General features: G+C 39.3%; 1 protein-coding gene and 1 long non-coding RNA gene across 2 annotated transcripts; one reads left to right on the top strand and one right to left on the bottom strand.

The window, feature by feature from the left end:
- Positions 1-24,226: 24,226 nt before the first annotated feature.
- Positions 24,227-38,842, bottom strand: LOC311601490. The gene is made up of 4 exons (XR_014780586.1): positions 38,742-38,842; positions 26,982-27,069; positions 24,881-24,972; positions 24,227-24,548 (listed from the first exon to the last, which is right to left on the bottom strand). It is a non-coding gene; the product is annotated as an uncharacterized lncRNA (long non-coding RNA).
- Positions 38,843-38,922: 80 nt separating this feature from the next.
- UPRT (uracil phosphoribosyltransferase homolog) lies at positions 38,923-70,992 on the top strand. Its single transcript, XM_084789875.1, has 7 exons — positions 38,923-39,517; positions 51,627-51,669; positions 55,390-55,459; positions 56,530-56,592; positions 58,906-59,067; positions 59,772-59,870; positions 62,931-70,992. The coding sequence occupies exons 1-7, from the start codon at positions 39,135-39,137 to the stop codon at positions 63,035-63,037; spliced, it is 927 nt and encodes a 308-aa protein (XP_084646001.1). The 5' UTR covers positions 38,923-39,134; the 3' UTR covers positions 63,038-70,992.
- The last annotated feature ends 1,097 nt before the right edge of the window (positions 70,993-72,089 follow it).

Below are 72,089 nucleotides of genomic sequence, written 5' to 3'. Positions count from 1 at the left end.
TCTCTGGCACCAAGAGATATGTGACTCTTCAGTTTTGTACGTGTTTTTTCTCTGCGTAGCCCTGGCTCTCCTGGATTTGCTTTTTAGATCAGGCTGCTTCAGACTCACAGAGATCCCCCTGCTTCTGCCCCCCAAACTGCCGGGATTACAGGCATGCGCCACCACGCCCAGCCATTTGTCATTCTTAAAGACACTGTCAACTCATTTTTTTTATTATTAAAAACAAATTTTAAAACTCAAGTTCCATTTGTTAACACACTTGGCCATTTCTTTGGTGGCCTTTTTGTCTTGAATTCACTCTATCACTCCACAAAAAAAAAAAAGGCCAAAGAAAAAAAGAAAAATGCTTTATTCATCACTGTCTGAGGTTCACTTTCAACAATTCCAATCCTAAAATAAAAAGAAACAAAAACTTTATTTCTAGAGGATAGTGAATTCCCATCTTCCTTTCTTAACTCTCCAAGTTCTTTAACGTGGCTATCATTGGCACATATGTTTTAGACAATCTACTGACAGATACATAAAATGGCTTAGCAGCATATGGAGAATAAAATTGTGTCTGTAAAAATTCATCAACTATGTGTTCATAGGAGATTTGTGCAGTGACACAGAAGTTCTTAAAACAAGTGAATTTAAAATCCAGCAGCTTGCACATAAAATAATGAAATCCTGAAAGTGCACCAGCCTGCAAAGTACTGTTGATGCTTCCCAATGAAAGTGAGAGCAGCATGAACAGCCTGTCTGTTATCAGCTGAATACTCTGAACTAGCTAAGTCAGAGCAGGAAAAGTAAGAGACAATTTTCTTATTGAGTGATCTCATGAATTTTTAATAATTTTATTTCTATACTTCAGGTGATTAAAAGAGTTTAGTAATATAATTCCCACTAATTACTTTTAGCCACAGTGTTATAAAACTATAGCCTGGTTTTTTGAGTCTAGCTATGCATAATGGTGCATGACTCTATCACAGTATTCGGTTAGAGGCAGGAAGAGTGAGATCTGGAAGTCATCCTGGGCTACATGACCAGACCCTATCTCACAGAACAAGAACAACAAACCAAAAGAAAAGAACGACCCTTTCAAAAATATTGAGCTGTAGACTCTCTTATTCACTGAAAAATAACTGCCCAAGTATGTAGTGTTGTCATCTTTGATCATAGGATTTTGGTTAACAACTGTAATTGACTTTTTTCTTCAGATACACAGGATATACTTATTCTACAGTTGTTTGGGCTTATATACACTCTGTAAAATCTTAAATGTCTCTCTGTGGAATAAGAGTCCTTTGCCTATTCCAAGTAAGTTAGAATCTGAACCTTTCAAACAATAGTGATATGTCAGACAAAGGGTAAATAAAAAATTAATATCTACTTGAAACTCTTCTATTTAAAATCTTAACCCATCAACAGAGGTAACTATAAATGAAGTGCAATTAAAATATCACCTTGAAAACTAAGTAGCTTTATGCCTGTTTCTACTGAAAAATTATTTCCAGCTAGGCATGATAGCATGCCTGTAATCCCAGCACTTAGAAGGGCTGAAGTTAAGAGGAAGGCTGTGAGAGTGAGGCCAGCCTGTCCCCCTAAAGGAAAAAAAAACTATCTCTGCTTTAAATAGTTTGATCATTGATATTCTAAAGCCTGGAATGGTTGTAAACACCTGTAACCTCAGCCCTTGGGAGGCTGAGGCAAGAAGATCAGGACTTTGAGGCCAGCATGAGGCCTGTCTCAAAAAGAAAGGCAATGTCAACATCCTTGTACATTGTGATATAATACAGATAACTTATACTAAGTATCCATTACTGGAAAATATCCAAAAGCCATATTTATTTAGTGATTACTTAATGGCTTATGCAGATGGCAAACTGTCTTATATAATTTAGGAAGAATAATTACCATTTAATTTCATCCAAGAGGACAATTTACAGTGTCTTTTGAATGTTCTGTACTATTTTAATATAAGCATATTTTTTAAATTACAGTTATTGCTAGGTGTGCTAGTACATGCCTTTATCTCCAGCACTCAAGAGGCAGTGGATCTCTGTGAGTTCAAGGTCAGTCTGGTCTACAACCTGAGTTCCAGAATAGCCAGAGCTCTATAATGAGACTCTGTTTCAAAAAAAAACAAAACAAAACAAAACAAAACAAAATTTTAAAAAGGAAAAGATTTCATTTATTTATCTTTTGTGTATGTTTTCATGTTATGGTATGCATATGGAAATCAGAGACTAACTTGTGAGAGTCAGTTCTCTCTTTCCATCATGTGATGTAGGATTTGGGGAATTGAATTAAATTCACCAGGTTTGGCAGCAATGCTTTTACCTTTTTCCGAGTGATATTTTCATTATCCACAGGAATATTTCACCCTCTGAGATTAAAAGAATAAGATACTGTGATTTGGGGAGAAATAGATATATTTGGATGTCTTTCCCACAGAACTCATCACAAGAAACATTTCTAGAATGTAAATAGAAATGACAAAAAAAACATACATTGCACACTGCACACTGCACACTACACACTGAAGACCACTCCTGCTCAGGTAAGCAACAATAATTAAACTTAAAAAAAAAATCACCAAAGTGGAAGTGGGCTGGTTGGGAAAAAAGGAAAGGTTTCAGGTAGGGAGTCAGAGGATGATAAAGGGTAATGAGGTTGAAAACTAAGTATGAAATTGTTAAAGGAGTTTTTTTTTAAAAGATTAAAAAAATTGAAAGGCATCGCTGGCCATTTAACAGGTGATTCCTTTTTCCAAACCATTACTAAATTAGCCCTTAACATAGAATATTTTTCCATGCTTACTTTAACATATGCCCACTGTGAGTGACAGCAGCATAAAGGAGACTGAGTGCCCAATTAGGTAACTAAAGGACTGGCTTCAAGTTTCAACCCTCTGTGACCTTGGACCATTGCTTTACCTCCCTGAGACACAATTCCCTCATCTATAAACCAAGCAGTTAACCTTAAAAATCTTTCAATGGATGGGATAACAATTGAGATGTAATATGAATAAATTAATAAAAATATTTTTAAAACGTCTTTCTCAGCTTGAGCAATTTTGAACTTTTAATGACATAATTTTCTTATGTCTATGGTGTCTGTGTTGCACTTGGGAGTCAGTGGCCTGGAAGGATGGATTTGTGTTGCAAATATCTCAGGTACATTGCCTCACTTTGCTTGCTTTATAGTGGGAATACTTTAGATGTCAGATGGTATACTATAAATGTGAGATATAGTGATGATTTAAATCATTGGATTACATGCACAGTAATATATAATTAGAGTTTCCTTAGGTGGCTTTGGTGACAGCAGGTAATGTTAGCAGTGTTCCTAATATTTAATGTTTTTCAAAGAGTGATATAATGAGTTATGTTTAAGAGAGCTGATAATACATGAATTTATTCATCTGTTTCATTTATCAGAAATGTGACAGCATCCATCACTATAATACATACTCATCGGGACAGATGTGCAGTTTTGATATAAACTGGTTCTGAAGGTATTTTCCTTTCCCTCAAACTTTATCACACATTCCATAATCAATTTTACAGAAGACTAGTACAGTATAAATCTAGTAAAATATCATATATGGACAAGTCTTAATTATTATTTCAGAGAAATCCAGTCTCCTTTATAGTATTAGAGAGAAGAATGACCATAGCCAAAAGACATTATCATGCTCCCAAACAAGTTGTTAAGCAGAGAAGAATGCAATTCTAAATTAGTTTGCATGGTTTCATAGTTATTGACTTACTTCTTTTATCCACCAAGTGTTTGCAGTTACATGGGTATCTGAGACTAGAATCAAACAGATTGGATGTGAGACACAATTTTATAGTTTTAGATTCTCTGATGTTCCAGAATGCCATATATGCAGAAAAAGAGTTAAATGCAGTTGGTCTGAGACTGTGCTTTTTCAGTAAGGCCTGCTTCTAAAGGCTTACCAGCTCTTGTATCTAGCAGGTTCCCGTCATTCCTTAGTTAATTAGGGTGGCATAGTGTGCCTAAATGTGTGAGCTTTACCTCCCTTACCTTCCTTCTGGAAGACTGGAGCCTGGGTACATGCTAGGCAGTGAATATATATATATATTTACATACAGCCAGCTCCCAAGAGAAGCCTTGCCACTGAGGAATAGGCTGCTTTGACAGACACTTCATATACACAATGATAATCCAGTACTGGGGGAATCGCAGACACTAGACAACACTACGTGGAGATTCTGAAAGGTTTATGCCTGTTTTCCTTCGTATTTCACCCAGTGAATTTTTTCCTCTATTACTTTGCTCTATCATTTTGCTGTTATAAATGTCAGCCATAAATACAACTATGTTTGGAGTCTTGTGGATATTTCTAGCTAATCCCTGATCTTAGGGGTGGTTTTGTGGACCCCTACACATTGTACTATTTTTAAATTCTGAAATCTCAGTGTGTGTGTTAGCATTGAAAAATATATGAACTCTGAATCATTTCTATATTGAAATGTAGCCATCCATTATATACCCATAATTGAGATAATTATATACTACATTAAATTTTTGAATCAAACAAGAGTGAACGGAATTACAAAATGCTCTGGTATAGTTCTCACATTTTAAAAGCTTTCCAAAGTAAAAATAATTCATTTTAAATTCCCTGGTTACTAATGATGTCATCTATATTTCTTTAGAGCTCAGGAGGAGGGCAGGAGGAGGCCTAGGAAGGGCCATCTATATACTTAGGATGTGGTAAAGAGTTTAAGTCAGGGAAGAAATAATGCAATTTCCCAGCTTTAAGTATAAGAACTGTTGTGCATAACCTAATTACTCTTTCCCCTCTGATCTAGGCTCTGATGCTAAAGCTTCTCTTCTGTGAAATGGAAATACTACCAGTATTACTTGCACAGTTGCTATGAAGTTTAAGTAAGTTTCCATGGATAAGTGACTTAGCACAATGCTGAGCACAAGGCATCACCCGCCCCGCCCCTGCCCTGCCCCATTTCTGATGCTCCTCACTAAGGGTAGGCTAGTATCACTTAACCCTGGGTTACTACTCTAGACTTCCTCAGATTCCCTCTTCTCTAGACAACTATGGTGATAACATTTTTTACTTGCCTGCTCCAAAACCCCAAGCAATCATTTGCTACTACATCAAAGGAAATGCTCTCTGCTTAACTTTCAAGGCCCATGTCCTATCATAAACCTCATTTCTCTATATCAGTTTTCCACTCCTCCACATCAGGGGCTTTCGAACTTAAGCATTGGCCAAAGTCATTTGGACAGCTCGGTGAGGGTGTTCTGCCCTCTCCCTCACGGCTGTTCTTGGTTGTCAACTTGTGCATATCTTGACTCACTTCTGGAATCAAGGAGTGGAAAAGGAAATAGTTCCACTCACTGTCACCCCTAGTTACTCACTAGGAACATTTTTGCTTCCTGATCCCTTGACCTTAAGTTCTGTCAGCTTAGAAGTTTTGGTCTCAGAAGTGGGAGTGACCCTACCAGGAGACACAACAAATATTTTATTGAGTTGGAAGTTCAGACTTCACCCTGGCCACTTTGGCCTTCTGATGCCCTTAAGGCAATGATTCCGAAAAGAATAACAGTGTTAGCAGGGATGATTGATCCAGGTTGCCATGGGGAAATTGGATTGCTTCTCCGCAATGGAGGTAAGAAAGATGATGTCTAGAGTGCTGGAGATCCTTTAGGGCATCTTTTGGTGCTACCATGTCCAGTGATTAAAGGCAACAGGAAGCTACAACAGCCTAATACAAAAGGATGACAAAGGGAACAGACCCTTCAGGAATGAAGGTATGGTCGGCCACTCCTCCAGGAAAAGAGCCAAAACCTTCTGAGGTGCTTGCTGAGGGTGGAGGATATACAAAATGGGCAGTGGAAGAAAGCAATTATAAATGCCAGCAGAAGCAAGGGTTATAACATTGGTGTTTCTATCATATTCTGTTAAGAATGTGTTCATACACATATTTATGTTCTCTTTCCTTGACTTTTTACTGTGTAATATAAGATAAATTAAGAGAACATCAGTTGTTATCATAGAGATGTTTGAAATACCAAAAGAATGTCCCTCAAAGAGCATTGCAACCTATTCTAAAATGCATAATTTGATCATGGTTGTATGATGGACAGTTATATCATGTTAGAAATAATTATGGCCTGGCTAGTACTTTCATTTGGAAATGTAGCATGACAAAGGGATATATGTGTGTCCAGTTGGCAAGGGATAGACTTGTGATGGCTACAAATGACGTGGAAGAAGGAAGCTTTCCCTCTTTGCCTACTTGCTCTCAGTCTTGCTGGTAAGTCCATTCTTTTACTGCATTAGAGCCTATTGTGAAATACTGGCATACAGTGAAGACCAGCTGAGACACCCAGCCTCATGGACTGAACAACCACTGGACTCTTGGACCTCCCATTAGTAAACATTGTTGCACTATTTGGACCATAGCCTGTAAGCCATTCTCTCTCTCTCTCTCTCTCTGCCTCTCTCTCTCTCTCTCTTTCTCTCTCTCTCTCTCTCTCTCTCATATATATATATATATATGCATGTGTGTATGTATTATGTATATTTTATATGTATATATATATATGAGAGTCATATGTGTGTGTATGTGATTGTGCAATTTCTGTTCCTCTGGAGAACTCTAATACATACATCTAGATAGGGCTCAATATACGCTACTGTTCTAGAGATCATTTTTTAAAAGCCATAGCCATAGCTAGTTATAGCTGTGCACACCTGTAATCCTTGAACTTGGGAGTCTAAGGCAGGAGGATCAAGGGTTCCTGACTACCTTGAATTATGTAGTGAGTTTGTGGTAGTTTTGCTCACTATTAATTCTGTTAATTCATTCTTCCTTCTCACGCCCACCTATCCTATTGTCTTTGCTTGGAACGTTTTTTGCTGGCTCAAACTGCATCCAGTTCAGCTCAAAATCCTATCAATTGTTTCTGTTATTTAATATAATGAACAACTTAACTCCTTATCTATTATTTTCCCTTTTTTAATGCATGTGACTTGTGTGCCAAACAATGTAATTTTTGATCCTTCAACTTTTTCATATTTTTTTATTTTTAGCAGACATGTTATACTTGTACATATTTGTATGATACTATGTGGCATTTCAATACATTTATATAACCTGTAATGATCTGATCAGGGTAATTTGCATATCTATCACATCAGACATTTGCTATTGTGCAGACATTATGCTAATCTCCTGTGCAACGTTTTCATCTTAGTATGTGTGCTGACAAAGAGAGCATAATGCAAATATTTTGTGGCAAGAATATTTTCACTGTATTATCCTCATAACAAGTCCATCACCAGATTAAATATATATTAAATATATATATGTAATTAAATACATATTTAATAATTATTTAACTCATTAGTATGTGTGGTCAATTAATACATTTTGATTGTGCGATCTTATGCTTTTTATTCTTGTGCATCACTAGGCAATCATTAAGAAAAAAATTGCAGAGGTCCAACCTGTGTCTTCAGCCTTATACCCAGAAACCACAGTAAAACTCTTGTGCCTATGGTGTGACTGTTACCTGCCATGTCTTTCCAAATTTGTATCCATCTTAATGCACTCAGAATTACAGGGCAATGATTATTACAGCAGATTCTACATAGAGCACTGTTCATGATTGCAGCTCTGCACTTAATGGCAAATGGCAGCTGATTGTTTTGCTCTGCCTCAAAGTAGGAAGCATGCTGTAAAAAACAATTTGATGCTGACTGCTGCTTCTGAAGCTTTGTTATACTTCAAGTCCCTTCAACATTAATGGCTCCAGCAGACAGTCAAGAGACATACAACTTTTTATTTTACTCTGTATTAAAGGCAGTATTTGTTGCTTCAATCTGCTGCTGCTACTGCTGCTGCTGCTGTGGCTCTTTACAGATTCAGATAAGAATATCTAGCTTGATTGTTTTACGACTGTTTGGGTCGTCGTTTTCATAAAACATTTAATATAAAATATAAAGATGTGAAGTCAGTCGTGATGCGTGAGTATTTGTTTTTATATTTGTCATCAATGTAATAAAGCTCAACAGTGACTAGAAAAGGTACATCAATACCCCATTCAGGAACAATGGTGGGCTCTCAGTTATTTCTGAATAGGTTATTTGTAAGATGGGGATTCTTTTAACCACACACAATAAAGCAGAGAAGCTCCATTTTAGCTCCTTATGTCTTCTGACTGGAAAATCCTGAATTTCAGTGGCATTTATTCAATTGTTAAGTCTCAAAACGTCAAATTTTCAAAATGCCGTATTGAGGTATGTTTTCACAAAAATGCATAAATAAAAACATAGTAGCGATTCTGGGGGTATATAGCTCAATGGGGGCAGTGCTTGCCTAATATTCACAAAGCCCTGCACTCGATCCCTAGTGCTGTGAAACAAACAAGATAGTAACAGCATAAAAATAGGAACCGTTGCTATTGGTTCTTAAAGCAGTGTAGGCTTTGTGGTGAGGTAAAAGGAGAGCTTTTTAAAAATCATTCACTAAAGAGCTGAGTCGACAAGCTCGTGGGTCATGGAATTGTCAAAGACAGTGCTGCCACTTAGGTGCTTCCGAGCAAGTATTCAGTGTTTGCCTATAGAATCCTGCCCACTGGGTTGTTGTCAGCCCTATACATAAATGCAGAGTGTGGAAGGCTCCAGTACTGTTGTATGGTTACTGTCAACAACTGGAAGACTTGAGGAAAAGGCTTTTCCTTAGCTTGGAATCACACAGGAAGTTTCTGTCAGCTCCCACAATTGAGAAAGTAACATGGACTTATGGGTTATTTGTCTAAACAGGTGCTTGTATTTCTTCAAAAATTCTGCCATGTATTTGTACTATAAAGGGGTTATCTTCTAATGAGAACTGCTAACTCTTATTATACGCTCTTCACTTCGCATGTGTTTGGGAACTGAATCTTGACAACTCTGTGATAGAGGATGAGTGTCCCATTTCAGGGATTATGAAACTGAGCTCCACCAAGAAGAGACTTGATACCCTCTGAGCATATACAGGGGGAAGAGGTCTCCCTCAGGAACTGTCATAGGGGAGGGGAGTAAGGGGAAAATGGGAGGGAGGGGAATGGGAGGATACAAGGGATGGGATAACCATTGAGATGTAATATGAATAAATTAAGAAAATATATTTTTAAAAAAGAAACTGAGCTCCAGAGGCTATTTCAGCTTCTTAAAGGGAACACTTCCATAGGTTGGTTACTACAGATGGCTCAAGAATTCTGTTGTATTAGAAAAGCATATTTGATGGGAAAAACATAATCCTTTCTTTTCCTCACTAAATTATGTCTAGATGTTGAGACCACGTGATGATAAAAAAAAATTACTACCATTCACTTGATGGCAGTATATTCTAATTGGAGGCCAAATATATGGAAGGAAATTAGCAGCCTCCTCAAGTGCTCGCTTTTTCAGACCTGAACACATACATTGTTACAGTGCAACAGGAAGGAAAAAGCAAATGTCAGTCTGTGGCCCACAATTGCGCTCCACCAGCAGGGGGTTTAACCGGACCTCCTGGGCTACTGATTACAGTATTAACAAAGGATAACTGGGTCCTCTCAAAAGCACAGATTCCTATTTAATTTAGGCCTTTGAGATGGTGGTAAATATAATAACTATGTATTTAAGAATATGGACTCCAGAGTAATATTAAATTGGATTCAAATCCCAAAGCTACTACTAAGCCTTTCTATCCCCTATGCTGAGTCAGTTCATCTCTTTCAGCAACAGCTTCTTCTTCTGTAAGGCAGGGCAAAGGATAGGCAATTATGTGACACCCAGTCACAGCAAACACTTATGGAGATTATTTGAGATTTGATGCATGTAAAATGCTTAGCCCAGGAAAATACCCCAAAGCCACTGATTTAGAAATGGCATTCTAGCCGGTGTGATGGCACACGCATTTAATCAATCCCAGCACTCAGGGAAGCAGAGGCAGATGGATCTCTGTGATTTTGAGGCCAGCCTCGTCTACAAAGTGAGTCCAGGACAGCCAAGGCTACATAGAGAGAGCCTGTCTCAAAACACAAAGCAAAACAACAAAAGAAACAAATAAACAAAAGAAATGGCATTCCAAATATAAACTATAAACAAGAGTTTTTATTAAGTACATGAAGGTGAGTAACAACAGATAAGATTAGAAAGGACTCAGTATGAGTGACATACACACAAGGTCATGCTCAGGAGTTAGTTTGGGGTTGGTGAGCTGGCTCAGTGGGTAAAGGCACTGTTGCTAGGCCTGACAACCTGAGTTCAATTCGTGGCAACCACAGGGTGGAAGGAAAGAGCTAACTGTCACAAGTTAATCTCTGGTCTCTGCTTGCAGGCTGTGACATATGTGAGCTCACGTACGTATGCACCTGAGTACACACACACACACACACACACACACACACACACACACACACACAAATGTGACTTTTCTTCACGAATTAGTTTTGGGAGTTGAAGTACACTCCCAACCTAAAATGTCATTTTTAAAATGGACAAACAAATGAATTTGTTTGGGCAGTCTGGAATCATATCTTTCCAGATACACAATCAGAATTGGTTGTGTCTGTTAAAGTCATCCATTTTTATTGTTTTATAATTATGCAATTATAGCTACAATAAAAATTCACATTTAGATTTTATATCTTGTACTGAAACCTGAAAGTATTATCTATTAGATTTGACTGTGAATCTACAGTCATTGAAGAGCAGTCATTGTTACTCTGACATTCTAAATTATTCCCCAGAGTCGAATAATGCAAAGGAATAAAATTCAAATGAAAGTGGTGTTTGGAGAAAAGGCTGATTTATGGAGAAGTGAAGAAGATATGTTTTCAGCACCTGCTCCTTCAGCACTCAGGAATGCTGGGGTCATCCTTGGGTAACTCTGAGACCAACCGGATGGATCCAAAGCCAAGGAGTGAGTCTGAGGAGGGAAGAGAAGAGAAGAAATGTAGGGATGAAACCATGGATTGAAATCATTGTAAGAGATAAAGGGAAAACGCTAGAACTGAGGCCAAGAGCTATATGAGCTTGGGAGGAGGAAGTTTTAGAATCGTATTGGGTGCTGTCTTAGCATTACCACTGTCATGATGAAACATCATGACCAAAGGGCAAGTTGTGCCTATGGAGGTTATTCAGCTTACACTTCTATATTGTAGTCCATCATTGAAGGAAGCTAGGACAGGACCTCAAGCAGTGCAGGACCTGGAGGCAGGAGTTGATGCAGAGGCCGTGGACTGGGTGCTGCTTACTAGCTTACTCCCCATGGCTTGCTCAGCCTGCTTTCTTATAGGAACCAGGAGCACCACCCACTGTGGGATGGGCCCTCCTCCATCAATCACAAATTAAGAAAGTGCCCTCCAGGCTTGCCTACAGTCAGATCTTAGGATGCATTTGCTCAGTTGGAGCTCCCTGCTCTCTAATGACTGTAGCTTGTGTCAAACTGACATACAACTAGCCTAGCCGGCACAGGGGCGTATGTCAGAAGCTGCAGGTGGGGGAAGCAATTGTAGTTTTGATTTAAGTTTCATGGCTTAACCTGAAGTTCTGTAACAGAAGAAGAGTGGCATGAATTGGCGGTTGGTTTTATAAGCACTAAATAAATTGCAAAATTACAGAGACATAAAGGTTTGGCCTTATACTTGAACTGCAGACACTTGAAGAAGGAATATTTTTACTTGCAGGCAAAGATAGAATGTAAACGTTGTTCCTGGGACTCATGATTATATTGTCTTTTATACCCTGAAAAGATTTGCCAATTAGTAGTCCTAAACATTTTAGATCTGTGTCCCCCTGCTTCCTTGTCATTGTTCTGAGGAGAGAATGCAAAGTGTCAGTCAGGTTGTTACTAATGATTTTTAAATATTTGCCACAATAGGAAAATAGCTAACTAAATTATGGTACATCAAACTGATGGAATTCCATAGCTTATAAAAACCAGATAAAAGAAAAATGAATTAAAATGAAAATATAAATTAAATAAAGGAGAAAATAGCATGCAATTTTCAGTTGCAGCCATATAAGCACATTTTTAGAAATATATTGATAAAGACTAAAAAGAGACATTAAAAATAGAAAGCAATATCAATATAGTGTAGATATAAGTATTTTTCTGAAATTTTATAATGTGTTCCTTTGACACAATGCTTTTATTTCATTTTTAAAGTAATGAATGCTTATGACAAAAAAATTTAAGCAGTAAATAATTTCAGAAAGGAAAAAGCAAAAGTTCCATTATTCAGTTTTCACCAATCTTCATTTGCATATCTTTTCACGTAATGGAAATGAACCCAAGTTCCGGTTTTTCATAACCATTGAAGAATGCTGTCCTATTTCTTTCCAGGTGATAAACGCAATGACTTTAGGTGTGGGCTCTTTATTTTGAGATAGCATTTTGATGGATATTTCAGACTGACCAGATATTCCTAATCCTCCAGCCTCAACCATGCTTTAAGAACTATCAAATCATTTTAGAAATATATTACAGCCGGGGTTGATGGCACATGCTTTAATCCCAGCACTCAGGAGGTAGAGGCAGGTGAGTTCTAGGCCAGCCTGGTCTACAGAGTGAGTCCTAAGACACCCAGGGCTATGCAGAGAGTCCCTGTCTCAAAAAACAAACAAATGAAACAAATAAAAACATATTACATTTTAGTGTTTGGTGGGGGTATGCCACAGAATGTGTGTGGGGGTCAGAAGACAAGTTGTGGGAGTGGAGTCTCGCCTACCACCTCTCCCAGGAATTGAACTCAGGTTATCAGGTTTGGCAGCAAGCTCCTTTACTTGATGAGCCATATTACCAGCCTATGACTCTCATCTTGAATTGCAACTTTATTTTCTGAACTTTATACCTTTATAGTCACAAAACAGCCACAAAATTTGGAATTTTAACATCTTCTATCATCTTCCCGTCTCCCCAATGTGCTTCATTTTCTTGGTCCCTACTTTGGCTAATGGCGATGTAATTCGTCATTCAGGTGAACTTCTTTGGTTCTTCCTTTCCCTAGCAGCAAGAGCAATTTGTCTACTTCATGCCTTCTATTTCTGGAATGTAATCTGTTTCCTTCCATTCCCATTGCACTTCTCCTCACCTACACCTACTGGACTCTTGTAGTAGCTTCTTTTTGCTTCTAGACTTGATATGCTGGGCTATAAACCCGACATAGATGTCAAAGTAATTCCGTTTTTGTTTTGTTTTATTTTTTGACAAGGTTTCCACATATAGCGTAGGCTGGCCTTAAATTTGCAAACCTTCTGTCTCTTTTTTAAAGTTTTTAATTTTATTAATTTGTTCAGATTACAACTCAATTGTTATCCCATCACTTGTATCCTCCCACTCCTCAACCCCCATCCCGCTTTCACCCTGTTCCCCTCCCGTAGGGCTGTGACCGAGGGGGACCTCATCCCGCACTATATGGTCATAGGCTATCAAATCTCATCTTGGTAGCCTGCTTATTCTTTCTTTGAGTGCCATCAGGCCTCCCCACCAAGGGGAGGTGGTCAAATACGGAGCATCAGAGTTCATGTCAGAGTCAGTCTCTGCTCTCCACATAACTGTAGAGAATGTCCTGTCCATTGGCTAGATCAGAGTAAGGGTTTGGTGTTTAATACTGGTATTGTCTTTAGTTAATGCAATAGTTTGAGCAGACCCCCCTGGGCCCCAATCCACCCATCACAATGTTCTTCTTGTAGGTTTCTAGGACCCTCTGGGTCCTTCTATTTCCTCATCTCCTATATTTCTCTTACCTCCTTCTGTCTCTTTGAGTGCTGTACTTATAGGAGTACACCACTATTAAAAATAAAAGATTAAGAATATTTGGAGTACTGGGGATAAAACGCAGGGCCTCACATATACCAGGAACCACATACACAGCCCAGAAGTATTCTTTTAAAGTAGTATTTGAATAACAACACACATATATATTTATATTAGTCCAAACATTTAAAAAAAATTTTATTTTTAATTTATTCACTTTACATTTCAATTATAGCCCCCTCCCTCATCTCTTCCTGGTCCTACGTTCCCTCCATACAACTAGTCCATGGCTTTCAAATTTTTCATGGCCTAATCTTGCGAAAGTCACCTACAAGACGTCTCCACCTAACCTAAATGTCTATAATTCCTGTTTGGAGCAAAGTCAGTTCTTTCACCACCCCCAAGTTTCTGTCTTCTGCAGTCCTTAAGTATAAAGTGTCCTTGTACTTGTTCTGTAATCAACAAAATCCTTACTTTTAACAGCCTGACCCAAATGCCATCTTTCTCTGAAGCCAATTTTATGTGCTTCACTGGAAAGTAATTGTTGGTAATTATTTCTACTTTTCTGTTCCCACAGCAGACTATCTGGGCTTCATCTTCCAAAACTCCTCTATCATAAAGATTTGTTCTCACAGCAGTGAACATAAGTAGATTTTAGGTGCCTTGACGACAGAGACAATGGTACAGTGACTGCTATGTACAATGGAACATTGGACATACTCTTTGGGAGAGGATTTAATTCTTAGACTGGAGGATGACCAGGGTTTATCCTTCATTGCCACTTTCTACAGCTACAGGACCTAGGATACAGTCTGGTTATATGCAAACTTTTCGCTCTTAGTGATAGGGAGATCTCTAAGATCTGTCCTGCAAAGGAGAGCAGACAATGTGGGCTTATCTAACTGTTCCCCCAGTCTCTGACTAAAGAGACAATAAAAAATAAATAAATAAGCAAACCTTTTCATTGGAGAACTTGTTTCTTTCCTTTGCCCGCTTTCTTTCTTTCTTTCTTTCTTTCTTTCTTTCTTTCTTTCTTTCTTTCTTTCTTTCTTTGTTTCTAGATATATGTAGCTCTGGGTGTCCTGGAACTCACTATGTAGATCAAGCTGGCCTCAGAGATCTATCTGTCACTGATGTGGAGGCCAGTGAAGAAGCCAAGTCTCAGACCCATGTGTCTTCTCGCTTCTAAAACCCAACTGTAGGCAAGCCAGAAATAGTAGCAGCAAACTTGTCAAAATAGGGACAAAAGATTAACTCCTTTATCCATTCACTGCACTTTATAAAGGGATCAAGAGATAATTTGTTGAAATCTCATTGTCTATCAGGCAGTTTGTTGCCCTGGACAGCCAGTCCACTGCGCTAACTACTTAGTAATTTTAATTTTTTTGTTGTTCTTCTCACAAAAGGTTCACAGGTTGTCTTAGGGTTTCTATTGCTGGGAAGAGACATCATGACCAAAAAGCAAGTTGGGGAGGAAAAGGTTTATTTGGCTTACACTTCCAGATCATAGTCTATCATTGAAGGAGTCAGGACAGGAACTCAAGCAGGGCTGGAACCTAGAGGCAGGAGCTGATGCAGAGGCCATGGATGGTGCTGCTCACTGGCTTGCTCCCTATGGTTTGCTCAGCCTGCTTTGTTTGTGTGTTTGTTTTTTAAAGTTTTATTTTATGTGCATTGGTACGTAGGTGTCAGATCCCTTGGAACTGGAATTTGTGAGCTGCTGGGAATTGAACTCTGGTCCTTTGGAAGAACAGACAGTGGTTAAAAGCCAGAGATGGCACCACTCACATTGAGTGGGCCCTTCCCCATTGGTCACTAAATGAGATAATGGCTTAAAGCTGGATCTCATGGAGGCGTGTCCTTAACTGAGGCTCCTTCCTCTCTAATGATTCTAGTTTGTGTCAAGTTAACACACAAAGCCAGTCAGACTATTTAGAAAGCATCAGAAGATTCCCACAATAAACTGTGAAATTCTCCATTGGCTCAAATGTTAGAGATCCTACGTTTTTATGAATCTGCTGTTAATTTACTATGGAATATTGGGCATATGAGTTCCTTTTTTGGTTTATTTCCTTTAATTTGCCCAAACGATAAGGTCGAACAAGGTGACAGTGTATGGTGTGATTGTGATAAAGCCTCCCACAGAGCAGCCTGTGCTCAATACATTCTTATGTGAACAAATGTGTAAAAATTAGTAAGTAAGCTGCTGGTGGTAGTGCACTACTTTAATCCCAGCACTCAGGAGGCAGAGGCAGGTGGATCGCTGTGAGTTTGAGGCCAGTGTGGTCTACAGAATGAGTTCCAGGACAGCCAAGGCTACACAGAGAAACTCTGTTGTGAAACAAAACAAAACAGAACAAAACAAAACAAACGAACAAAGACTAAGTATTTGAGCTTGTGGCATAGCTACAAAGACTGAACATTCCAAGTTTTTGTGGTTATTGACAATATAAGAAATCGCTTCTGTAATATTCTTGCCAAAAATCAAATCAAAAGAAAATACCACATGTCCTCATACAAAATAATTGCTAAGTATTCATCAAAAGTGTTAAGCTATGGAAGACTGAGGAACTGTCACAGATTGGAGTAGACTAGGGAGTATAAGCAAGTAATGCAAGGTGAGACTTTAAATTAAATATTAGAAAAAAACCAGACTTTCAAAGAAATACTGCTGACATTGAAACAGCATCAGTAATATTGTCATGCAAATTTAGTGTTAATATCAAATGAACTATTACGTATGTCGTTTTATTATAGTGGCTTATATATGTAAATTATTGACATGAGAGAACCTATGGAGGATATGTGTGTATTCCCTGTACTATTTTAAAATTTTTTCAGGAAGTCTAAAATTATCTCCAAATGAAAAGTTAGAATTATTTTCAAGAGATTTTCCTTCTGCTTAGCAGTTACACTGAAAGGGAATGTCTGTGCTAGAGAAAGGTTAATGTACAATAATTCCTTCATATATCTTATCTCTAACTCCCCAAATACTGTGTAATAGACAGGGCAATCAAAGAAAAATAAATCAAAGAGATATTGAGGGACATAAAGGTTATTCAGGAATTCATTTACAATAGCAACAGCCTTGTGCTGTCCAGAAGACATTATCTCCCAATAAGTCTCCCAGTCCTCTGATTTTTACAATCTTTGTGCCTCCTCTTCCTCAATATTCCCTGGGGTTTAGGAGTCGCATTACAGATGACAAGTGACCCATTTAAGAATGGGGACTCTATAGTCATTTATTCGCTGCATTTTGATTAATTGCAAATCTCTCTAATAGTCTCTATCTTCTGCACACAAAAAAGAAGCTTCTTTGATGAGAGTGAGAGCTTCACTTATCTAGGAGTATAAGGATAAGCACTTAGATGGCAGTTACTTGGAGTATATCTTAAATTAGTAAAATGGTAGCAATAGGTTCTCCACTAGGGTCCATGACCTCTCCAAGCTTGGGTTCTTGGCTAGGTTGACAGAACCGGGCATGAATTCCCTCCTGTTGAGTGGACCTGAAGTTTAATCAGATAGCTGTTGGCTGACCTCAAGGTGTTACTGCCACAATTACACTGTTGCATAGATCTTGAAGGGCCAGTCATTACTGTAGTTGGCAGTCTAACCTTGCTCTCTTGGCACTGTTCAACTTTGAAAGCTTTCAGTGGGGGTAGGGGGAGATTTCTAAAACAATATGAGTTTGATTTCTCCATGTTTTGTGACTGAAGTCTGTGGTGTTTTGAGCAATAGGATCTTGCCCTCAAGTTCTGCCAGGCAGCCAATAGCAATGGCAGTATTCTGTTTTGTTTTGGTAGTCCCCTGAACCCCCTCCAGCAATGACTTGAAGGGAGGCACCCCTTCTTTTGCACTAGGGTTTTTGTTAGTCTCTGTCTTCTGGGGAGCATTTTATCCCTGTGTTGAGGTAACTCCAAGTAGAATATTTTTATAAAACATAGATATATTTTAATGACATGTGCTAAATATTTTATAAATACAAAATATATATGATGTATACTTTAAGAACACTTATAAAATAATAGGTTTCCTATAGCTTTGTCAAACAGCCATAATGTATTTATCCTTCCTTCCTGCTCTCGTTCTACTTTACCCTCTCATCCTTCTCTACTTCACTCTCCTCCTCCTTCTTTTTCCTCTTTTCCACTTTCTCCCTCATAGCAGTGTGTTTTGTGCTCCTCTTTAGAGCTCTTTCACCCTCCATTCCCCAAATGGTTCCTTTCTACTTTCCTGGCTTCAACAGTTACTCCAAATTATACATTCAAACCCTAAGATTACATTAGGATTTGCATAAAAGAGAGAACACGCAGTGTTTATCTTTCTGGGCCTGGGTTACCTCACTCAGTATAATAATTTCCATTTCTATCCTTTTACCTGCAGATTTTATGATTTATTTTTCCTTTACATTTGAATAGAATTCCATTGTATGTATGTACAATACTTCCATTATCTATTCATCAGTTGATGGGCTGATTTCATTTCCAAGTTATTGTGAATAGAATGGCAAGGAATAAGGTTGAGCCAGTATCTCTGTAGTAGGATGTTGAATTTTTTTAGGCAGATGCACAGGTGCAGTGTAGCTAGGCCCTACGATAGATCTGTGTTTAGCTTTCTAAGGAATCTCTTTTTCCCCCACAGTGGCTGCATTCCCACAGGCAGTAAAAGGTTCATTTTCTCCCAAATCCTTGCCAGCATTTGTTGCTATTTTCTTTCTTAATCTTGGCCATTCTGACTGGGGTGAGAAGAAATCTCAAATTACTTTCAATTTACATTTCCCTGATGGCTAAGGATGCGGAACACTTTAAAAAAATTTTAAGTATACATTTATATTATTACACATATATACAATAAATAACCACAGCAAGAAGAACCATGAAAAGATCAGGAATTATATTAATGTTACATTCATAATGTTCTGGCTATTTGTATTTGGCAGCCTTGAAGAGAACATCTTTCCTATCTTGGTGAGTCTAAAATTTTGAATGTAAATCAACATCTATCATATCTCGTCGTTATCAACTTAAAACATCTATCTAGACATAAAAATATTTTAACCCCTAAGGAACTAAGCTTAATTGTAAACCTAAACTATCTTGTCTTCAACCTCGTCAGAGACTTGAGAAGGAATAAAATTAATTACTTGAGTAGAAAGGAAGTCATAGCCATTTTTATTTCTTCTTTTGAGAACTTTCTGTTGAAATCTAAAGCCCATTTTAACTGAGTTGTTTTTTGATTTTTGATTTCTTTGTATATTATGGATATTAATCTTCTGTTCAATGAACACTGGCAAGGATTTTCTCCCATTCTGTAGGCTTCCTCTTCACTTGATTGATTGCTTCCTTTGTTGTACAGAAACTTTTTAGTTTTATGAGGTCTGATTTATTCATTGTTAGCCTCTCCTTTGATCCCTGAAAACTGATTAAACTAGAAACCTCTGGAATTTTCTATGGAAGCATAAAAACTTGAGCTCAAATTATTTTATAGGTAAAAGTTTCTTAACCCAAGACAGATTATTAACAGGTGGATGGTCAAACAGAATATTCTCAAAACAAGCGTCCACAGTAATCTCCCACTAAAATTATGAACGTCATCCTTTTCAATGAATTCTTTGAGAATTTTAAACAATGTATTTTGTTCATTTTCCCTCATTCTCTGACTCCTCCCAGATCTGTCCTTCATTCCTTATCTATCCACCTTTGTATCCACATTTTTAAAAAATGTGTTTTTCACATACTTTTGTATGTGTGGCCATCCATTAGAGAGTGTGGTTAACCTATCAAGAACCACACCTTCTGTCTGTCTTCCTTCCTTCCTTCCTTTCTTCTTCTTCTTCTTCTTCTTCTTCTTCTTCTTCTTCTTCTTCTTCTTCTTCTTCTTCTTCTTCTTCTTCTTCCCTCTCTCTCTCTCTCTCTCTCTCTCTCTCTCTCTCTCTCTTCATTTCCTCCCTTCCTCTCTCCCTCTCTCCCTCTCTCCCTCCTTCCCTCCCTTCCTTCCTTCCTTTGTTTTATTTTAGACAAGGTCTCTCTATATAGCTCTGGTTGTCTTGGAACTCACTATATAGACCAGGTTGACCTCAAGCTCACAGAGATCCTCCTGCCTCTGCCTCCTGAATACTAAAATTAAAGATGTGCACCACCATACCTGGCTTCTTAGTTTTTCCTTGTAGTGTTGCTCTGGTGACTTCCCCAGTGAAGATTAAGAGGTAGGTTACTTACTGGTGAAAAAAAAAATGGCTCTGAGATGGGAAATGTAAACAGCAATTTCCAGAGCCTTACTTCAGGCCATTTCTGTTGCACAGCACACAGTCATTGAAATAGCTGTGTTGATATAGGAATTCTGAGTAGCCTGAGCCATACATATTTCTACTCTTGATTCAAGAGTGTGAGTGAGTATAATAGGTGAAAAACCAATTTTAGCTGAATAGTTCTTTGAAGTCGTCATGAGGGTTCTGTTGCTAGTGGCAGGAAACACAACATACCAAGGACAAAGTGATAACTATATGGAATGGTATGCTTTGCATTTCACAGAAGAATTATATTTTTCAGAGACAAGTGCATTGAAAAGGATGACATTCATAATTTTAGTGGAAGATTACTATGGACACTTGTTTTGAGTATATTCTGTTTGACCATCCACCTGAAAATAATCTCCCTAGGTTAAGAAATTTTCACTTATACAAGAATAAGTTTTTTGTTGTTATTTGTTTGTTTAAAGTTAGATGATTTCGTTAATGTATGAATCAGCATAAAATAATTTATTGCTAACACAGAAGGAGTTCATGATAGAAAATCTTGGACACTGCTGCACAGACAGTTAAAGCCTTGCAGGGTTATAAAGGACCTATTTGAATCCTCTCTGGTATTTCCCATTCATTTGCCTTTGAATAGAGTCCAATATAATTAATGACCAATAAGAAGTCATAAACGTTTTCCAACTGAAGTAACTGAAGGTAGAGGCTTCATGACAGTGTGTGTGTATTTATGTTTCCCTTGCATGCAATAAAAGAAGATGCAATAATATTTGGGCCCTATTTTGGAAATAGCACAGAAACTGAAAAATAGTTGTACATGTGCAAATGTCCTGATGCTATCTTTCTTTGATGAGGAAAGCAAAACTCTTGCTTTGTTTAAGTAAAAGATAGGTGGTATTAAGTGGTTTTCAAAAGGTTTTTTTTATGACTTTAGCTTTAAATGTAAATGTTGTTTTTATTTCCTCAGATGAGATGAGAGTCATATCCAAGCTTTATGAATACATGGCTTGGGCTGAGGCCAGAGCGTTTCTATCCAACCATCCCTAAGCCTAGGCCTGGAAGCTTTTAGCCTCCATACAGTCTAATCTTCTGCAAGTCTGAACCTTGAAGGCTTCAGCTTCCAGCCTCTGTCTGCTAACCTAGGTCTAGAATGTTTTCAGCTTCTGAAACGTATTGATGAATAAACTCATCCTTTCTTGGCCTTTCTGAACTCTGACTGGCTGGTTCAACTTAGCTGCTGTGGCTCAAAACACCTCTCCAAGAACACTGATTCAAACTGGCTTCTCTCAGTTCTCATTGAAATGCTCTATTTGGAAAAACTGCCTCTGTACTCCACAAATTCAACTGCACTCAATGGAACTGCACCAAACTATATTGTACTCTTGAAATCTACTGTACTGTCTCCACGAACCCTCCCCCGACCCCATTGCTCTTAAGTAGCCTTTTTCCCTGTCTGTTTTCTGTCCTCATGGGAGTTGGGCATATCCTATCTCCAATTCATTCTGTCAAAATTTTCTCTGGTTTATCACTTTGTCTGTCCCTAAATTAAACATCATTGTTTGAGGTTAAAGGTATGTACTAAAGGTATGTCTGTATTCCAGCCAGAGGGATTAAAAATGTATACAAAGGATGTGTCTGTAGTCCAGCTAGACCACCCAGACCTAGGTCTGTCGATATGATCCCTTGCCAGAGTAGCCATGTTGCTGGGTTAAAACTTAATCCAGCACTTAATACTTACACTTAAATTTAATCCTCTACACTTAAACTGTAGAATAATTTACTCCAGACTATAACAAATATAGATAGATAGATAGATAGATAGACAGACAGATAGATAGTCCTATAACATTTTCCTCTTCCAGATAAAGAATGCTTTAATAATAAAAGATGTTCCCTGTATCTTTACTGGTTGATAAAAGCAATAGATGCCTCCAATTTGTTACTTACAATAATCAAACAAATACTGATTTAAACCTTGTGGCTTTGGTGATTTTTCACGGATATGAGGGAAAATTTTGTATTAGGTCATCTAACAAAATGACCTGAATGATTTTATTCATATGAAGATAATTTGGGAATGATTCATTAATAGTAAGTCCAAACGATAAAGCAGCTCCCAGTCCTCTTCATCTGAGGCACTGATCTAGCATATACACCACTGTACACATTCAAATGTACCATGTATTATGGATAAGCCCCAAAGACATTATGTGAAAAATATGATCTTGTCCTTGAGGGGCACAGTCTGTTAAAGTACTGGCACATCAGCAAGCTTTGAGCTGCTTTACTATCAGTAATTCGGTAGACTATCATGGGCAACATTTGGAGAATTCCAGGAAGTTGTATTGACCAGTTTCCTTTTAGTCATTGCTTTCAGACACCATTGCCTTTATGAGTTCTTCTGGCATGTCCCAAGCACAACTGTGACAAGGGAAGGGAGAATTCACATTTACAAGTGTTCTTCGTTTGTTAGCAATGTACATGCCAATTTTGTTTCATTCTCATGCTACACCTGCGAGAGGGGCGGGGGGGGGGGGAGAATCACATGCTTTTCAATATCCTCAGGAGGAAAAGGAGCCTCAAGGCAATTATTTTGGCTTCACAATTTGGAACGCATAAGGAAACAAAATCCAGCTCTAACTACAGAGCTCATTGATCTCTCCTCTGCCAAATTGTGAGGCTACGAATGGAAATCTGAGTCATGGTGTTAGAGGCCAGGCAGCCGGGGAGCAAATCAGAGTATGCTGCAAATAGTCTGAAATGAGCCTGCCTTTCAAAGGGTGGGGCAGCCTGAGTGCACCGCTGTTGCAGCTAAAGGGTCTCAGGGGAATTCCACTCCTACATTCCAGTTGTTTACAGGATCTGCTTTCTCAAAGCAGCAGTTTCTTCCCCTCCCCCTCTACTACTTGATTACTTTTCAGTTTTCAATTGCATTCATTTCTGTTCTTTGTTAGTTCTTTCCTTTTGATTTTTGGATTTATTTTCTTTTTCCACATTTAAAAAAAATTAGAATCTTAGATCATCTATTTGAGCTCTGTGTGTGTGTGTGTGTGTGTGTTTGTGTGTGTGTTTGTGTGTGTGTGTGTGTGTGAGTGTGTATGTGTGTGTGTGTGTGTGTGTGTGTGTGTGTGTGTGTGTGTGAGTGAGTGTTTGTGTGTCAATATGTGAATGTGAGTGTGGTCAGAAGAAAACCTCGGGTAATCATCCATGTTTTCTGCCTCGTTGAGAAAATATTTCTTTGTTCTTAGCTGCTATGTAAGTGAATCTAGAGAGAAGTTTCATCATGGCTTGTTTGATTTGTGCCCATTGATATTTCTAGATTGTCAACCTCTCTCAAACCTAGTCCAAGACATGAAGTAAAAAGAGGTGCAGAGAACTTGTCACAACATCAGTCCTCATACCCACATCTCTGTAAACTGTGAAAAGGATACAGTTACTGGTGCTGTACTAAGCCATGTACTTATTTCCTCTATGCTTAACAAGATAATTAGGATGCCCTACAGTCTAGCCTATCTTGAAAAGGAGTGTAGGGAGTGGAAAAATCCCAGAGTGAGTGAAGTCCTGAGGTGTTGTGTGTGAACATGAGGAAGCCATGTCAAAGATCTCAGAGCCTCAGATTCATGAAGGTTTATGATAAATTCTTCACCCTGGAGGGGGGTTCAGAGGCATGACAAAGCCTTCAAGAATATACCTATCAAGTATTGTTTTCTTTTTAAAATATATTTTGTTTGGCATTAGTATAACCAGAGCTTCCTGTTTTTGCACTTGCACTATGTATCTTTTTCAATTCTTTCACTTTAAAGCTATTTGTATTTTTGAACCTCAAGTACATGTGTTTTTGTTGTTATTGTTGTTGTTGTTAACAACATATAGTTGGGCATAGTTGTTCCTAGTCTTAACAGTCTCTGCTTTTTGATTGGATTATTGAATCAAGTCACATTTAATGTAATTATAGATACAGTTAGGATTATGTCTGCTGCATTTCTATGCTTATCAGGTCTCATGTCTTTTTGTTTTCTTTCTTTACTGCTATCCTTAACTTCAAATGAATGATTTTAATGTAGTATATTAATTTTACTAATAACTTTACAACATTTTTCTATTTTTGGTGGTTGTACTAGGGATAACCATATACATGTTAACACATCACACTCAAGCTCAGATTTGTTATATATTTTATTAGTAATTATATTCTTATGTAATTATAATCCTCATTTCCTTGGCTGACAGTACTATTGTATTATAGTTTTGACCTGGGCTATAACCCAATGGCTCACACAATCAAGGCTAGGTCTGTAGTTTTGTTCTTTGAGGAGGTGATAGAACTTTTATAATCTAGTAGAAAGTCTTTCTGTCATTGGGCACATGCCTAAAGGAAGTGTGATATCCAGGCATCCTCCTTTAACTTTCTCCTTCATTTTTTATCCATGATGTGAGTGGTTTTCTCTGCCACATGCTCTGTCATGATGTGCGTCCACAGACCCAAAGCAGCAGGGCTGACTTATGATGGACTGAAACCTATAACCCTGAGAAACCAAAGAAACCTTTTATTTATATATTAATTAATGAACATGAGTATTCACTCTACTACTAACAGAAAGCTAATATACATTGTTATTCATACTGCAAACTCAACAGCAACTTGCTATAATTGTCATTTTACCATTTGATGGAATTTTGCTGGTACTGAAAGCCTATACATATGCATAAATACATATATATATGTGTGTGTATATATAATAAAACTTTGCTATAAATAGGCCCAGCAATACATAATGATTTACACACACACACACACACACACACACACACACACACACAGGCAAGTTATAGAAGAAAAAGTTTATTTGGGGATTACTGTTTCAGAGGATGAGTCCATGACCATCATGGCAGAGTGCATGGCAGCAGGCAGGCAGGCATGGTGCTGGAGTAGCAACTGAGAGTTCATATCTTGAGACATAATCATAAGGCAGAGAGAACTGAGAACAGTGTCAGTTTTTGAGACTTCAAAAGCCCCAGTAAGGCACCTGCTCCAACCAGGCTACACCTCCCAATCTTTCCCAAACTTAGAACCAAATAGTTAAATATACGAGCCAATGGGGATCGTTCTCATCAAACCAGCACAGTATATGAAAATGAATTTGTAAACTCTCAACTTTTATTTGCTAAAAATACTATACTTACTCATTTTTAAATTATGTGTATATCTGTCTTTTGTCTGAATGTATGTCTGTGCACCATATGCATGCAGTAGCCATGGAGGCTAGAGGAGGGTGTTAGAACACTTGGAAATGAAGTTAAATATGGTTGTAAGCCACCATACGGGTGCTAGAACTTGAGCCCAAGTCCTCCGAAAGAGCAGGAAGTGCTCTTAAATACCAAACTATCTCTCCAGTCCTCAAACCTCAACTTTAAAAAATAAGCATGTAAACCTTGTATAAAATAATGGATTTATTTTATGACATTTTCATACATGTATGTAATGTACTTTGAGCCTCTTGCTTTCTTATCTTTTTTTCCTTCTCACTGCCACTGGTGCCATTTCTTTTTCTTAAATAGGCTTCCTATTTTCATGTCTGCCATTTTTTTGTAAGTATAAGTTTCTTCAGACGAGAGAGCACATATTTGATAGTTGTCTCCCTGAGTCTGGTTTATTTGTTTAGCATGTTATCTCCAGTCCCATTCATTTTCCTATGAATAATATTTTCTTCACTCTGGCTAAACAACTCCTTTATAGATCACATTTTTATTATTTATTCATACGTTGATGGGCCCTTGGACTGACTTTATAACTTGAGTATTCTGAATAGAGCTACAGTGAACCTGAGAACTCAGGGACTGTGGTCACTAACAATAGCTTTGTTAAACACATGATGATTGGCTGACAGTTTGTTCTTAGAATACTTTGAATATGTTCGTCTACTATCTTCTGACCTACATTGTTTCTGCTATAAAAAATCAATGGTTAATCTAAATGAAGATCTCTTACAAGTGACACAGATTTTCTCTTGCCGCCTTTATTTTTTCTCCTCCCCTTTGACTTCCATCATTTTTACTATACTGTATCTATTTATGGGTTATTGGTGTTTATCTTAGTTGTGTTTAATTTGCCTCTTGGATGTGCAAGTTATTGTCAATAAAATTAGAGAGTTTTAGCTATAATTTATCTAAATACCTTTCTTGCCCTGTTTCTTTTTTTCTTTATTTCTTTTTAGTAGCCATTAGATAAATTTGTGTAATTCCTAGTTCTCCCATTTCTTTGTGGCTGTTTATTTGTGTTCATTCTTTCTTTTCTGGTCTGCAACCCTTATATCTTCCAATATCTTTTCAAGGCCATTAATTTTTTTTCCCTATTAGTCCAAATCTAGTGTTGGGCCCTTATAGTGTTTTTCTTTGCTTTTGTATCTTCCTTATTATTCTACTCTCCTCTTTTTGGGGGGAGGGGACAGGAATTCATTCACTATGTATTCCAGGCTGGTTTACATCTTTTGATCCTACCACTTTTGCTTCCTAAGTACTGGGATTACACAGGTTACCAATCACTAATCTCTCTCTCTCTCTCTCTCTCTCTCTCTCTCTCTCTCTCTCTCTCTCTCTCTCTCTCTCTCTCCTTCCTTCCTTCCTTCCTTTCCTCCTCTTCCTCCTTCTTTTGTTTTTTGTTTTGAGACAGAGTTTCTCTCTGGCTGTCCTAGACTTGCTTTGTACAGCAGGGTGGCCTTGAATTCACAGTAATTCACCAGCCTCTGCCTCCTGAGTGCTGGGATTACAGGCGTGTGCCACAATTACTAACTTTTCAAACCCTGAACTTTCATTTAGTTCTAAATAACTCATACTTCTTGATATTCTCTGTTTGGTGCCACAATGATATTTTATCTATGTTCACTTTCTAAATCAAGGTTTCCTTTAGTACCACGGGGATGCATTATGTATGGACTATTCTTTTCTGTTAAATCTTGTACCTGGTCACTCTTGGAGACAGATTGTGCTGCTGATGTTTCCAGTCATGCTTTCCTATTTCTCTGAGTGGCTCACAGTTTGTTGTTGTTCCTGTTGGAAACTGGACATTAGATTACATAGTGTACTAACTCAGGGTATTACTTCCCAAATAACACTTCTAGAGTGGTTGAATTATTTTAATCTGTTATTTGTCTTCAGATTATGCCACAGTGGTAAGTATCTAATGTTGTTCCTCACACACATACAGCTTTGGGTATGCCAGATACCTAGAGACAATAGTGATACTGGTACTGCTATTCTCTTTCATCCTTCCCTAACCTCATCTAGCCAGTAAGGTCCTATACTTCCAGGATTGCCTTTGGGGCATGTGTTCCACTTCAAAATTGTCTTCCCTTGTCTGTAGTCAAGTGTTGGATGGCTTCAGTATTCTGTGATCAGAAAATATCAAATACAAAGTTTCATAAACAAACAATTCTTAATGTAAAATGTATACATTCTGATCAGTACCTTGAAATTTCTCTTCAACCTTCCCAGGGCATTAATCAGCCTTTTGTCTAACATTTCCACACTTTCCACTTGTTAGTAGACATTTTAGCCAGGGGAGGGGAATAGGGTGAAAGCAGGAGGGAGGGAGGAACGGGAGGATACAAGTGATGCAATAACAATTGAGTTGTAGTCTGAATAAATTAAATAAATTTTAAAAAGTCCAAAAAAGCAAGAAAATCAGGTTAACTGTTGGGTGTTGCAGTTCTGACGTTGAAGTAGCAGCCCAACACTGTATCATAATTGCCTACATCATTCACCTCACTTTATTTCATAGGCATTGCTATCACATCACATCAGCTAAAAAAGAATAGGGCGAGTATAGCACAATATTTTGCAAGAAATAGACTAAAAGCAGAATTATTTAAAATTTAATTTTGAGTTTTACTTTATATGTATGGATTCCTGGTGTCCATGGAGACTAGAGAAGCCATTCGGTCTTCTGGAACTACAGTTAAACATAGTTGTGAAAAACCACATGAGTGCTGGAATCAAACCTGGTCCCCTGGAAAAGCAGTCAATTCTTTTAGCCATTGAGCTATCTCTCTAATCCCCCAAACTCAACTTGATTACCAGAATACTGTTCTGGGTTTTTGTTGTTGTTGTTTTTTTAAATCAATTTCTTTCTGTTTTTAATTTATAAATTAAACTTTATCATAGGGGTGAGGCAGGACAAAAAGTAAATTAAAGGATAGTTTTCCTTTCCTTCTGGCACAATCAAGAGACTTCAATATCACTAGTAAAGACAAGATTGTCTGCAAAAACAATGAATATTTTCCAAAAGATATCCCAAACGAGAATACAAAGAAGAATAAGTGAACTAGGCCTACTTAGGTTTGGAATGTTTATAATGTTGAGTTTTTACCATCAACACTCTTCTAACCTCCATAAACCTAAACTGCACACCTCATAAAAACAGCCAGCAATTTTGTTTACAAAATAAAATTCTTTAGGATAAATAAGCAAACAAACCCATATATTTTATTTCATTTTAAGATTTATTTAAAATTTAAACTTACCTAATCTTTTAACTTTATTGTAAACTATACCCTGAGCAATGTAACTAAACCACCCACAAGCTTTCTCCTTCCCTCCTTCCCTCCCTCCCTCCTCCCCTCTCTCTCTTACACACACACGTTATTGTAAGAAAAAGTGTACACCCATGCTATCAGCTATTTCTTATTCATTTCCAGAGAGCCTCTCTTTATATTAACCCCATGTTTAAGGTTTTACATTAAAAATATCTTTTAACAAACCCTAACTCTACTTTTTACTGAGTTGTCCCGACTTACGTGGAGATCCTTAAGGAGCAAGGGAATTCCTAAGACTGCTGTGGGTGGCAACATGGATCTGTGTTTCCACCCTTGTTACCTCTGACAGGTGCATGTGACAGGGAGAAACTTGATGCATAGTAGTATATGCACACACACATATATTTACACGTGTTCATGTGTGCATGCACATACACGTATATAGTTTTGTCATTGTCTGAGGTTTTAAGAATCTACTGGATATCTTGAAATGTGTGACTTGTGGATATTGGAGAACTACTGTAATTTAATTGTATTAGTTACTTTTCTGTTGCTATGATAAAACACCAAAAGCAACCTAAAGACAGTGTATTTTAGCTGACACTTCCAGGGGGATAAGAGTCACCATGATCAGGCAAAGGCAAGGCAGCAAGTCACAAGCATGATGGGAGGGCAGCGAACTGAGAGATTATATCTTAAAAATGCAAGCATGGAAGCAGAGAGAGTAAACTGGAAGGAGGGTGAGGCTCTCAATTCCAACGCCTGCCCCTAGTAATATACTTCTTCCAGCAAGGCCACACCTCCTAAGCCTCCACAAACAACACTACCAACTGGGAACCAAGCCTTCAAATGCCTGAGTACAGATGGGCCATTTCTCATTCAAGCTACTGCACTAATCAAATTGTGCCTCCTAAGGAATATTTTAGTCGGTATTTGATATTTGTTTTGAACCCTAGCAGGCTCTTTCGATCTGTTTCATTCGCTCATTGTCTCCTGCATGTTTGCTGTCGATACTCTAGGCTCGGTTGTCATTAGATCTGGTAATCTCCTCCCAAATCCCTTCATTATAACCTCCTTCCCTTGTGAGGGCTCTTAGGCTTAAAACAGCTCTAACACAGTTGCGAATGAATCCCGTTCCTTTGAGAAGAGTTGGGGAACAATCCATTTTATAACCTGATTATCCCTACCATCAACACCACCAACACCCCGCCCCCCCTCCCATTGCCACCCCTCATCCTCAGGAAGAATCTGTTAGCCAAGGCTCTGAGCTGGAAGTGGAGACAATGGCAAGCATCCCATGCCCAGGTGTGAAGCAAACACCACCATGTGAGCTGAGCATTCAGTGAAGGGGCTGCAGTGGTCAGAGTGCTTCCTCACTTCCCTCTCCTGCTATGGAACCAGGGTCTCATAAGCTTTTCAAGTTAGAGGTTCTGTTTCACAAATAGATAATGCACAGGATAGAAGTTCCACTTAGCACACTGCCCCGGCTTTAAGCTGACAATAGGATTCTCCAGTACCTATGAAGAGAATTGCCCTCCAGCTTGTTAGGCATTAGCTACATGTGTGCCTGCATCAGTTTGCATATCACTGAGCTGGAGCAGGGAAGGCAGAAGAGAGAACACAAGTTACGAACGCTAGTAGAATTTTTTCCATTTTCTATTGGCTTTTATGACCATTCCCAGAGGTTTTCAATGCTGTGGTTTTGAAGTACTAGTTTACTTAGTTCACTAGTTGTATTGGGGAGCAGGTTAGCAGAGCTAATCATCCTGTCAGGCCAGAAGTCTCTTTCTTAAACCAAGGTCTGTGTTTAAATCTCCTTTTGTTATTGTCTATATACGTTTTCTTAATCTTATACTATAGCCAATGGCTTTATCTATCACACACACACACACACACACACACACACACACACACACACACACACACACACGACCAGGTCTAAGGCACTATTGCCTCTTCTCTGGAAAACTGCACTAGCTCTCTAATTGATGGTTTGCCTATCTTTGGCAGTCTTCTTTGTTTTGCCTGATAGGCCAGTATGATCCAGTTAAAAGTGAAATTGTATTACGGAACTCCTCTTCTTAACAACTATGTGACGTCAGAGAAAATGCTCTCAGTGAGTCCACAACAGCTTTCTTCTCCCTGTCCAGTTGACTGTCTGACCTCAAGTCATCACCACAGGTGCTCACATTCACTCTGCAGAATCTTATTTTCTCTGCCCCTTTACACATGGCCTTGTGTTGGTTCCTTTGTGCTTCTTATTCAGTCGGCCAGGGAAATGCTTCCTTCCCCTGTTTTGGTAAATGGTATTCTAGTGTTCTTCCTTCCTTCCTTCCTTCCTTCCTTCCTTCCTTCCTTCCTTCCTTCCTTCCTTCCTTCCTTCCTTCCTTCGTGCCTTTGGTCTTGCTGGGATGGACTGTGGAGCTTTACACATGTTAGAGAAGTGCATACTGAGATCTAGTCCTTGTCACAAGCTCCTTCTTCCTACAGCACACTTTGAACAAGCCTCCCATTTTTAACCTGATGTCCTCTCTGCTCTCACTGTTTCGCTTTTGAATCTGAAATGTCCCTGCAGGTTTGTATTTTGAGTTCTTTCTTTGCAGCTGCAGCACTGTTTTGAAGCCTTTGTACCTACAATGTGGAAGTAGGTCACTAAGAGCATGCCACTGGCTCTGACCTGCACTCACAGATTCTTGGTTTGTGTGCATGTGAGCAGCACCTCCCCCTACTCCCGCAGACACTGATGGTGACTTTCTCCTGCCTTCTTGGAATGATGAACGGAAACTCTTGAAACTGAAGTCTAAATCAATCTTTCTTCCCTTAAGTTGTTAAGTCATGTATTTGGGTCACTGTGACATCAAAGTAACTAATACACTCCCTATTTCCCTTCCCTGCTTGCTACCCTTTAAAATAATGGATATTTTACTTACTCCTTTTGTGTGTCCCTGCCAATTGACTATAGTACTGCCAAGAATAAAGATCTTTTGCTTTATTACCATCCTACATCTAAGAAGACTCGTCATGCACAAAGTTGGTTATCAATATCTGTTAAATGGATGAATTAATAGGTTTCAAGTGAATTGGGGAGCATTTAGGTATTTTCTGGGATGGGAGAATAGAGTATAAAAGCAAAATACTTGAGTTTTTCCTAGTTACAAATTGGGTGCATAGGGAAATGGGCTTTCGAGTGTCTAATACAGCTCAACCCCATCATCCAATCTCGTTACTAGGTAATTGATCTAGAAATCATTTGTCATGAAAGAGTGTTCCAATATCCAGGCATAGAGGCCTCTTCTAATCAAGTTGATATAAATCGGGAGGGGGTGGGGGACGGTTAAAATTCCCGCCGTACTTTGCCAACTGATATAGTCAGGACTTTAGATGCTTATATATGCATGGTCTTCAGGAAAGGAGAGTGAAGATGTGTGAATAGTGTGTTTGGAATATAAATGTTGTGGGCTTGGATACAGAGTGTTATTAGTTTCATTCATTCTTTTACTCAAAATTTCAGTCTCTCATTTAGAGAGTCTTCTACAGAATTCCATAGGTTGTATAGATATCTTAAAAACAGAGTAAAGTCTGATGTCTGAAGGGGACCCTGAAGCAACATTTCTACAGTTAATGACTGAAAAGCACGAGTCCCACAGAGCAGAAGAAACTTGATTAGTTGCTACAGAGATCAAAAGGGAAAAATTGAAATCTTTGCTTTTTTCTTTTAGTCTAAAGTTTTATATGGGATACCCCAACTAAAGAGAACTCCTAAGATAAGTAAAAACATTATAAGCCTAATGTAGTATGAGGGGGTCATTCTTACCTGCAGCAAATATGTCCCAAGACCAGTGGATGCTGGTTAACTGAAGGTCTCTCTCTCTCTCTCTCTCTCTCTCCCTCTCTCTCTCTCTCTCTCTCTCTCTCTCTCTCTCTCTCTCTCTCACACACACACACACACACACACACTCACTACATACTCACACAAATCTTTTCATAGACATCATATGAAAAGTTTGACTTATAAGTATACATAAGAAGAGATCATTAACTCTCTCTTTCCAAAGATCCTGTGGTTTATTGGGAGAAAGTAAAATTGGGAAGTCTAAAACTGTGAATAAGGCAGAACTACTATATAACACATGATGCTATACTTAACAAGGGCATTTCGTCTCAGAAAAATTAAGGTCTATGTGTAAACAGGTTCATATTAGTTCATAGTCTTTTAACTGCATTTTAACAAATCAAAGCTAAAACACATTTAATTAATCGTGTCAATCCAACTCACCAATCAATTGATCAGTGAGTCTGATATTGCAATTTCCAAGGTAGAAGCTCAATCAACTGCAGCATGATCTCTTTTGATTTTCTTTTGAGAGCTTGAATTAAGTTCATGCGTGCTCTTTGATAATGAGGTGACCTGGAATTATGTTTCTTTCTGCCACAGATTGGATACCTCAGAAGCAGGCTCAAAAGTAGAGGTTTGAATGAGGGAAATTTGTTGGGGGGAAGTGTTCTTGAGAATAGCTGCCATGGAATAAAAGAAGTACAACTGAGCCCAGCTTGGTGGTGCAGGCCTTTAATCCTAGCAGTCAGTCAGGAGGCCAGGAGGCAGAGGCAGGGAGATCTCTGAGTTTGAGGCTAGCCTGGTCCATATAGTGAGGGACAGCCAGGGTTACATAGAGAAACTTTGTTTCAGAAAGAAATAACAAAATGAACAACAGAGAGAATGAGGGGAGGGAGGGAGGGAGGGAGGGAGGGAGGGAGAATGAAAGCTGCAAGAAAGGATTAAAAAACCAAATGAGAGGTAGTTCTGGGGGGTTGACCTTCAGGTGCACTTCAAATCAGTGCCTTTCTTCTTCTTGTTGTTGTTGTTGCTGCTGCAACTAAATAGCTGCCTAGAAGAAAACTCTGTAAACAAAGATTTATTTTGCCTCCTGGTTCAGGGAATCTCACACATCAGGGTGGAGAAGGCACAGCAGCTCCTGTGTGTGTGCCTTGGAAAGTTGCTCGCTTACATTTCAGCAGGTCAGGAAACAGAGACAGGGGGCAATGCCAGTAGGCTGTCTTCCCTCTTTTCTTTATATATTCTGTCTAAAGCACACCCCTGGGGACAGTACCTGTTCACATTTCAGGATAGGTCTTCACCGCCTCAGTTAATCCTTTCTGGAAAAGCTCCTGTAGACACCCATCTCATTAATGTTCTGTTTGTTAATCTAACCAGGTTGACAGCTAAAAGTGACCATCACAGAAAGACACTACTAGTTTTTGTATTCACACAGGATGCAGTTGGCCTCGTGGAAGAAAACAGTGTGTGGAATTTGACTAGAACAGGCCTCTCAGACTTAACCTAGGATAATTCTTTGGGAGGGAATTACTTGCAAATCTAGTAATGTAGCATTCCAGGCAACAAAAGGATTAGCATTAAAGCTCTTCATGGAAGATGCAGTGGCAGTATCCCACTTTTCTGTCTTTGCATCCCACCTCCCCCCACTTACAGATTCAAATACTTCCATTCATTCCATGCCTCATTCTTCACTATATAGCCTCTTGCAGGGTTCAAAAGAATTATGCTTTCTCTTGGATTTTTAAATAAACACTCCATTAATGATTAGGGTAGCAAGAAGTGAGGGGGCTAACCAGAAGCTATAAACTTGGAATGATAACACCTCAGTTCTGAGTGTGTCCATTTTACAAGTTTTCTTTTCTAGATTACAATGCCTGTACTGCCCCCCACCCCACACACCCCAGGGACTGTTTAGGAGCTGTCTCTGGGAAAGGCTTTGTACTCAACGAGTTCTAACTCTAGAAGACTAAGCAATACTAAGCATAAGTATTTTAAAAGTCATTACAGTTTTGATAATATCAGTTAGGTTGGAGGATATTATGGTAAACAGAATGGTGAAGACACAGAAAGACACATACCAGGCAAACTTCTGTGTGTGCTAAATTAAAAAAAAAAAAAACAATCAGAGAGTAGAACGGAGATTGCTGGGGCTGGTAGTATGTGAGACTGCTCAAAGCCTGTGCTTGGTAGTTTTTTTTTTTTTTTTAACTTTACATAAGCTAGCACCATCTAGAAAGAGGGACACATCAGTTAGAAACAAGTTTGACTCTGTACAAAAAGAGACTGCCACTTCAGTTGAAGTGTCTAAATAAGGTAAACTTTACTCTTGATCAAAAGCGTGTGCTTGGCACAGTGGACACAAAGACAGAAGTGCACTTGGCTTTTTATCTGACTTAGGTAGTGCCTTTCCCCCAGTCACTGGGCGTGGGGCTGACCTCCCAGCCTTTCAAGATTAGCTAGTTGTAGAAGAATCCACAAATGAAATGAAGGGAAAGGGAAAGGGGTTACTGCTCTGGATCACCAGGTTCCTGGAATGCAGCTGCCCCTTTGTGCAAACAAAGAATTTACCAGGTGGGGTTGGAGTAAAACATTTGCATGAAAGTCTTACAAGGTGGAAGATTGAAAGATTTGAAGTCCTTATCATAAACACATTTTTTTTTTAGTGTTTGATAGAAAAGATTAACATTTAGTGTTTTTTTTTTTAATGTCTTGAGGAATTCTGTAGGGGCATTTTCTTAATTAATGATTGATATGGGAGGGCCTGACCCACTTTGGACAATGCCACCCCTGGGCAGGTGAACCTGGGTTGCATTCAACAGCGAGAGGTGGGGCTTGAGAGATGGCTCAGCAGTCAAGAGCACTGGTTGCTCTTCCAGAGGGTCTGAGTTCAATTCCCAGCAGCCACATGACAGCTCACAACTGTCTGTAATGCCGGTTCCAGGGAAGTTACACAGACATACATGCAAGCAAAACACCAATGCACATAAAATAAAAAGAAATATTTTTTAAAAGCGAGAGGCAGGTGGCAGCTGGGGAGATGGCTCAGCAATTAAGAGCATTTGTTGCTCTTGCAGACAGGCTGTCATGTAACTTAGGTGTCATGTAACTCAGGCTGGCCTTGAACTCTAGATCCTCTCATCTCTTTCTACCAAATAAAGAATTACGGATGTGTCCCACTATGATCAGCTAGGCATAAGTAGTAAGACAAGATTATAGCCAGATTCTGTAACTCAGTTATGTAACACAAGTTTTGCATGCATGTTTATGTATATGCATATAGTGAGAGCTTGAGATACTAGCTAGCACACTTTCAAGTGTGGTCCACTGTAGAAGAATATAGCCAGGACTAATATGAGGACATGGTTTGCAGAAACACGTTGAGTTTCTCAAATTTAGTTTTCAATGCCTGCTTCTGCATTTGGGGCCTGCATGATAGTGTTAAGTGAGTTAATCTAAGTCTTTGTTTTCTTTTTCTTTTCTTTTCTTTCTTTCTTTCTTTCTTTCTTTCTTTCTTTCTTTCTTTCTTTCTTTCTTTCTTTTCTTTCTCTTGTCAGGGTTTCTCTGTGTAGCTTTGGCTGTCCTGGAACTCTGTTTGTAGACCAGGCTAGCCTCTGCATATTGAGTGCTGAGATTAAAGGCATGTACCACCACTGCCTGGCTATAAAGAATAGAAAATAGTTTATTATAAGTTTTCTTCTAACTTTACTACTATTTGGTTGCTACCCTAAATCTGATTTCTCTTAACTGTAAAACAAGAATGATACTGGGCCTAACTGTTTTACCATATCGAATGAGATATGGGTGTGTTCTGAAGAGACAGTATCTAGCTGCATATGAAGGATTCCTGTTAATACACATAATTTGTAGTTTCTCAAACCTTTTAAGAATCATCTTAAGTTGAGAGCTCGAGTTTCTACATTGAACAGTCTAACTAATTTAGTGCCTGGACTTCAATCCATCATAGGTTAAGAAACATACAGCATTGGCTTGCCAAGCCAAAATTACTCTCATATTAGCTGCTTTTTAAAATTGTGTTGACTCTTAAATATATCTTTGCAACAAAGAAAAAAAACTATTAAACTGATTAAAAAAAAACAACAACAAACTACCCAAAATGAAGGTGTATCAATTACTGCAGGGGAATCTTCCAGCTTTTATTTTATATGGCTTTCTACTTACATCGGAAAGTGGTAAACAAGAAAGCGAGGCTGAAATTAGCTATTGCTGCTGCTCTTCTTTATGACAAAGGCTTTGGTGTCAAGTAATGTTATCCTTACTTTTCAACGATCCAGGCTGTCCATCATCATTTGAAAATTTTAAGACATTCACTTATTTTATATTGCATCTATTTTGACACCCAGTAAACTGCCTAGCAAGTAGTAAAGATGAAACCAGTGTTTCACTAACTGAATTATTTCATGTATCTCTAGGTGTAGGTAAAGATTGAATTTAGGGTTGAAAGACTGGGGTTCCTATGTTAGCTCCATTCCTTTTTGGATGAGAGATGAATCTTGGACAATTAATTTATTTTTGCGGGACAGGGTTTATGTATGTGCTCTCTCTCTCTTTTTTTCCCCCTCTTTCTCCTTCACTGTGTGTGTGTGTGTGTGTGTGTGTGTGTGTGTGTGTGTATATGTGTGTGTGTGTGTGTGTATCTATCCCAGGCTGGCCTTGAATTGGTGATCCTCCTACCACAATACCCAGAGTCCTGGGATTACAGGCATGTGCCACCCTGCCGACTTTTTCCCCCTTGAGTTTTCAAATAAAAGAATGAATATAAATGCTTTGTAAATTATGGAACATAAAACTTATTGCACTATTATGATTAATCATTAGTAAATTTTATCTTTCCAGAACCACAAGCATAGACCTGAAAGTGCTTATTGGTTAATATAAGCAAGTGTGCATGTTTAATATGAAAGTGAAAACAGAAAACTGACTGGCAATTGTACTGTTCTAATTCATTATTCTATGGCATTGAAAATAGGGTCACAGGATTGATGAAACAATGGACAAACTCTAGTGCAATTTTGGAGCTGGGATATCATTGTTCATGATACAATACTGGGCTTCAGTGAATTCCCTGAGAGCATTCATTGACAAAACAGGCATTTGTTCTGGCCTACTTCAAGTTATCAGATGCAGGTTTTAAACCCAGACACCCTTTCATTTGCATTATGTGCTAGATGAAAAGACATACAAGCTTTCAAAAGTGTACGGGATTGCATTCTAGATTGTAGTTTTATCATATAATGAAATTTAATCGATCTACAATATAACTATAGACAGTAATGGACAGAGTTGGGAATGGGACACAAACACAAAGAGGGGAACATCAATAATCCCAACACCAAAACACCAAGTGAGTGACCAAAACATAAAACAGACAGCTAGATCAAGGCTCAAATTCTGCCAAAGGCCTGAATCCTTGAATCCTTTATCTGTTACTCATATTTCTGTAATTTTTTTGTCTGTATGAGTGTGGGTAATGAAACTAGAAAGGCTATCACAGGTGGGAAAAGGAGGTTTTAATAAAGGGCAGGGGAGAGAATAATATATGCCATGAAAGTAGAGAATGAACTAGTGGGGGTGAAAGAGGGGAAATAGAGGATGAGGGTGTGGTGTGGGGGAGAAGGGTCAACCCAAGTCAAGTATGTATGGAAATGATGTAAAAGAACCTATCAAGTTGAGGCAAGCAAACAAGCAAAACAAAAGCATAGAGTTACTTGTTAGAAACAAAGCTTCTTCCATCCCATTTCATGACCACAGAATTGAACCTCAAAGGTAAGCTGTAAGAAGCTGCTTGGTTTGTTGTTTTTGACACTAGCACTTGCTATGTAACTCATGGTGGCTTCGAACTCTTGATCTTTCTGTATCAGCTTTCAGCTTTCAGAGTGCTGAATTTCAGATGTGTACCTTCATGCCCAGTCAAAACTCTGCCATTTAACAAGCTCCACCGTTGTTCTGATACATGTGGAAGTTTGACAATTACTCTCCTAGGCGTTCTTATTCATCTCTTTAGGCTGAGTACCTATAACATTTTAAAAAGGCATCCTTCCAAGAAATGTTTGGAAGAAAAAAGTGACAGTATAATGAAAATGACACCAAAATCCCCAGTGGTAACGTATGCAAAGCAGGGCCCAACCAATGCTAGTAAGAAAAAATTTAGTGGTGAAGCACACTTATGAAACTGGAGCTTGTAGACCAGTGTGTGGAAAGGCCAGGCTCTTCTTACTTCCCTGTTACACAGATAAACCATTAGCTTGAAGATGCAACTAACTCCTTAAATCCATTTTCTTTGCCAAATCAGAAAGTCTGAAAACATGTGTCTTGCGTGTATAATCAACCCATACCTTCTCTTGGCTGTACCCAAGTTCTGATTGTAAGAAGTCTAGGGGTTTCTCAAGGACTCAGCATCAACCAGGAATCTGCCACGCTACATGTGAGAATCCACCAGTCAGGGAAGACGCAAAAGAGTTAACAAGCCAGCGTGCTGTAGACTGGCAGCGAGACTGGCCAATAAGATGTCTAAGCTGGCAGCCAGTTCGTCTGGTGTGGGCGGATATGGGACAAAGCATGCAAAAGAACCTGGGAGGCCTAAGGGTGAGAGGGTAGCCGGGGTTAGAGATTTAGAGGAGGCGGGGGGGGCCCCCGAGGAAGCACGTGCAGGCATCCCTTTCTTCCTGCCCTTTTATCCCTTTATCCTTAGGGTTTGATAGCAGCGGGGTTAGCCCTGTGCCCTTTTTATGGCCACGGAGTTACAGCGTCCGGACTCCATGCCCTGTCACAACCGGCAAGTAAACTCTACTAGCCCAAGTCCCGACCATCTGTTAGCAGACGACCCGATACTGGATCATGCAGAGGGAAATAATGCTGCTATGGCTAAGCTGACTCTCCTCCCTGGGCACTCCCATTCTAACGTGCTCTCGGAGCGGGACTCTCAGGCCTGCAGCAGCACTAATCTTAACTCGGAGAACCACTCTGACAGTAGGGAGTGTGGCAACTACGACGCCCCAGTCGGTGACTCCCTCCTAGGGGACTGTGAACTCTCCCGACAGATTGGGGCACAGCTTAAGCTGCTTCCTATGAATGATCAGATCCGGGAGCTGCAGACAATCATCCGGGACAAGTAAGCCCAGAGCGGAAGGGGGAAGGGAGTGGAGGGGCTGAGGTGAAAGTAAAAAGCCTGTGTTTGGATTTGGCAAACTGGTCTTTGGGGATTAGAGGCAGGCCTCTTTCTTTGGAGTGTGCGCAGGGGAGTCAGTAAGACTTTCTCTAGTCCTCTCTCAATTCCTGTAGTTAGGAAGGAAATCTTTTGGGTAGCCTTCAGCCTCTTCCGGCCTCTTTGTCTCTCTTAAACGTGACCAGACCTCAACTATGCCAGGCAGGTACACATCCTTATGCCATCTGCTTACTTCCTGACACGTGGTAAATGTATAACCCCGAAATGGTTACTGCCTATGGTTATTACCACCCGACAGCCCAGGCTTCCCGAAAAATCCATTTCAAGGGAGCCGATGTTGTGCTCTGCTACCGGCCTGCCCTCTGACTCACAGCATTTGCTCCTGCAGTGTGCCATTTTGTTTACTGTTTGGGAGTTCAGGTTTACCTGGTTGTCAGAAAGCTTATCCTTCCACTCTTATCAAGGTTGTCTTATTGAAAACTTACAGAACGTAGTTAACAGCAAGGCAGCCTGAGAACACGTTGGACCCTCCTAATCCCACAAATGAGTGTAGCAAGAACTTCATGTTAAAATATTCCGGGATATGAGTTTTCCCGGAAAAAATATGCACCACAGTGAAATACAGCGGCCACCCTTCCTTCTTTTATTCCTTTTTCTTTTCTTTTTTGAGACAAGGTTTCCCTAAGCTGCTGCCCAAACTCTGGCCTCAAACTCCAAAGCACAAGTCACCCTTCCAAGGAGGTGGAACTACAGGACATGAGACCATACCAGGCTCCCACTGACAGCTTTAAATGAGTAGCTACAGCATGGAAGACCACTATCTTCCCGGCATGCCTTGCCATTTAAAATAGCAGCCTTGATTTGAAGCCTGTCATCTAAATAGGCTTCGTTGGCTTATTAGAACCTACCAAAGTTGGGGATGTTTGGCCCCTTTTGGTTCCTAGGAACTATTCTAAGACATCCTGTTTCTGCTTTTATTTAGAATTCCCTATATGCCTTTTTAATGAAAGGTCAGATCCTGTTTTTCAAGGCTAAAACAATTCTTCCTGGTTGATTTTCCCTGACCTTTTTAAACAGAAGATTTGCCTTCTATTTCAAATATTACTGCTTGTGCATGGGTCTTACATTGCTTGTTCAGTTTATTATGCTTTATGACAGAAATCTATTTTACAGTTTTGAATTACAAGCATTCCTTGCCAGTAATAGATGCTCAGACATTAAAGATTGTTTCTACCTTTTGTGAAGATAGAGTTTGACTATACAGATCAGTCTGGCTTGAAATATTTGATCCTCCTGCCTCAGCTTCCTGAATACGTCAGTGCTTGGACCCTCTTAAAATTGTATTTATGAAACTGCACTATTCATTTATAAAGAATAAGTATTAAAAACTATGGTCATTGCAGGGTGGTGGTGGCGCACACCTTTAATCCCAGCACTCGGGATGCAGAGGCAGGCGGATCACTGAGTTCAAGGCCAGCCTGGTCTACAAAGTGAGTCCAGGACAGCCAAGGCTACACAGAGAAACCCTGTCTCGAAAAACAAAACCAACAACCTATGGTCACATGATCCATGTGATCTATGGCATAGAGGTCTTAAAAAAGATGAGGCACAGGCTAAAACATCTGTGAAATAAAGACAATTTGATGATTCTTGGAATTAACTTTGGTTCTTGGACCCTATTGCACTTATAGATGAGGTTTTTGGGGCTTAGGAAATTCCTGGTAACTTTTAATTGTCCATTGTAATGGTTGTTTTAAAAATAATATCTTCATTGAAGGACTAGAATATAACTCAGTGGTAGAACTCTTGCATTATAAACATTAGGCCTTGGTTTTTATTCTAAACACTGCAAATAAAAGAACATGTTTGTTGAGACACAATTCATATACAGTACAGCTTAAGCATTTTAAGGCATGTAACTTCATGATTTTCTGCGTGTTCATGGCTATGTATCACCACCCACCACATTAAGTTTTAGCATATAGTCACCCCCTCCACAAGAGACCTTATTGGTAGCAGATCCAAAATTTCCTGACATTCCCTCAAGCCCTAGGCAGCATTTGGTTTTCTTGATCTCTCTACCAGTTCGCCTATTCTGGACATCCGTTTTCTTTGTGCGTGTGTGGTATATGTGTGTGTGCGCATGTTTGTGTAGGTGTAGGGATGCATGTATGTACAAATGTGTGTGGAGTGTCGAGAGAGGGAGACACCTAGTATCTCCCACTATCACTGTGCACCCTCTGTTTTGAGACAGGGTCTCTTACTGAACCTAGAGCTCACCGATTCAACAAGACTGGTTGGCCAGCAAGCTCCAAGTGCCCTCCCATCTCTGTCTCTCCAGTGCTGGGATTAAAGGTGTGCATCAACCCAGCCTTTTACATGGGTTCTGCGGATCTGAATAAAAGCCCTTATGCCTGTATCCAAGCACTTCACTAACTAAGCCATTTCCCTAGCCCTTAGCTTTATTTAATGAGTGGAAAAACAAACACTTTGCACATCAATGGCATATTGCATGATTAAATCAGATTAAATAGGTTTCTTTCTCCAAGCACTGATGATAAACGCTTTCTAAGTCCTTTATTCTCACTTTTTGAAATGTGCAGTACATTATTGCGGGGAGTTACCATACTATGCATCGTACAACAAAGCTTCTTGCTCCTATCTAACTCGAATTTGCACTCCTGGTCAACCTCCTGCTTCATTCTCTTCCCCTCTTCTCCCTAGCCAGTAGTAAAATCCATTTTATGGTCAAATTCGCTGAGATTAATTTTTCAGGACTTCACATATGAGTGTTGCTGTTTTGGATAGCTCAAAGGAAAGGAGTCATATATTATACTATGCTTATATGGCTAGTTTCTTTTGCATATGGTGTTTTCAGGGTTCTTTTTTTGTGGCTGAATGGTACTTCATTGTATAGATATGTTGCGGTTTGATTATAATGCAAGGGCTTATGAGCATTTGGGTAGTTTCTACTCTTTAGTTATTATGAATAAGGCTGCTGTGAACATTGGCTTAAATGCCTTTGCACCTGGGTGAGGCTCTTCAGTTTTCATTAGACTTCATAAAGAGTCATTATGGAAAGGTTAACCATTAATACAGAGCTTGGAGAGAGTGGAGAGACTATGGCATTCAGCATTTATATAGGATAGAATCTGTATGTTTTTTATTATATAGGAAAGAGTCTGTATGTTCTTTATTATATTTGATTATCCAGAAAAGCTTGGGTTATATAGCAACCTGAGAGGAAGTAGAATCCTTTGCAATTTTTCTTTTGAGTTTGAAAGAGGAGACAGTAGAATCTCGTGAGGGAATGTTAGATAACATGTTTAACATCTCTGTTTTCTTGCTTTATCGTTTATAAAATGAAGATGTTGATACAGCCTCATGGAACATCTTCCTGAGAGGCTAAAACAAGATTCTATGAACACTGTTATACATTGTGAAGTGCTTTGTATATTTTCAGCACTTAAATCTTTTTGTTTGCTTGTTTATTTTTCGAGACAGGGCCTTCTCTGTGTAGCCTTGACTGTCCTAGACTCACTTTGTAGACTGTGCGGCCTTAAACTCAGAGAGATCAGTTTGCCTCTGCCTTCGGAGTGCGAGGATTACAGGCATGCACTTCCACACCGGGCTAGCATTTAAGTTCTTCACGTTGGAAATTATGTATGCTTTTTACTGAAACAGTTTAAGGGATCTGCTTGTATAGAGAATTAAAATTCTTAATTTGAAAATCAATAGCAAAGCCAGATCTTGTGGCTCATGCTGCTAATACCAGCGTTCAGGAGGCTTAGGTGAGAAAGCTTGCTGGCAATTTGAGGTTACGGAGGAACAAGCCAGCCAGAACTACCTAGCGAGACCTTCTCTCAACACAAAGAAACCAAAGTCCTGAGAGAGCCTCCATAATTTGTATCCAGCTTTGACATAGTACAGAAAGACCTCCTGTAATTTCTCCTAGTGAGGTGGTGCTTATTCAGGCTGGAGACACTGTTTTTCAGTGTTTTGGTTTTGTTAATAGGCATAATCTGCTAACAGATGCATTTTCTTCCTTCTTTCTTTTTAAATTGTCTTGCCTTTATGCGAATAAGGGCTGGTTCAGGTACTGTGGGAGCTGACAGTGTCTGTTGTAAGCAGAGCTATATGCATGTAGGTCTAGTTATGGAAGGGGCAACTGGGTATCATAGCCTGTCCTCTTTGAGGAATATGCTTTTCTCTGTTTATATATATAATGGAGGTGTCTGATAATAGAAGCCTTTGCAGTACATGTTGTTTCCTTTATTGTTCCTGGTTTTTAGAATTTATCTGGTAAAAGGATTGCTTTATGAATTGACTCTAGCATGGTGAAATGGGATGATTCAACAGGGCTACAAGTTGTATATCTATAAAACAAGCAAGATTGAGAACATTGTACTGATTTAAAATGACTTTATTTTTTGAAGTATACAATATTTGAAACGTATTATGTTGGCTGTATTATTGAATTTCAAGGAAATGATTTTCTCTCTTTGAGAGTGCAGTAATCTAAACACCAAATGGAATGGATAATTTACTCAGCTACACATACATGGGTCACTGGCAAATGACGAAAAAGAAATGACTCCTTCATTTTCTTGTGGCTTCTTTCTTGTTGCAGTTGAAATGGATTAAACTATACATCGTTCTCTTCCTGAATAATAAATCCAGTAGAATCTGAGTGTAATGTATTTCCCCCTTGACCATGGCTTATGACTTCATGTGTAAGGCAATGAAGTGAATTTTAAAAATAATTCTCCAGGCCCCAGTTTTGTGTGTGTGTGGGGGGGGGGCAGATTTGTCTCCTGAAATATTAGAATAAAGCTGTACTGTGTGCAATTTGAGTATATTCTGTCTATGTATTTGTCCTAGGAGAGGCTTTGGCATGTCTTCTGTAGGCTGTTTGGATGGAAACTGAGCAATTATCGTAAGAGTTTTTCAGTCTATAAAATGACACCAAAGAACTACTACCTTCATTCAGCCTTGTGACTAGTTTTGAGTCATCTGGAGATGAAGGAACCCGCCTCCTTAAGGACTTCCATTAAGGCCAAAGTCTAGGAAAATGTAAAAGCTGGCCTTCCCAGGCCTCCCTTAAAGACTCCCATTAAGGACAAAGTCTGTAAATCTTATCTGCTTAAGGAGTCCAGTTTGTCCCAAAGACAGCCCGCCTGTGCTGAGAGTCCAGCTTGACTCAAGGACAGCAAGTTTGTGTTACAGCTTGTGTTTAAAAGTTTCACTTTCCCAGAAATGTACTTACCCCTCCCAACTAAAAGAGTTCCTAATGCCCTCTGTGCCTGCTTCAACCAGTCTTCTCCATAGGTCAATTTATCCCAACCACAAAACGCCAAGGCTTGTAACTCCCTGCTTACAGCTTTTCTGTCCAAATGCCAACCAATCATATACTGCAAAACTCATTTCTTTGTCTAAAATCTATAAAAGACCCATGCCTCTGTTTCTCGGGGTCTGCAGCTTGAAAGAGCTGGACCGAGCCGTCATGTCGGCTCAATAAATTCCTATGCGTTTACATCGACAGCAGACTCTGTCTCTTAGTAGGGACTCCAGAAATAGACTAGAGATCTCTCTAGAGGTCTCAGTCTTACAGAGAGGAGACACTTAACCTCAGGATGGATGAGAGGCCTGTACAACCCTAGTATGAGTGTTGCCGGATGTGATGTGAGTCATCTAAGTAATGTAATGTTCTTAACCACCGCTGTGCATTAGAACTGATAGTGAAGTCTTTTTTTTTTTTTTCAGTTTCAGGTCTCATCTTTAGAGGTTGTTCATGCAATCTTGGGTGGAACTTATTTGCAGCATTCCAAACACCACAAATGATTATTTTCAGGGCTCAGATGAGACCACTGCCTCTGGGAGAATGCTCAGACTCTCTGTTTGGTGTGAGAGGCCTGGCTTCAGACTCCCAGTATAGAGTAAGCCAGGGATCTATTCACAAGACAGAAAGAGGTAGCTTAAAGAGCTTGTCCTGGCATCACCCTGAGATTAGAGGAATCCTCATTTCAATTTGTATGAAACCAAAATGCTCACCATAGAGAAAATATAATTTACAAATTGTTTAAAGTAGGGATCTTTTTTTTTTTTTTTTTTTTTTTTTTTGCTTTTGTACATTTCTCATTTGAATTTTCTAACTGGCTCTAGTGCAATAGGGAGGAAGTCCCATCTTTAAGCAGCACAAATCTCTTTTTACGGTGCTTGTTGGGGCTATCCTAGTCCTGTCTCACAGGTTTCACTGGACGCCAGCAGGGGAAAATGATACTTCTTGCTTTTCTGCCTGCTTTTTGGCATTTATTTGAACTCTGCTTGGAGATGCAGGTGAACAAGGAATGCCACTCTATTTTATGAGCTTATTAAGAAGGTACTAACAAACTGACTATGCTAACTTGTACCTAGTAGGTTGTAAAAGCTATTTTTAAAAATCCAATTGAGTTAGATTTGTTCTAAGTATGTTGTTAGGGGTTTGTTTTTTGAGGGTGACAGGAAGAATAAGATCAGTTGTAGGCCATCTGCAAGCTACAGCGAGCCTTGGGGCTGTTCTTGATTTTAATGGTAACGTAAGCGAGAAGCAGAACTTACCCTTTGACAGTGCTTACTAAACCGCAGCTTGAGATGAAAGCTTCCTTTCGTTTGAACCTTCCAGAACTGCTTGTGTGTTTCACTTCCCTGCCATCCACTGGGTTAACAAACAAAAATATTAAATCTGACTACTCACACTCTTGGTTGTAATATTCTTACTTTGAAAGTCCATGAAATTATTCCTGTTCTTACCAGGTAAAACACAGGAGGCCCAATTAAATTTGAATTCAAGTGAACAATGAACACCTTTTAAAAAAAATAAATGCGTAACTTAAATATTGCATGGGATTTCTGAAATTCAAATTTAATTGTACAGCCTGTATTTTTTATTTGCTGAATGCTCATCCCTATTTGTCTTCTCGAAATGTCACAAACAGTCCATGTGAATAATCTTCCAGGAAGAAGACTGATGTATTTAAACTGTTGAAATTACATCTAATTCTCTGTGCCTAGGATTTGATTTTAGTTAAATTGTTTTAAGTTATGACTCAGGAGTTTGCTTGCAATTGCTTTTTTTTCCCCCGAAATGTAGTCTTGCTATAACTCAGGAGTTTGTTTGCAATTGCTTTTTCCCCCCAAAGTGTAGCCTTGCTATGTATCCCAGGCTTGCCTTGAGCTTGTTAGGGATGCCAGGCTGTCTTTGAACTTTGTGATCTACAAACCTTATCATCCTCCTGAGTGCTGGTATCACAAGTCTGCACCACCACACCCAGGAAAGGGTGTGTTGCATGTGGTAACCTTAGTGGATTACTCTTCACAAGCTGTATTATCCAATCATCTGTCTCTTCAGGAAGAACATTTTGTTGATTTGTCATTTGTATTTTATTTTGAGATAGGGTCTTGCTATGTAGCCTGGGGTGGCCTGAAACTCCTGAGTTTAACTGATCCTCGATTATGTGACACTATTTCTGGGTGAACAAACAGCTACTAGCTCCAGATAGGGAACCAATGACACACCAAAGCAAACTATGTTTTATTGGTGTTACTTACAGGAGCAGAGATGACTTAAAGGCAGCTGCGTCACCACAGCCTACCCCAGCTTGGGTGACAGCTCACAAAAGCTGGGAACCTACTGCCTAGTTTACATTTAGTTCAGTAGGTTGAGGAGTGTCCTTTCCAGTAGTTAGATTTCTCTGAGCCTCCTCTACGCAGCCCAGCTGGTCTGAGCCTGAGTCTTAGCAGTCCTTATAGTTTATATATGCCTGGGAAGGAAGGGGCTAATTTTTGTTTTGTTTTGTTTTGTTTTTCAAGACAGAGCTTCTCCGTGTAGCCTTGACGGTCCTGGACTGGCTTTGTAGACCAGGCTGGCAATCCGCCTGCCTCTGCCTCCCGAGTGCAGGGATTGAAGGCGTGCACCACCATGCCCGCCTGGGAGGGGCTAATTTAGCAGGTCAATTTCAGGCATTCCTGAAGCTACTGAGTTGTTTGTTTAATTTTAAACTGAATCATCCTCCCTGCAGGATGGAACTTTTAGTTTCCCTTAATAACATACTGTTATTTCACCAGACCTTTCATGTCCTGTGTCTTAACAAGATGGAAGATTTGCTGAGGAAACTTCTACACAACATCCTCCTGCCTTGATCTTCCAAGTAGTTAGACTTATAGGCATGTGTCACTACACCTAGTGTGGTGGCCAAAATGAGGATGGGCTGCCTATGTTTAAAGACTTGAATGTTTGCTTCCCAGTTGTGTTCTGTTTAGGAAGGATTAGTAGGTGAGGTGTTGGTGATGGTGCAGCCTTGTTGGAGGAAGTTCGTCACTGGGGGGCGGGATTTAATCTTTCAAAAGTCCACGCCAGGCCCAGTATCCCTTTCCCTCTCTGCCTGCTCCTTGTGGACCAGGAGGAAGCTCTCAGCTCCTGCTCCAGCACCATGCTTGCGTGCTTGCCCCCATGCTCCCAGCTTTGATGGCCGTAGAGTCACCCTCTGAAATGATAAGCAAACTTCCAGTGAAACGCTCTCTCTTAGAAATTGCCTTGTTTGTGGTGACTCTTCATTGCAACAGAACAGTAACTGAGACAGCTGGCATCCAGATTTTCTTTTTGAGATAGGATTTTCTTATGTAGTACAGTCTTGTCTCCAATGTACTGTGTAGTTTAGGATGAACTCAAACTTCAGCCTTCCTGTTTCAGCCTTCTGAGTGCTGGGATTACAGGCTCTCTAAAGTGTTTAAAGTGCTAGCTAGACTATCTTACTTAACAAATAGGGAAAATTCACGTTTAGATATTCCATGTTAAAATGAAGATTTGGTTTCTGATATGAATCATGTTTCCATATAAAAATTGCATTTTGAAATGACTGCCTTTGTTTTTCATCGTGTTGCTACCATATATGGCACATGTATTTAAAGGGACAATGTTTAGACAAATATATTCTTACATGTAGTTATGTCTCCATTGTTGGACTGTTTGGAGTTTGTATAATTTAAAATATCGCAGTTTCATATTAATTACAGTTCCATGCTTTGGCTTCTGTTTGCCTGGATATTCCTATTTATTTAAATATGTGATGTTTGGTTATTTATATTTTAGAATATTCTAGGAGTTGGGTGTGGTGGTACACACCTTTAATTCCAGCACGTAAAGGCAGAGGCAGGGGGATCTCTGTGAGTTTGTTGCCAGCCTGGTCTACATTGGAAGTTCCAGGACAGCCAGGGGAATATAGAACCTGGATTTAAAAAGAGAGAGAATATTCTATGGAAGTGTATCTGTGTGATTTTGCCTTATGGTAGTTTTGCATTGTATTATTTTAGCCTGTTATTAGGAGATAGTTGGTATTTTACAAAGCTTTGTTTCTGTGGGACAAGATTTTTTGAGACAGGGTTTCTCTGTGTAGGTAACATTTTTAAAATGGTTTTGGAACAAATTGAAGAATTATGATTTGAAACACAATGTATAGAGTTAATAATACGTGGAGTCTAGTTTCCATTAAAATATATTTTTAAATAAATGATTCATACCAGTATTGGGCTCAAAGGAAGAAGTCAGAGAATTCAAGCAGCTTGATCTATATGATAAAGAAATTCTGTTTTTCTGAAATTGTTTTCAGCAGAGTTAAGAAATTCGACATACTTGGGAGGCAGAGGCAGGTGGATCGCTGTGAGTTCAAGGCCAGCCTGGTCTACAAAATGAGTCCAGGACAGCCAGGGCTAACACAGAGAGACCCTGTCTTAAAACAAAACAAAACAAAACCAACAAACAAAAAAAGAATTTCAACACGATGTTGAAGGCCACTGTAGAATTTTTTTTAGATTGTAATCATCTTATTGTATTGTAGATTTACTTTTATTTCTAAAGTGATTTAAAGTAAAAAGTATGAGTTGAGGTTTATCTAAAATAACAGAAGCCAAGATAGTAATTACTGTTTATAGTGGAGTAAATTGGAACCATGGGTGATTTTATCATAGGTCAAATAATTGTCAACAGAAGGCATTTCCTACTAGGTTCTCAGTATATACCTTTTGTAGAACGTAGATAAAGTGCCTATTATGCAAAGGTTACAAGCTAAAGCTGATTTGGGGGGAGAGAGCATCAGAAAGATGTTAAAATAACAGATGGTGCTATCTCTGATCCCTTTGCCTGATACTACTACTCTGTGTAATAACTTGATGTGTAACTGTTGAGAAGTGTTAAAAAAAAAATAACATGTTGCCGAAATATATCATAGGATATTTCTTTAAGAAAACTTCAAACTTGATGGCTCAGGAGATGGCTCAGTGGTTAAGAGTACTTGCTCTTCTTGCAGAGGACCTGGCTCTGATCCTAGCATTCACATGGCAGTTCACAACAACCTGTAATTCTATATCCAGGGCATCAGATGCCCCCTTCTAGCACCCATGGCCATCAGACATGGACATGGTGCACAGAGATACTTCAAAGTTTTCTTCCCTTTTGAAAAAGTGTATTTTGGCTCGTGAGACAAGTTTTCATAGGTCTAGTAGCAACAGCAGCATTTAAATATATATATATATATATAGTTCTCTGCTTCTTACTTCCTTGACAGGTGTGTTTTAATGGTGAGTGGTGTCTTTTGAAAACAGTACTCCATATTTGACCACCTCTCCTTTGTGGGGAGGCCTGGTGGCACTCAAAGAAAGAATAAGCAGGCTACCAAAATGAGACTTGGTAGCCTATGACCATACAGTGGGGGAGGAGGTCCCCCTCGGTCATAAACCTAGGGGAAGGGAATAGGGTGAAAAAGGGAGGGAGGGAGGAATGGGAGGATACAAGTGATGGGATAACAATTGAATTATAATCTGAATAAATTAATAAAATTAAAATAAAAAAGAAAATAAAAAAGTCTATGTAAAAAAGCCTGTTTTAAATGGCTTCTCTATGTATATAGGTGTGTGTGTGTGTGTGTGTGTGTGTGTGTGTGTGTGTGTGTGTATGTGTGTGTTTAGAATTTTTGGGGTCTAGAGAATAGAATATATAAAGACTACAAACCCATATTCTTGCTATTGCTTAATTATGCCCATAGTTTAGGGAGTTAGCATCTACAATATGATAGAGCTGTGGTCACTCTAAGAAATGCAATGTTATTTGTGTCTCATATATTCTATTGCTTTCCTATGTTTGAAAAAGTGTGTGCATATACAAAAAATGTGATGAATGATCTGCTGAGCTAATAGGCGCTTGCATTTGCCTTTTTGATGCTGTGATGAGGAATATGTTGGTATATTTTGGATGGGCAGGTAGGGAATTTTAAGTACATAAGCTGTGAACTAATCCATTCCATCAAAATGTTTAACTTATATGAATGAAGAGAAAGGAATAATATTAGAATTTTACATATAGAAAAAGCATCAATCTCTTAACATTTGGGAGGCCAGTTAACAACTTGTGAGTATGTGCGAGATTGCACTGTTATTTTTTGAGTACCTCACAATAGAATGGTATTAGTCAGAAGGAAATGTATAAGAAAATGACAGAAAAATCTAAGGAATCAAAAGGAACAAATTATAAATCATTCGGGAAAGAGAGCTTAGAAATTAAGCTACACATTCTTAAAAGCAGTGACAAAAGCAGGGGACTTATTTTACCTCTTATAATTCCAAAAAGGACTAGAGACAAAGTAGATGGATTACTTGTCTCTTGTGTGCCTAAAGGTGAACTAAAGGGAAGAGGGTGGGAAAGCTATGAAGTTTCTTCTCAATTTGAGCTTGTAGCCTTGCTGTCATCTTCCAGGGGGTCCTTGTTCTCTGACAGCTCAGTAGCAACTGCTTGATCTCTTCAGTTCCTATCTCGAATGTTGGCATCAAGTAATCACATAAGCATTTCCAATAATAGTTATGAAGTCATCTCATTTTGATCTCTGTATCCTAGTAAAAATATATTGCCTCGGTAATAGTCTGTACACATAAGCATTTCAGGTTTAATATCAGCGTTACTATGTGTAATAAATTGTATTTTACCTTGCAGTTGTAATTTAGACTAAACCTTGTACTTTTTTTTTTTTAGGACAGCCAGTAGAGGGGACTTCATGTTTTCTGCGGATCGTTTGGTAGGTGAAGGTTTTCCGTTTTTATTTCATTGTTATAAGTATTGATATAATCCCAGTAGGCCAGGGGTATTTTTTGTTGTAGAGCATTCTGGGGTTGAGAGAGACTGCCCTTAGTAACCATTGTCTTGCTAGGCTTCTTTCCACTATAGCCTTAAAGCACTGTCGCACTCCCGTTTACTCCAAAGCATTGCCTATGAATCCATCGCTTGTCATTCTGAGATGGATCTTGGCAGTCTGGTTCTCTGAAACTCATAAAATTAGAAGAAAACTAAATATGTTTTGAGACCTAGCATTTACCCTTGTGGTATCAGCTAATGTGCAAGAAGTAGTGTAATTTTTTTGTGGTTCACAATATGACTTGTATTTGTTTTGCTTCTGCCCTGTGGTATAGTCACAATATTAAATTCTAAGTTGGACTGCCCACCCCTTCTTCAAGGGCATCCTATTAAGTTCTGAGCAAACCCAATCTTTATATAATCAGTGTCATCTCAGATGATCTAAGGCCGGATTGCTTTGCTATAGCTTTTCATTCTTGTGTTGATACCTAAGTATGCTCCATTCTTGGAATGAAATTGATAGCTAGTTGCTATGACTAATACTCTTCATTAGTGAAAATAAACACTGGGCATGTATTAGGTTCTGTGCTAGACTATTTTGGGAGGGAGGACATGAAACAGGAATATAGATATGGCCGTTGCTCTTGGGGAATTTACAGTTTTTTTTGTTTGTCTCTGTCTCTGTCTCTGTCTCTCTGTCTCTCTGTCTCTCTGTCTCTCTGTCTCTCTGTCTCTGTCTCTGTCTCTGTCTCTGTCTCTCTCTCTCTCTCTCTCTCTGTCTCTCTCTCTCTCTGTCTCTCTCTGTCTCTCTCTGTCTCTCTCTCTCTCTCTCTCTCTCTCTCTCTGTGTGTGTGTGTGTGAGTGTGTGTGTGTGTGTGTGAGTGTGTGTGTGTGTGTGTGTGTGTGTGTGTGTGTGTGTGTGTGTGTATTTGTGGAGGTGCTTGCATGTAGAAACCAGAGGTCAGCCTTGGGTGTGGAGGCCAGAGAGCAGTCTTGATTGGTTCTCAGGAACCATCTACCTCATCTTTTTTTCTTCTTCAGATGAGGTCTCACACTGGGATCTGGAGCTCGCCAGTTAGGCTAGGCTGGCTGGTCATCAAGCCCTCCAGAGACTCTCGCACCACTAGGGCTATAAAGCATATGCTACTACTTGTCTTTTTTATATGGGTTCTAGAGACTGAACCTAGATCTTTATGTTTACAAGACATATACTTACCACCAATTCTTTTATGTTTTCCGCAAAGCCAACCAACCAAACAAACAAATATCTAACCCCCCCAAAACATTTTTGAGGAGTTACAAACTTCTACCTTAGTGGCTGAGAATAGGAGTTTATAGGAGTTTCTCTTCACTGGTGTAAAATTGTTCATCTTTTGTTTCCACTGTGCCCTCTTTCTTTCCTTTCTTTTTACTTTTATTTTTGTCTTTTTGAGGCAGGGTTTCTCTGTGTAGCCCTAGCTGTTCTTGGACTAGCATTGTAGACCAGGCTGGCTTTAAACTCACAGAGATCCACCTGCCTCTGCCTCCCAAGTGCTGGGATTAAAGGCGTGCGCCACCACAGCTTTTTTCCCCTTTTGGAGACAATCTCTTTCTCCAGAATGGTCTCAAAGTTCTGGGTTCAAGCATTCCTTCTGAGCCAGCTTCTAGTTTTATGCTGTCCTCTAGCTTAGACATGCTAATCTCCACACCTGTGTTTACATATTTTTTTATTTTTTGTTTGAAAAATGTATATATGTATACAGTGTATTTTGATTATACACCCCCCTCCAACTCCTCAGACTCTTCCACCCAACTTCATATCTTTTGTTTTCATAGCCTACTGAGTCTCACTTATGTACCTGGGTGTGAAGCCATCCACTGGGGTATGGTCTATCTTTCAGGGGCCACACCTCTGATGAAAATAGACTCTCCTTCCTTCAGAAAGCCAATTGACTGCCAATAACTTCTCAATTAGGGGCGTGGCCTTGTGAGCTCCTCCCCCCCCATATGTGGAGTGTTGATTGGCTTGATCTTGTCCCTGTCTTGTGCAAACAAACACAGCTTCTGTGAACTCATGACTGTAATAACAGCTGTGAGTGCACAACAGCCCTGCCATGTCCAGAAAACAAGATTTCACAGCAGTCCTCTTCAACCTCTGGCTCTTACAGACATGATCACTTCTGTCCTAGAGTTTCGGAGGGTGGGGAAGGAGACAAGGCTCTTTTGAGATACAGGCTGTTCAAAGAAAAAAAATTCTTCCCTGTAATTGTCACTTAAATAGAAATAACCAAGGAAGGTGGTGGCAAGTCTTTGAGTATGCTCTTACATACACCATTACATACACCATTCAAAAGGTTTCTGGGCCCATTCTCTGATACTGCAGGCAGACAGGGTGATGGGCCATATCCGATTGATCCTTTTAATGGCAGCAGGCTGATGTGTTGTGATAACAGAGAATGAAGCATCGTACCTTGCCCTGCTGTTCTTGATTCCCAATCATTAATGGAGTATTGATTGGAGAGAATGTGTACTGCAGGCTCAGCACTGCCTTTGCTCTAGTGGGCTCTGGTGGCTCACCGCGAGAGGCCATCTCCAGTAGTTTTGAGTGATTCTTTCCTCTATACCACATATTTGTAATTGTAATTACTCAAAAGGCTTAGCTTTACATTTTTAAAAATATGTATTTACTTGTGTGTGCATGTATGTTTGTGTACACACGACTGCACATACCATTGTGGATACATGCAAAAGCCCTATTGCAACATTTGGGATTCAGTTCCATGCTTCTACCTGGTTCTCTCTCATCTAATTGGTCTTCATAGTTCTTCTCTTTCACTGAGAAATCCCAAGATACTCTACTGGACCCTCCCTCACACCTACTAAATTGCCTCAACCCCTCTGCTTATTCATTTTTTTCATACGGAATGAATGAATCCAAAATAATTTTTCAATTAATTCATTTTTAAATTTCAAAGATTTCAAAGATATTAAGCAAGGAAGAGAAAGTCCAGGCGGACACTTCCCACAGTGACCCACAACTTTATTACAACCAATGGTGATTTTGGCACAACTCTTGGTGAAATTTTGTACCTCTCATGTTCTTTACTGAATCAGTGGGACCCTTTGGTGACAGCCATGTGTCAAATGTTGGTTGGATACTTGGCAACAAGCAACCTGGCGTTTAGATCTGTCCCTGCAATTAATACATGTTAGAGCCCCTGTTACAATAAAATGTGTCTGTTCGGCCTAGGAAGCTAATAACTGACTCAAAGAGACTGAAACGTAATTCAAAGCTGCAAGCCCTACTCCGGGCAGAATCTAAACTGCTACTAATCTAACAATAAACTAAAATAAACTACTCTAATCCTTATAACCAACATATATCCCAAGCACTTGCCAATCTGATGGTCCTTGGGGTACTTCTCCCCCGCAAATGTCACTCTTAACTGTCAACTCCAGCTCCGCCCCCTCTCAAGAAAGTCCTGCCTCCTACTTCCTGTCCTTCTGCCCAGCTGATTGGCTAAACGGCACTTTATTGACAGTTGTTACATCCACTCAAGACATTTCTCCACAGGCCCCTCTCCCCCTTCCTACCTACTCCATAACCTAAACCCTTAGGTCCTAAGGCTAACAGATAGCAGGATTATCTGCAGACCCTCAACGCATTCTTTCTTTAACTTTTTAGATCAGACTTGTTGTAGAAGAGGGACTGAATCAGCTGCCATATAAAGAATGCATGGTGACCACTCCAACAGGTAACCAGGGCTTATATACTCAATTTTTCCTCATAAACATTCTGAGATAGAGTCAGGGGAGGAAAATGGAAGGTCATCGTTCTGGGTAAAATCAGTGTGAAAAATGAGGAGTTTATGTATAGCTGGTTTTTTTTTTAAAGCATCTTTTAAAACTAAGAGACTTTGTAAAGAAATCCATGTGGGTGACTTTTTGTTAATGGCTTGCTTGTCAATTCAAGTTAAAGGTTATTACCCACTCTTCAGCATGCAGGTGTTGCTCCTGATGGCAGCCCATGGGGATCAGAGTTAAGAATTGCTGGCAGCTTATCTTCACCTCTGTGGGGAAGCTGCTGGTGCTAACAAATGCAGGAGACTGGTTTGGCATAGAAACTCCAGGTTAGAAAGAAGATGAGATGTGAAAAAGAAAAAGAAAACTAAACATGATAAGATTTGAAGAAGGTACTTCGTTCTAATAAAAATAGCATACAACCCCCTCCCAGAGATTTCAATTTCTGATTTGGTTTGGTTTTTTTTTTCCTTTCCACAAATGATGGAAAACTCTTCTGTTCAAAGGGCTGACTGTGAACGATTGAGGGCTGAGCTTGTTGCATCATAATTGACACAACTCAGAATGAGACCAAGTTTTGAGTAGCCTGATAACTATTTCAGCCTCTTCTGCTTTTTAGGCAAAACGGAGGCTCATAAGAAGGGCTGGAATGAGGAGGCTTGCTGCTATGGCTCTCAGTGGGACCTGGTGTGAATTGATGGGGTATCTAGTATTCATGGACTGCAGTGATTCTCCTCTGAATTCAATTTGAAGGACGTGTATGTGAATATTGTGCTATAATAAGTCCTATTCCCACTTGATGAAATCCTCCTCTCCCAATTATTCTTATAGGTTTCTTCTAAGGAATTAGAAAAGAACTATGAAAAATCCTGACTCATTACTTACACAGGAAACCCGAGGTGTTATACAATGTGTCCTGACAAGGGTTGTTTTAGACTCATCTGCTTTAAACCATGAGCACCTTATAGAATATTCACATTGCTCCAATGATAAAGCATCTATTTTTCATTTTATTTCCCAACAGGGCACAAGTATGAAGGAGTGAAATTTGAGAAAGGAAATTGTGGGGTCAGCATAATGAGAAGCGGTAGGTTTGGATGTGTATGATTTTGTTTTTTTGCATGCATGGAAACGGTTGCTGTTTCCCCGGGAGAGAGGCAGCTGGCTTGTCATAATTGCAACCTGCCTTTGCTTAAATCTCGCCACTTGTGTTGCCTAGCCTCATGGTGCCTTGGAGTCATGGCCTTTGTGCTGCTAAGTTGGCTAATTGTAATTGCAGGCATCTTCCCTAGTGGTCTGCTCCCACAAGCAAGCCAGCTTTTAAAAAGACTCAAAGGAGGTGGGAGGATAGCAGGAAGGGAGGGCAGGATACTGTTGTCTTGGGGAGAATGGTTTGCAGACCGAAGGAATGTGGCATAAATTACATTCTTTCTGAAGAACATTTAGGTACCTGGCTGGAGAAAATATGCTCTCTGGTTTTAATCTATGTTGCAGGAAACTGTCAAAAGCTGGACTGGAGACTTATTTAATATTTAAAATTTGATAGTCTATGAATATGTGACTATTTAGGCAAAAGCATCTGTCATTAGCTCTAGATAGTTCCACTTGCTGGTTTTATACATTTTTGTATTTCTGCTTGGAGTCCAGCTGATCATCCTAAATACCAATGTTTGTGCAGCAAAGTGGCATGCCTGTGATAAGAACATGTACCTGTTACACAGGAATGTTTCCTCCTCAGCCAACTGAATTTTTTTTGTTTGTATAAGAGCTAGAAGCCCACTAGTTTGCATTGGAAACCAATGGATTCTGAAAACAGATAAACATTCCTTTTTCTCTAGCCCTGGTGGTGTTTCTGAACAATTGAACACCTCAATTACAAAAGGAACTTTCAGCTCTGATTTTGCAGGAAGATAGCTCATAAGGAATGACAGCATTCTCAGGATAGTGTTGTTGAACACATGGGTGTGGTTTCTTAGCTCCTTCATCGAGAGCACCAGCTTGGTCCTTGCACCTCTGCTGTCTACTGGATGATTCAGGGAGATAAAGGCTAACTTGAGGAGGGTGTTGTTGGTTGGTTTCTTTGCTTTTTTCTTTTGATGTTTTGTGTTTTGGTACTCTGGTTTATTCTGAATCCAGAATCTTGTATACAACATGGGTATGTCATATACACACTATTACCATAAAACTCCATCCCCAGCATTGACTTAGTTTTTATTCTTAAAAGCCACGTGTTGGTTTTTTTGGTATATCTTTTTAGAAGAAACTGGCTGCATGCTTACACTAATGCTCTCAAGTTTCCTCTTAAACTTAACTGAAAAGTTAATTTAAGTAATACCAGTATTGATAGATTTTCAAAGTAATGTAAAATATTGAAGACTGAATGAGCACGATTTACTTTTGGAAAAATGCTTCTTCAAAGGAATTCAGACTCAGAAATAGGCCTGTGTTTGAGGGCTGGGGAGATGTCTCAGTGATTAAATCACCTGCCACACAAGTGTAAGGCATGAAGTTGAAGCGAGTGGGGCAGCCTGCCTAGTTCCAGTATTCAAAAGGCACAGGCAGGGGATCCCTGGAGCAAGGTGGCTAGCCAGATTAGTCACAGCAGAAAGTCCTGGGCTCACCTGGGGGATCTTGGCTCAAACAAAAAGACAGAGTGATTGAAGAAGACTTTTGAAGTCAACCTTGAGCTTCCACAGGCATGCCCACAGCACATGCACCTGCATACATATGTGTGCGCATACACATCCAAACATGTCTACATACATCACATACACGGTCAGGTACAAAAATGTAGCCTGTAGTTAGAAACCAATGGAATGGGGGAATCAGGTTGGCTCATAGAAAACAGAGAGCATACACTACTCCTCTTTCACTATTTGCAGCCAAACTTTTGTAAGTGAAGTTATTGTTCAATTAAGTGCTGAATCCTGGTGCCACATTTATCTAAAGGGAAAGCTTTTGGCCTGCAGCCCCCACTCTTTCATGAATCTGTTGTATTTTTCCCAGACAAAAGTGACAAATTTAGGTGGCTTAAGATCTTCTTTAAAAAAATAATAATAATAAGAGGAAACGTATCTCCGATGCTGAAGAAGCTCAAGGAATAACCCAGTCAAGCCTTTATTTCCATAATCATAGAAGCATGACAGCTCAATAGCCGATAAGCAAACAATAAGCCTAGCTTATTTTGCTTTCATTGAACAGCCTTTCATCGGCTTTCATTGAGTTCCTACTAAGAATAAAATATGAACAGAGTAGAAGAGAAAGAGGAATGCTTCTGTTTCGATAGTGCTCTTTTTTGTAATAGGAACCATGAAAACTTCTGCCTTGGCCTGATCTTGGATTTGCACTCTATCTGCCCCAACCCCGTTGTCCCTGATTTTTTTTCATTTCCTTCTTCAAGGTGAGGCAATGGAACAAGGTCTAAGAGACTGCTGTCGGTCCATACGGATTGGGAAGATCCTGATTCAGAGTGACGAGGAGACACAAAGGGCCAAAGTTTATTATGCCAAGTTCCCCCCAGACATTTACCGCAGAAAAGTCCTTCTGATGTATCCAATTCTCAGTGAGTGGCTTGAGTTGCGTTTGTAATTTTATGTTACAGTTTAAATTCAAGTTGGTGCCTGCCTCCTACACACTCTTATGTAAAAGGCAAAAAAAACATTTCTAAATGTGTTTTCTCTGTTGGATTTAGAGTTGCCCTGGGCAGTTCACTGGGAAATTTTTATTGTATAATAGGGGAATATACATTAGTCAAACTTTGTTTGTTAGCGCCACAGAACATCTGTCTTGAAATGAACACACTGAAGCCGAGGACCTAATGAGGCAGAATATATAGAACACAAAATATATTAGCCACGTTCTGTTTCTACCTTAATGAGCATGGCAGTGAGTTTCTCAAGGGTTTATCCTCTCTACAGGAAATTTTTTCCTGATATTCTGTTCTTATCCCTGTACTTTTTCATATCATGGTCCCCCAGGGAGGTGAGCAACAGCAGTGGCGGCGGTGGCGGCGGTGGCGGTGGTGATGGTGGTGGTGTGAAATTTGGTGTCTCAAGCAATAAATGAGTTTAGAGCTGGTTGTACATTTGATAACCTGCTCATGTTGAGTCCATCATTAAGAATAACACTGACAAGGAACAAACACTTTCAAATGAAGCTTTTATTAGTCCTGTCTTATGTTAAGATTACTGTATTGCTCCGAATTCAAGAACCCTTCAGTAGAGTTGCTAACATTGTTAATGGGTGTGGCTGCCTCTTTTGTTTTAGGCACTGGAAACACTGTAATTGAAGCTGTAAAGGTTCTTATAGAACATGGAGTTCAACCCAGTGTTATTATTCTACTCAGTCTCTTCTCCACTCCCCATGGTGAGCTGATTTTTTTTTTTTTGTTTTGTTTTGGTTTGGTTTGGTTTTTCAAGACAGAGTCTTTCTGTGTAGCCTTGGCTGTCCTGGACTCACTTTGTAGACCAGGCTGGCCTCGAACTCAGAGAGATCCGCCTGCCTCTGCCTCTTGAGTGCTGAGATTAATGGCATCCCATGGCGAGTTTAAACTGCAATTATAACTTGAGCTCCAGATAGTCATGAGATGAGTAGGTGTGTATCTCTCTAGCTTCTCATACCAAGGAAGAGTATAGCTGTATGTCCATGTTAAATTTAAATCTAGTTTTGGTATATATGACTTGTGTCTGTCATCTCTAAACTTAGTGATGATACTAAGAATCATTTTTTGAGAGAAGGTGTAGCACTCTGGTCTTGAACTCCTAGACTCAGGTGATCTCATCTTCCGAAGTAACTGAGACCACAGGCATATATCAGCATGCCTGGCTTGTTTTACACTATTCTGATGTTTACTTTTTATTTCCTTGTTTTATTTTATATGTATGGTGTTTTACCTACATGTGTATGTCTATGTACCATGTACATGCCTAATGCCCTCAGAGGCCAAAAAAGATGTTGGATTCCCTGGAACTGGAATTACAGATGGCTGTGAGCTGCCTTGTGGTTGTTGGAAATTGAACCCAGGTCCTTTGGTAGAGCAACCAGTACTCTTAACTAGTGATTTACCTATCTACCCATTCTGATGTTTAAATTCAAATGGGGAATATGAATTACTTCATTGAAAAAAAAACTGCAGTTGTTTTCTTAATTGGCCAGTTTGGTTAGGACCCCTAAGTGGCTGATTGGTTTCCCACCTGAGACTGAGAACAGCTGTCAAATAGCAAAGGACTTATGTTATTATTAAAGTAATCTTTGGAATGAGAAGTGAAGATCATATGTTTTTTTTAAGTTAAACATCTGCTTTAAGGACATATGAGGAAGTCATATATTCTTTATTTCCTGCAAGACATTACCTAAATTAAGAGTTTGGCTTCCTTAGGAAACAATCTAGGACAATTAGGAATACATGGTAAGAAAATAATTATAGAGACATGCAAGAATTTAGTTTCTAGAGTCTTCATTATAGAGTTATTTAGTATAAAAGATAATTCAAGTATAAGACATAATGATCGTTTGGAATGATAACAAGCACATGCTTGTAATTCTAGCCCTTGGGAGGCAGAGATAAGAGGATCACTGGACGTTCAAGGCCAGCCTGCCCTACCTAGAGAACTTAACTCTATAGATAGATTCTGGCTCAAAACCAACAACAAAGGAATTATATAGATGACTGATAAGAAAATGGATATATAAGTAATATCTATTCGGAGGATATATTACATACCTTGCAAATATTGCTTTTGAGAAATACTTAGTGTTATAAAAATATAGATGGCAAGTGTGCAAAAGCAGCATAAATAAGAATCTCATACTGTGAAATGCATCCCTTCTCTAAAGTCTCAAGGACCTTTGTGGAGGAAGTGGGAAGATCTTAAGAGCCAGAGATAGTGGGTGATTTCAAGGAAACAGCGTTTTCCAGAGACAACAGTTCCACATATGAACACATAGAGGTTGTCACAATCTACATAAGAGATTTACATGCTCAGGCCAGATAAAATACCAGCATGGAGGAGGAGCAGATGGACAGTGTCTCACCACAAGCTGAAGAGCTACTGGCATTTGATAGTTGCTGGGAAAAGGGCAGTCAGTTGTTTTGAATGGTTTGACCTCTGGTAAGTCAACACACAAGAGGTGTTGGGTGACAGAGTTGGGTGAAAGGGACTGGGCTTGATGGTTTGAGGGTTGGAGGAGGAATAGGGACAACACAAACACACCTGAAGTTGGGTGGATAGAGAGCAGAGAGGAATAATGGATAGGATCAAAACAGATTGTAGGGAACTCTCAGGGAATTAATACAAATACAAAGAAACATTATGAAATGCCATTACTATGTCTAGAGATGAGCTAGATAAGTTATAACATTAACTACCAAAAGCAGACTTGACTTTATCCTAAAACTGAATTAATTCGACCTCCACGGGAATGGCCAAGAAGACACCCAATGCTATTTCACTTTTGCTTTCAAAGTGCACACACAGTAGTAATAACGGTTATTTTAGGGTGTAATTCTAAATGGCTTTCATTTTTAAGCCTTTTTTTTTTTTACATTTTCTAAGCAGTCCTCAATGAATTGATATTTGTTTCCTAATTGAAAGAGAAATAGATGGCTTCTCTAGTTGGGCTGTTCCCTCATTTCCAACTATCCCAGGCCATCCTGGAGAAGCCCCAGTGTGCATATGAGAAAGGCTATTCTCAGTAGGCTGCTATTTAGTAACTGTGGCCTATTGAATTAATTTGTTCTTTTGTAGCCTAGATGTACCTATATTTAAATACTAGTGGGGACAAGTGGTGATTTGCTTGATTGTTCATTGTGTGTAGCACTGGTGACATTAAAAACATTGTTAATCCAGTAATTATCCACTTTTGGCAAAAGAAAAATAATCTCTCTCGTAATTGTATCAATTAGGACAGTATACCATTGTTTGGCATTAAAAGTGAAAAATTCACATTGTATAGCTGTTTTCAAGGTGGTTTTTTTGTTTGGGGTCCCAGCCAGCCCAAATTCCCTGATCTGCCCCTTCATCTAAAGCTAGAATCCTTATCTCTAAACAGCTAGCATTCTTTGATACACCAAAGATTCCCTCCTGATTGTTTTATGTTATTGCAGCTGGAAAACTTTTATTTCATGTGATTTTCCTTTTAGGAAGTGCCATATTACTTGATTCTAGCCAAAACTGGTGTAACTGAATAATGTGATTTTTAAGATCGTATTATTGAGTGGGAAGGAACATGGTCTGAACTATTAGCCAAGATTTTCAGATACCAGATATTATATAAAGGGATTAAATGTTACCTAACTCAGCATCTAAAGGTAGTTGTTGCCTGTTTTGTGTCAGTATAAGTCTGGAGACAGTGATTATAAAATTTGCAGATTCTAACTACGGTTGTTACCAAAAATAATAACAATTATTTTTGACTTTCTTGAAGGTGCCAAATCAATCATTCAAGAATTTCCAGAGATCACAATTTTAACTACTGAAGTTCATCCTGTTGCGCCTACGCATTTTGGACAGAAATATTTTGGAACGGACTGAGTCATTAAAGGAAACATGAAATACCTTACATAATATTATGGTTGTAAATGCATTTTATATTTGTTTTTACTGATTGGACAAATACTGGAGAAAATGTGTTAGGAATGCCTTTTAACATTGGAAGTAGATGTAGCACCAGGAAGTATATTTGTTTGATTTGGTCATTTCTTCACATGTGGTACCAACTTCAACAATGAAGTGCACCCATAGTGCTTAGAAAAGATGAAAATTGTAATCGTATACTAATGGAAGTCACAGAACTGTCACTCAGTGCATGGAAACTGTCGAACTCGTGACCCTCTTGGTTTGGAGGTTGCTTGCAGCTGCAGAGAAAACCCAAAGGGCAGTTAGTTCTCTGGCACCCTCCAGCTTCTGTTTTCTTTACTGGGCTTTTAGCTTTAGAGTGGTTTCCTGTATGTGGCTGTTGTCCCCCTCCATACTCTGTACTTCCTCGTACTATATAAGCAGGTACCTTGTAGAAGAGAGAACAGGAGTATATCCTGGAATTTTATATTGCCATTTATGTCCTTTCTTAATTGATAGACCCAGGATGTCTACTTAACTCTTCACCTAAGCTGATGTGTTCGTTATGGCTCATTTCCCCAACTGAGAATTGAGAGAAGGTGCCTGCCAAAGTAGCATACAGGGGAAGAACTGCAGGGCCTTTTCAGTAACCGAATCTGTAACATGAATCTACAGAGACTGAAGAACAGATGCCTGATGCTGACATGAGGAGTGAACTAAGCTCTCTACAAAGGAATTAGTGCGGATTCTTCTATGGGGTCAGGGACAGTGGAGGCTCTGCTGCATTTCATGGCCAATAAGTAAATCAACACGGTTCTTTTTAATGTAGTTGCTACTACTAGTTGCCTTTGGTTTGGAACTTAGTTATTTTGCATGTCTTACAACTATACCTGTATTAATGTAGAGAAAACATATGTTCTGGAAAAATACCTAAGGTTTGTATGTGCTCATATTTAAGCTTTTGAAAGGGAGGGAAACAATCTTAGACTCAATCTTTGTACTTTTGAACTGTGTTTATAAAATCCTGATCCCATTATACAGCTTCTGACTGTGGTGGCCAGGTGATTGCTTGATTACTTACACTCTCTCGGCCCCACAGGCAGCTACGGTGGGGCTCTGTTCCAAAGCATAAGCAAGAGCAGAAGGGAAATTCTTAGAAATAACTAACACTGAAAAGATACGTTGACGGCTTATTCTTTTTTTACTAATTGGTTTGAGAAATTCTGGAGGAAATGTGTTGGGAATGTCTTTTTAACAGTGGAAGTAGGCGTAGCAACAAGAGATATTGGGGTTAGTTGGTTTGGTTGGTTTGGTCATTTCTTCATGCATGGTACCAACTTCAACAATGAAGCACCCCCACAGTACTTAGAAAAGATGGAGTACATGGAATGAGTTTTACCCTATGATTGTAGTCTACCAAGTCTTACTGTACTTTTAATTTGTGTAGACCTGGATATCCTGGAACGTGCTAGACCAGGCTGGCCTCACACTTAGAGATCCACCAGCCTCTGCCTCCCAAGAGCTGGGATTAAAGGTGTGTGCCACCATGCCCAACTACTTTATTTTTGAAGACTATCAATATAATAACATTAAAAGTCATCTATCAGTTCTTCCATGGCAGAATGTTGCCTTCAAGTTCTTACTGAAATTCTTTTTCTTTTTCTTTTCTTTTTTTTCTTTTTTTCTTTTTTGCTGTTGTTGTTAGAGGGTCTTACTCAAAAGAAAGACTTGCCCTGGGATTCCCTGTGTGGACCAGGCTGGCCTGGAACTCACTCCTCCTGCCTCTTGAATACTGGGATTACAAGTATGCTGAAATTCGTATTTACATTGTGTTAGTTGGGTGTCCTAGGAATGATATGAGTAGCAAATTCAGATAGACCAGGTCTGTTGACATTATTATTGCATTAAATCAGTTGGAAAGATAATGTTCATTAATCTGAGTGTGATAGGAATTTCAAGTTTGAGGCTAGCTGAAGTAAGTGAGCCAGATCTTGTCTCAAAAAACCTTTTACCTGCCAACCTAAGAATTGCTACAACTGAATTGAATGGGTGCTTGTTTGGGCTTCAGTATTTTGTTTGAAGTGACCTTCCAGAATATGAGATAATTTCATACTAGGTATAAAACTATATTGCAAGCAAATGTTAAAACATGGTCTTCTGTATCCTAGACTGGCTTTGAACTTGCTGTGTAGTCAGTTCTGACCTTGAACTCCCAATCTCACTGCCTCCCTTGAGTTCTGGGATGAAAGGCTTTCAACCAGCATGTCTCAAATTCTTTTTATATCATTAACTATTTAGATTCAAATGTCTGTTGCTTTTCAGGAAGGAACAAGATTAAAAGTTAACTACATTTAATTCCCACATGGGAAGCCTAGTATAAACAGTAGGAATTATTCAATAAGGGCATATTCCCCACTGATATTTGTACCCTACACTCCTGCACATATGACTCTCGTTTCTGAATTTTGGAATGTTTTAGCAAACAAGTTCTTACTTGTAGGGCTAATCACTTGCAGGACTCTATTTTCTAAAGTCAACATCAGCTTAACAGACTACTGAAAGTAAGATTGACTTTAGTGACATGAACTTCAGAGCTGGATAAATTGTGTAGGTTCTTCATTGAAGAATAAAGGCTAGAGCAAATGACATGTAAATAGCACATAGCAGTGATTCTCAAAGTATGACATACATGAGAATTACCCACAGGGTTACAGACTGCTCAACCCCACTCGTATAGTTTCTGATTCAGTGTCTTGATTCCCAACATTGCTTCTTTTTATAATATAGGCATTTAATGATGTAAAACCTCCTCTAAAGATTTAGCTGATTTTTGGTACATTTTTATTTGAATTCAGGTAAAAAGATTTTCTTGCCTTTTTTATTTCTTCTACCCAGGGTCATTTAAAATCATCAACTAATATTGATACCATTTTCAATATTTCTCTTTAACATTGTTTCCTAATTTAATTCTGTTATGGTCAGAGAATATACTTGCTATGGTTTGAATCCTTTTAATTTATGCGGTTTTTGACATAGGTTCTGGTCTATAACTATTGCCATTTGGTAAGTCTACTTCCTACCAACATGCTTACTTGGAATGTATGCATGTCCTGTATTGTTTTCTATGGATTTCAAGTTAAGTTGGTTGATAAAGCTGTTTAAGCCTTCTACTTCTTAACTGATTTTTCTTTCCACTTACCTATTGATTATTAGGAGATGGGTGTTGAAAGCTCAGAGTAAAGCATTGTATTTGTTTCTTCTTTCAATTTTATGAAGGTGTGGTTTCGTGCATTTGAAGCACTCTTGATAGGTGCGTAGCTGCTGGGTTTGTTGTAGTGTCTTGATGCCATGATCCTTGGCCACTCTGGAATGCTCCATTTTGAACCTGTTAATAGTCTCTTTGTGCTGAAATCTGGTTTAGTTGGTGATAACACTAGCCATAGCTCTCTTTTGACTAGTTTTACCTTTAACATGTTTACGTTTTAATGTGAGTTTCTTATAGGCAACTTTAGGATTGTGTCTTGCTTAAAAAAAAAAAAACGGTTCAACGGTGTCTGGTTTTTGCTGTAGTGTTTAGATAATTTTCATGTCATGTAATTAACAACATGATTGGTTTTTTATATCTACCTACCTTCTTGCTGTTTGCCTTCTATTTGTTCTTTATTTCCTTTTTCCTCATTTCCACCTTCTTTTGGATTGAGTATTATTTATGATTCTATTTTATGTCTTGATGACGTCTGTGACTCTTTCCACTAAGTCCATCCTCCAGGACTTTGGCCCAGTTCTTTCCCCTCTCTCTTTTTGAGATAGGGTCTCTCTATTATGTAGCTCTAGCTGTCCTGAAACTTACTGTGTAGACCAGTCTGTCTTTGAACTCATAGTCCTTGCACTAAAGGCATGTACCACCACATTTGGCCAGCCCAGTCTCCCTTAAAGGAAGAGTGTTGTGCTTTTTGAGCATTTACATTTAATAAACCAGTGAATGGCAAATAAATTATAGAAATAATAGCATGAGTATATCCAACATTTGGAGGATTCCATGCAAAATACAGACTTGAAGCAATTAATCCACCTTATAAAGCCATTATATACACCTCGATATTTTTGTATCGGTCTGATTATTTTCCCTTTGTCTACCATTATTAAAAATTTATAAGTTTATATAAAACTGCTTATCGTATTAATTTCTTAACTACACCTAGCTCCTCATATCAGTCATTTGTCATTGATATCGCATCCCGAAGAAGCTTAAATTAAGACGCTCAGTACATATAATCATCAGTGCATTCTGTGACCTGTTTAACGTACTTGAATTTCCCCAGCAATGCTCGCCTTCCACTGTATCACACAGAAACAGCATAGTTGTTTTATTCCATATTTCACTAAGATAACCATTATACTTTCCCCCAAATAATTGGCTCTTGGCCATGTGCCAGATATTCTTAGGGAAAGGTGATACCACAATCGAGCAGGATTTGTTTATGTTAAGGTTCCAAGTCAGTATATTAGTTTATTTGAGCTGTTGTAACAAAATACCAGATTAGGTGGGCTTTTGTTTTTTTGTCTCTCTGTGTAACAGCCCTGGCTTTTTTATTTTTACATCCATTTATGTATGCATTTATTCATTCTATGTGTGTGTGTGGAGATCTGAGGACACCCATGTGTGTGGGGGGTCCAGGGATGAATTCATGTCATCAGCTATGGCAGCCAGCACCTTTACCCGCTGAGCTGGCTGGCTGGCCCTGCACAAGCATGTCTTCAGAACTTCTCTGCGGACACTGTGATACCTTACGTTGTGTGGGACTCTCAAGGCTGTCCACAGCTTTCCCGCCAGCCCGAAGTAGGGCTCTGGACCAGAGAGCTTGAAGTCACAGGAACATACTGCGCTGGCCTTCCTTTCCTCAGGTGGTTTTTCTCCTTTGGCTGATACAGGAACCTTCTTCGTTTTCATCTCATATTGTAGGTATCAAGACTTTTCCTCCAGCTGAGCCAGGTTTTTCTCCATCCATTTCTTTTTGCAAAGTGCTCTCTTTTTCTCATGGGTGGTAAAGGATGTGGGCTCTGCCTTCTTTGCCATTGTCCTATCTAGCTGGGCAGCTTTCCCAAACATGCTTTTATCGCGGATGGCTGAAAGGTCTATGTTGGGTGGAGCTGTGCTGTGCCCTTCCAGCATGGTGAACTGCAGGTCTCCCATCCCCAACACTTGGTTGTCTTTGTTGCTCCTAGGCACTGCACTGGCCTTCCTTCCCTCAAGTGGTTTGTCTCCTTTGGCTGATACAGGAAACTGCTTCATTTTCTTCTCACGTTCCAGATATTGAGACTCAACCACTCTTCCTCCCTGTACTCTCCTTCCTTTTGTCTTGGGGCCACTGGGGGCACCAGCGGCTGCAGGCTTCTCCACACACCGCTCTGAGGAGTCCGCCATTCTCCCGTCTTCTGCTCAAAGGCGAGCTTCTCAGGGCCCTGCCCGCTAGGAGGCAGGGAGCACGGCGTGGAGCTCGGAGACTCAGGGTGCTCTCGGCACACAGCACACACCAAGCTCACAGCGGGTTGTTTTGTTTTGTTTTGTTGTTGTTTGGTTGGTTTGGTTTGGTTTTTTGTTTTATTTTGTTTTTTGTTTTTTGTTTTTGATTCAGATAGTATTTTCTTTCCATACTCTCACTGACATTTGACATAAAATCCACACCTGGAATGTATCCAGGGTGCGTAAAGGGATTTGGGTACAGGCACTTGTGAGCCAAGCCCAGGACTGGAGGGGACACTCATCTATGTCTCTGCCAGGGGGAGTTATGCTTCATTTATACCAAGAATTGCCTGGGTTAGTGCCAAAACAGCGGGCAAAAGTGACAGTGATGCTGAGGCCTTCCCTGTAGTGCCCTTTGCTAAAGGCCATCATGCTACTCTGACAAAAAGAAAAATGGACCACAAGACCCTCTAAAACCAGAATCGTTACAGAGACATAAACTCTTAAAGTTAAAACAAGTTCATAAAACAGTATGTAGAAAATCTATGCTTGGTCTAAAACATCTAAGTCATCCAAGAGTTAAAAATACAATGCTAATATTATTAAGAGGCAAACTTGGGCTCATAATCACTACTGGTGATATCATAAGCCAACTAGAAAAGACCTTTTGTTGACCAGGCTGGCCTCGAACTCACAGATATCTATCTGCCTGCCCCCTGCCTCCCTGGTGCTGAAATTAAAGGCATGCACCATCACTCAGACCATGTGGTTTTACAACAGAAATAGTTCTGGAGGTCACAGGTCCAAGATCAAAGTGTTGATATGTTTGTATTTTTCAGAGGCTTCTCATGGTCTTCCCCTTGTAAGTACATTCTTGGTGTACCTTTGAATGTTCAGATTTTCTGTTCCTGTGACCATAGTCAGGTTGTGTTAGGGCCCATTTAATGGCCTTGTTTTAATGAACTCACTTCTTTAAAAGCCCTCACTCCAGTATAGTCACATTCTGAGGTATTGGGAGTCAGCACTTCAGTGTGGCTTGAGGGAGCACATAATTGTAATGATACAATTGTAACAACCAAGCTAGGCCCTTCTGTCAATCCACACACTTACTGAGACTGTTTCCATACATGTCATGTGGCAGGGTCTGCTTTTTTCCTTATTATTATTACTTTTTCTTTTTGCGATATCATTTCTCTATATAGTCTGGCTAGCCTTATGTTCATTATGCAAACCAAGCTGGCCTTAAACTCACAGAGATCTACTTGCCTCTGCCTCCCAAGTGCTGGGTATAAAGGTGTGAGCTACCACTCCTGACAGGACTGGTTTCCTATGGCAAATCTAAGGGCAGTGTTTAGAATTCTTTCTACGTCTGCTGTGAAATCAGGTGCAACTTCCTTTGCTCTGTTCTTGGGGTGAGGGCAGGCAGTGCACAATCATGCAATGTTTTTACCTTCAGAGAATGTATAAGTTCGGAGGTTTATAGGAATTCCGCAAGTGTTGCTGTGTCATTGCCTATCCCTAAGGGCTATTGATTCATATATGAGTCAGGCTCTAACTGTTTTAAAGACCCTATTTGTTCATGATACAAGCCTTCACCCAACTGAGATTCCTAACACTGTCCAGATTTACTCAAGGAGTCTGTCTGTCCCAGGTTGCTAAAGCCTTACTATCTTTCCAGGCTGATTCCTTTCCTTTTCCTGTCTTCTGGAAAAGTGACCCTTCTACTGGTCTAATCTACTTAACTTGCAATTTTCTTCTGAATGCCATTCATTAAAAGGAAATTCCTTTTGTTTTAGTAGTCACACTACTGAGTATGTAAGCAGAGAGGGTCAAATTACCATGCAGAAGAGACGACTGCACTTCTACTTTCACTGAAGCAGTATTATCAATAATTAAGAAATAGAAACTGCCAAAATGTACATTACATGATAAATGTATAGAGAAAATATAGTACATTTATACAATGGCATACTATTCAGCCATATGAAGGAATTAAATCCTGTCATATGTAACAAAAGTAGATGGAACTGGAGGTTATGTTAAGTAAGTGCAACAAACCAGCCACAGCTAAACCTATGCTGCATGATTTCTGCTTGTGTGGAATCTAGTGACAACTGATCTCATACAAATTGAGAGTAGAGCACTTGTGAGCAAAAGCTGGGGAGGGATGGCTGAATGGGAAAAGGTTGAACAAGGGTCACTAAGTAATAGGTACTTAGAAGAAAGTTCTGCTGTGCTATTACATAGTAGTGTGTCTGTAATTACCATTAATGTACTATACATAAACCTTAGAAGAAAATATTTTGTTAAGTTTTTACTATGAAGAAGTGATAATGAGGAAAGAGATAAACATTTAAATATTACACAATGTGTACATGTACTGAAATATCATATGGTATCCCATTAATACATACAAATGTTGTTTTTATGGATCACTTAAAAAAATTTAAATAAATGGAAAAAATAACTGTTTGTGTTTCTTCTTTCTTTCTTTCTTTCTTTCTTTCTTTCTTTCTTTCTTTTAGACAAGATCTTACTCTGAGCCCAGACTATCCTTGCACTCACTATCTAGCCTAGGCTGACTTCAAACTCAACATCCTTCCACCTGAGCCTTCCATGTGCTAGGCTCACTGGCATGAGCTACCAAGCCTGGCTGTTGGTCTTTTGATGCTAAAATAGAACCTATTTTTCACATATCTCTCTTTTGTCCTGTGGATCAATGTTTAATCCACCAGGCATGTTGCAATTGTAACTGCTTAGGCCCAATTTGGAAACATGTTTTGTATCAAAAGATGTCGGGTCTTCCTACTAAGATTATGTGGATGTTAGTTATGCTTAGAAATAACTTATTCTCTCTTTTCTTTGACATACCACCCAAGATTCTCTTGTCATCATGGACCACTGCTACCCAGCCTGGTGTTACTGGTATTGTAAGAACAACCAATACTTAGAGTTTCACTTCTGCCAAGCCATCACTAATGCCAAAATCTACATCTTGGACTCGGGACAGAAGGAGGCATACTTTATTTATTCCCACTTAGTGTGGCAAGGAGCTCGGCATGGTGGCATACACCTGTAATCTCAGCATTTGGGGAGGCAGGTGCAGGCAGATCACTGTGAATTTGAGATCAGCCTGGTCTCACAAAGAAACCTTGTCTTGAAAAACCAAAAAAATTAGTTGATCAAGTCATGGTCACATCAATGACTATTTTATCACAAGAATATACATCTTAGGTGCAACAGATAGATATGTTTGTATAGAAAGATAAGGTAAAATAATTGCATAAGGTCTTCAAAAACTTCAGAGACTTATAGAGTATGGCATTTAAAAATGTTTTTACTGTTTTAAAGATTCACTGACAATAAGACAGGTTAACTCCTGGCAATACTCAGCCTACCTCAAAGAAGATGATGAGCATCAAAGAACCTCCTTATGGAGATGGCTTCAAATGTAGCAAACAAGCCACTGGGCAAAATGTCCTCATTTCTACTACAGACAGAATTCTTCTAAAAAAGGCAAGCTTGGATGCAGGCAAAGTAAACGGCCAAACTCTACCAAGATAG

Source organism: Acomys minous (assembly GCF_964271855.1).
Source record: "Acomys minous genome assembly, chromosome: 7".
In the NCBI taxonomy this organism is placed as follows: domain Eukaryota; kingdom Metazoa; phylum Chordata; class Mammalia; order Rodentia; family Muridae; genus Acomys; species Acomys minous.
The sequence above is the reverse complement of the archived record's forward strand: the minus strand, read 5'-3'. Positions and strand labels throughout refer to the sequence as shown.

Excerpts from the sequence above, each read along its gene's own strand:
- UPRT (XM_084789875.1), top strand. The coding sequence starts at position 39,135 with ATGGCCACGGAGTTACAGCGTCCGGACTCCATGCCCTGTCACAACCGG. Across the intron at positions 56,593-58,905 it reads GGTCAGCATAATGAGAAGCG|GTGAGGCAATGGAACAAGGT; the intron begins GTAGGTTTGGAT and ends TCCTTCTTCAAG. Across the intron at positions 59,068-59,771 it reads TCTGATGTATCCAATTCTCA|GCACTGGAAACACTGTAATT; the intron begins GTGAGTGGCTTG and ends CTTTTGTTTTAG.